Source organism: Salvelinus namaycush, chromosome 3 (assembly GCF_016432855.1).
Source record: "Salvelinus namaycush isolate Seneca chromosome 3, SaNama_1.0, whole genome shotgun sequence".
Classification (NCBI taxonomy): Eukaryota; Metazoa; Chordata; class Actinopteri; order Salmoniformes; family Salmonidae; genus Salvelinus; species Salvelinus namaycush.
This window is the reverse complement of record NC_052309.1, coordinates 93,834,813-93,906,901: the sequence shown is the minus strand read 5'-3', so window position 1 is coordinate 93,906,901 and position 72,089 is coordinate 93,834,813. Positions and strand designations below refer to the sequence as shown.

At 42.7% G+C, this 72,089-nt stretch overlaps 1 protein-coding gene across 2 annotated transcripts; it reads left to right on the top strand.

Moving 5' to 3' along the window:
* The first annotated feature begins 16,099 nt into the window (after window positions 1–16,099).
* On the top strand, window positions 16,100–67,734 carry LOC120043326 (C-Jun-amino-terminal kinase-interacting protein 4-like). Of its 2 annotated transcripts, XM_038987948.1 has the most exons (31): window positions 16,100–16,606; window positions 25,948–26,068; window positions 31,710–31,780; window positions 34,059–34,153; window positions 39,609–39,759; window positions 43,486–43,624; window positions 43,787–43,880; window positions 44,035–44,168; window positions 44,983–44,994; window positions 46,221–46,278; window positions 47,572–47,724; window positions 47,965–48,016; window positions 48,237–48,367; window positions 49,719–49,775; window positions 51,143–51,319; window positions 52,018–52,147; window positions 52,247–52,339; window positions 52,710–52,832; window positions 54,075–54,261; window positions 54,487–54,696; window positions 54,990–55,179; window positions 55,352–55,468; window positions 59,579–59,659; window positions 60,302–60,369; window positions 60,747–60,895; window positions 61,385–61,556; window positions 62,261–62,374; window positions 62,950–62,994; window positions 64,331–64,507; window positions 64,666–64,809; window positions 64,945–67,734. In XM_038987948.1, exons 1-31 carry the CDS (start codon window positions 16,307–16,309, stop codon window positions 65,061–65,063), a joined length of 3,864 nt encoding a protein of 1,287 aa, XP_038843876.1. In that variant the 5' UTR covers window positions 16,100–16,306; the 3' UTR covers window positions 65,064–67,734. The 2 variants fall into 2 exon arrangements, with proteins under 2 accessions (XP_038843876.1, XP_038843884.1); XM_038987956.1 differs by lacking the exon at window positions 44,983–44,994.
* Window positions 67,735–72,089: the final 4,355 nt, after the last annotated feature.

Sequence of the window (72,089 nt, the reverse complement as noted above, 5' to 3'; positions counted from 1 at the left end):
TGAGGGGGAATAGGTTACTGCGACACCTGGGCAGGCACCTACAACCTCACTGTCATGCCTTCTTCACCACAGTGTCCGTGTGGTTAGACCATTTCAGCTTCTCTGAGATGTGTACGCCAAGGAATTTGAAGTTATTGACCGTCTCCACCGCGGCCCCGGTGATGAGGATGGGGGTGTGTCCAGCCGGTTTCCTCCTGAAGTCCACAATCAGCTCCTTTGTTTTGCTAACGTTGAGGGAGAAGATCTCAAATAACTTTTGTTCAAGTTCCCCGCAACAATTTAACGCTGCCAATAAAGATCTTTGAGAGACTTTTTGGTGTCGGGATGTACACAGCCATGGAGATAATCCCAGAGAGCTCTCTCGGAAGGTAAAAAGAGCGACATTTGATTACCAAGTATTCCAAGTCGGGGAGCAGAAGCTCGCAAGTTCCTGTACATTTCCTCCGTCGCACCATGTGTTGTTGGTCATAAAGCAGAGCCCACCACCTTCGCTCTTGCCAGAGAGAGCCCTCTTCCTATCTGCTGTAAAACCCGCTGGTTGTATATAATCCGTTTGGATGTTGGAGGAAAGCCAAGTCTCAGAAAAATTTAATATGTTGCAGGGTCTGATGTCCCTCTGGAAGGAGATCCTCGCTCCTAGTTCGTCAAGTTTGTTCATTAATGATGGAACATTGGCGAGTAGTATGCTTGGACGTCTGCCATCGGTGTGTTCGCTTCCTATGTTCTGGTCGGACTTCCACGCAGCTCGGCGCCTCACAGAAGAAGCTAGTCCATTGTTCCGCCGTCTCAGGGAATTTGGGTAGGTCGGGTGGATGGTGAGTACCCAGCAATTCACATTTCAATAGTTCTACCCAGGTATATGTAGTAATACACGAAACAAACTCATTAAGAAAAACACTAGAAAACAAAAAAGTACACACCTGTAATGTCTTATCGGAGCTTGAGGTGAGGTGACCTCTGTCGGCACCATCTTAGCTTTATTGATGTTTTGATCTGAGTTTGATTGGTTATACCAAAAAATTCCTAGAGGGGCACACAATGATTGAATGTGAAAAGACTCATTACATGTGACTTTTTTACTTCTTATGGCTGCAAGGGGCAGTATTGAGTAGCCAGTTAAATGGTGCCCATTTCAAACGGCCTCGTACTCAATTCTTGCTCGTACAATATGCATATTATTATTACTATTGGATAGAAAACACTCTCTAGTTTCTAAAACCGTTTGAATTATTTCTCTGAGTGAAACAGAACTCATTCTGCAGCACATTTCCTGACCAGGAAGTGGAATGTCAGAAATCGATGCTCTGTTCAACTTCCTGCCTATACATGGGCATGATACGTAAGAGTCTACGTACACTTCATACACCTTCCCCTGGTTGTCAAGAGGCGGTGAGAGAAGAAATTTCGTGTTTATCTTGGTCTGAGGTGGAATTAAAGCTCTTTGTATGACGTGACCGTCCATTTCCTGTTTCTGGAGCGCGCGAAAGGGGACATGGATTTGCCTTCTGTTTAGCTGTCGTTATGGACGACTAACATCTCCGGTTTAGATTTTATTTGATACATGTGACAATATCATCGTAAAGTATGTTTTTTCAATATAGTTTAATCAGATTATTGAAATTTTTTCGGGAGTTTTGCCGTGTTCCGTTCTCTTTGTTTGTCGACGATGGAGAGATTCGCGCCACTTGGCAAGTGTGCTTGCTAAATCGAGAGGGAAAAAGGCCGTTCTAAATCCAAACAACGATTGTTCCCGACAAAGGACCCCTTGTACAACATTCTGATGAAAGATCAGCAAAAGTAGGACCCATTTTATGATGCTATTTCATATATCTGTCGAACATGTTGTGCTAGTCGTTTGCGCCCAGCTTTTGGGTACTCTCTCGCTATACCTAAGCTGGATGTCGTAATGAAGTTATTTTTAGAATTCTAACACGGCGATTGCATTAAGAACTAGTGTATCTATCATTTCCTATACAACATGTATTTTTTAGTTATGTTTATGAATAGTTATTTGGTCAGAATATGTGTGACAGAAAAAGTGTCAGAAAAATATCCGGACGTTGTGGGAAAAAGATGCTACGTTAGCACAATGTATAACCACTGATTTCAGCTCTAAATATGCACATTTTCGAACAAAACATAAGTGTATGTATAACCTGATGTTATAGGACTGTCATCTGATGAAGCTTATCAAGGTTAGTCAAAAATTATATATCTTGCTGGTTTATTCGCTATCGCTAACGTGCCTATTGCTATCGCTAACGTGCCTTGATGAATGAATGCGGTAGTGTGGTAGGCTATTGTAGTAAGCTAATATAATGCTATATTGTGTTTTCGCTGTAAAACACTTAAAAAATCGGAAATATTGGCTGGATTCACAAGATGTTTGTCTTTAATTTGCTGTACACCATCGATTTTTCAGAAATGTTTTATGATGAGTATTTAGGTATTTGAAGTTGGTGTCTGTAATTATTCTGGCTGCTTTCGGTGCAATTTCTGATTGTAGCTGCAATGTAAACTATGATTTATACCTGAAATATGCACATTTTTCGAACAAAACATAGATTTATTGAATAACATGTTATAAGACTGTCATCTGATGAAGTTGTTTGTTGGTTAGTTTGGTTGGTTCTTGGTTAGTTAGGTTGGCTTTGTGCATGCTACCTGTGCTGTGAAAAATGTCTGTCCTTTTTTGTATTTGGTGGTGAGCTAACATAAATATATGTGGTGTTTTCGCTGTAAAACATTTTAAAAATCGGACATGTTGACTGGATTCACAAGATGTGTATCTTTCATTTGCTGTATTGGACGTGTTAATGTGTGAAAGTTAAATATTTCTAAAAAATATCTTTTGAATTTCGCGCTCTGCCTTTTCAGTGGAATGTGGGAGGAGGTCCGCTGGCGGAACGCCAGAGCCAGACAGGTTAACCAACAATGCAGTTTTAAGAAAAGTAACAATAACGAGGCTATATACAGGGGATACCGGTACCGAGTCAATGTGCAGTGGTACAGTTTAGTTGAGGTCATTTGTACATGTAGGTAGCGGTAAAGTGACTGTGCATAAATAATAAACAGTGATTAGCAGCAGAGTAAAAGAAAGGGAGGAGGGTCAAGGCAAATAGTCTGGGTAGCCATTTGATTAGCTGTTCAGCAGTCTTATGGCTTGGGGGTAGAAGCTGTTAAGAAGCCTCTTGGACCTAGACTTGGTGCTCCGGTACCGCTTGTCGTGTGGTAGCAGAGAGAACAGTCTATGACTTGGGTGGCTGGAGTCCTTGGGAATTTTTAGGGCCTTCCTCTGACACCGCCTGGTATAGAGGTCCTGGATGGCAGGAAGCTTGGCCCCAGTGGTGTACTGGGCCGTACGCACTACCCTCTGTAGCGCCTTGTGGTCGGAGGCCGAGCAGTTGCCATACCAGGTGGTGATGCAACCAGTCAGGATGCTCTCGATGGTGCAGCTGTAGAACTCTTTCAGGATCTGAGGACCCACGCCAAATCTTTGCAGTCTCCTGAGGGGGAATAGGTTACTGCGACACCTGGGCAGGCACCTACAACCTCACTGTCATGCCTTCTTCACCACAGTGTCCGTGTGGTTAGACCATTTCAGCTTCTCTGAGATGTGTACGCCAAGGAATTTGAAGTTATTGACCGTCTCCACCGCGGCCCCGGTGATGAGGATGGGGGTGTGTCCAGCCGGTTTCCTCCTGAAGTCCACAATCAGCTCCTTTGTTTTGCTAACGTTGAGGGAGAAGATCTCAAATAACTTTTGTTCAAGTTCCCCGCAACAATTTAACGCTGCCAATAAAGATCTTTGAGAGACTTTTTGGTGTCGGGATGTACACAGCCATGGAGATAATCCCAGAGAGCTCTCTCGGAAGGTAAAAAGAGCGACATTTGATTACCAAGTATTCCAAGTCGGGGAGCAGAAGCTCGCAAGTTCCTGTACATTTCCTCCGTCGCACCATGTGTTGTTGGTCATAAAGCAGAGCCCACCACCTTCGCTCTTGCCAGAGAGAGCCCTCTTCCTATCTGCTGTAAAACCCGCTGGTTGTATATAATCCGTTTGGATGTTGGAGGAAAGCCAAGTCTCAGAAAAATTTAATATGTTGCAGGGTCTGATGTCCCTCTGGAAGGAGATCCTCGCTCCTAGTTCGTCAAGTTTGTTCATTAATGATGGAACATTGGCGAGTAGTATGCTTGGACGTCTGCCATCGGTGTGTTCGCTTCCTATGTTCTGGTCGGACTTCCACGCAGCTCGGCGCCTCACAGAAGAAGCTAGTCCATTGTTCCGCCGTCTCAGGGAATTTGGGTAGGTCGGGTGGATGGTGAGTACCCAGCAATTCACATTTCAATAGTTCTACCCAGGTATATGTAGTAATACACGAAACAAACTCATTAAGAAAAACACTAGAAAACAAAAAAGTACACACCTGTAATGTCTTATCGGAGCTTGAGGTGAGGTGACCTCTGTCGGCACCATCTTAGCTTTATTGATGTTTTGATCTGAGTTTGATTGGTTATACCAAAAAATTCCTAGAGGGGCACACAATGATTGAATGTGAAAAGACTCATTACATGTGACTTTTTTACTTCTTATGGCTGCAAGGGGCAGTATTGAGTAGCCAGTTAAATGGTGCCCATTTCAAACGGCCTCGTACTCAATTCTTGCTCGTACAATATGCATATTATTATTACTATTGGATAGAAAACACTCTCTAGTTTCTAAAACCGTTTGAATTATTTCTCTGAGTGAAACAGAACTCATTCTGCAGCACATTTCCTGACCAGGAAGTGGAATGTCAGAAATCGATGCTCTGTTCAACTTCCTGCCTATACATGGGCATGATACGTAAGAGTCTACGTACACTTCATACACCTTCCCCTGGTTGTCAAGAGGCGGTGAGAGAAGAAATTTCGTGTTTATCTTGGTCTGAGGTGGAATTAAAGCTCTTTGTATGACGTGACCGTCCATTTCCTGTTTCTGGAGCGCGCGAAAGGGGACATGGATTTGCCTTCTGTTTAGCTGTCGTTATGGACGACTAACATCTCCGGTTTAGATTTTATTTGATACATGTGACAATATCATCGTAAAGTATGTTTTTTCAATATAGTTTAATCAGATTATTGAAATTTTTTCGGGAGTTTTGCCGTGTTCCGTTCTCTTTGTTTGTCGACGATGGAGAGATTCGCGCCACTTGGCAAGTGTGCTTGCTAAATCGAGAGGGAAAAAGGCCGTTCTAAATCCAAACAACGATTGTTCCCGACAAAGGACCCCTTGTACAACATTCTGATGAAAGATCAGCAAAAGTAGGACCCATTTTATGATGCTATTTCATATATCTGTCGAACATGTTGTGCTAGTCGTTTGCGCCCAGCTTTTGGGTACTCTCTCGCTATACCTAAGCTGGATGTCGTAATGAAGTTATTTTTAGAATTCTAACACGGCGATTGCATTAAGAACTAGTGTATCTATCATTTCCTATACAACATGTATTTTTTAGTTATGTTTATGAATAGTTATTTGGTCAGAATATGTGTGACAGAAAAAGTGTCAGAAAAATATCCGGACGTTGTGGGAAAAAGATGCTACGTTAGCACAATGTATAACCACTGATTTCAGCTCTAAATATGCACATTTTCGAACAAAACATAAGTGTATGTATAACCTGATGTTATAGGACTGTCATCTGATGAAGCTTATCAAGGTTAGTCAAAAATTATATATCTTGCTGGTTTATTCGCTATCGCTAACGTGCCTATTGCTATCGCTAACGTGCCTTGATGAATGAATGCGGTAGTGTGGTAGGCTATTGTAGTAAGCTAATATAATGCTATATTGTGTTTTCGCTGTAAAACACTTAAAAAATCGGAAATATTGGCTGGATTCACAAGATGTTTGTCTTTAATTTGCTGTACACCATCGATTTTTCAGAAATGTTTTATGATGAGTATTTAGGTATTTGAAGTTGGTGTCTGTAATTATTCTGGCTGCTTTCGGTGCAATTTCTGATTGTAGCTGCAATGTAAACTATGATTTATACCTGAAATATGCACATTTTTCGAACAAAACATAGATTTATTGAATAACATGTTATAAGACTGTCATCTGATGAAGTTGTTTGTTGGTTAGTTTGGTTGGTTCTTGGTTAGTTAGGTTGGCTTTGTGCATGCTACCTGTGCTGTGAAAAATGTCTGTCCTTTTTTGTATTTGGTGGTGAGCTAACATAAATATATGTGGTGTTTTCGCTGTAAAACATTTTAAAAATCGGACATGTTGACTGGATTCACAAGATGTGTATCTTTCATTTGCTGTATTGGACGTGTTAATGTGTGAAAGTTAAATATTTCTAAAAAATATCTTTTGAATTTCGCGCTCTGCCTTTTCAGTGGAATGTGGGAGGAGGTCCGCTGGCGGAACGCCAGAGCCAGACAGGTTAACCAACAATGCAGTTTTAAGAAAAGTAACAATAACGAGGCTATATACAGGGGATACCGGTACCGAGTCAATGTGCAGTGGTACAGTTTAGTTGAGGTCATTTGTACATGTAGGTAGCGGTAAAGTGACTGTGCATAAATAATAAACAGTGATTAGCAGCAGAGTAAAAGAAAGGGAGGAGGGTCAAGGCAAATAGTCTGGGTAGCCATTTGATTAGCTGTTCAGCAGTCTTATGGCTTGGGGGTAGAAGCTGTTAAGAAGCCTCTTGGACCTAGACTTGGTGCTCCGGTACCGCTTGTCGTGTGGTAGCAGAGAGAACAGTCTATGACTTGGGTGGCTGGAGTCCTTGGGAATTTTTAGGGCCTTCCTCTGACACCGCCTGGTATAGAGGTCCTGGATGGCAGGAAGCTTGGCCCCAGTGGTGTACTGGGCCGTACGCACTACCCTCTGTAGCGCCTTGTGGTCGGAGGCCGAGCAGTTGCCATACCAGGTGGTGATGCAACCAGTCAGGATGCTCTCGATGGTGCAGCTGTAGAACTCTTTCAGGATCTGAGGACCCACGCCAAATCTTTGCAGTCTCCTGAGGGGGAATAGGTTACTGCGACACCTGGGCAGGCACCTACAACCTCACTGTCATGCCTTCTTCACCACAGTGTCCGTGTGGTTAGACCATTTCAGCTTCTCTGAGATGTGTACGCCAAGGAATTTGAAGTTATTGACCGTCTCCACCGCGGCCCCGGTGATGAGGATGGGGGTGTGTCCAGCCGGTTTCCTCCTGAAGTCCACAATCAGCTCCTTTGTTTTGCTAACGTTGAGGGAGAAGATCTCAAATAACTTTTGTTCAAGTTCCCCGCAACAATTTAACGCTGCCAATAAAGATCTTTGAGAGACTTTTTGGTGTCGGGATGTACACAGCCATGGAGATAATCCCAGAGAGCTCTCTCGGAAGGTAAAAAGAGCGACATTTGATTACCAAGTATTCCAAGTCGGGGAGCAGAAGCTCGCAAGTTCCTGTACATTTCCTCCGTCGCACCATGTGTTGTTGGTCATAAAGCAGAGCCCACCACCTTCGCTCTTGCCAGAGAGAGCCCTCTTCCTATCTGCTGTAAAACCCGCTGGTTGTATATAATCCGTTTGGATGTTGGAGGAAAGCCAAGTCTCAGAAAAATTTAATATGTTGCAGGGTCTGATGTCCCTCTGGAAGGAGATCCTCGCTCCTAGTTCGTCAAGTTTGTTCATTAATGATGGAACATTGGCGAGTAGTATGCTTGGACGTCTGCCATCGGTGTGTTCGCTTCCTATGTTCTGGTCGGACTTCCACGCAGCTCGGCGCCTCACAGAAGAAGCTAGTCCATTGTTCCGCCGTCTCAGGGAATTTGGGTAGGTCGGGTGGATGGTGAGTACCCAGCAATTCACATTTCAATAGTTCTACCCAGGTATATGTAGTAATACACGAAACAAACTCATTAAGAAAAACACTAGAAAACAAAAAAGTACACACCTGTAATGTCTTATCGGAGCTTGAGGTGAGGTGACCTCTGTCGGCACCATCTTAGCTTTATTGATGTTTTGATCTGAGTTTGATTGGTTATACCAAAAAATTCCTAGAGGGGCACACAATGATTGAATGTGAAAAGACTCATTACATGTGACTTTTTTACTTCTTATGGCTGCAAGGGGCAGTATTGAGTAGCCAGTTAAATGGTGCCCATTTCAAACGGCCTCGTACTCAATTCTTGCTCGTACAATATGCATATTATTATTACTATTGGATAGAAAACACTCTCTAGTTTCTAAAACCGTTTGAATTATTTCTCTGAGTGAAACAGAACTCATTCTGCAGCACATTTCCTGACCAGGAAGTGGAATGTCAGAAATCGATGCTCTGTTCAACTTCCTGCCTATACATGGGCATGATACGTAAGAGTCTACGTACACTTCATACACCTTCCCCTGGTTGTCAAGAGGCGGTGAGAGAAGAAATTTCGTGTTTATCTTGGTCTGAGGTGGAATTAAAGCTCTTTGTATGACGTGACCGTCCATTTCCTGTTTCTGGAGCGCGCGAAAGGGGACATGGATTTGCCTTCTGTTTAGCTGTCGTTATGGACGACTAACATCTCCGGTTTAGATTTTATTTGATACATGTGACAATATCATCGTAAAGTATGTTTTTTCAATATAGTTTAATCAGATTATTGAAATTTTTTCGGGAGTTTTGCCGTGTTCCGTTCTCTGACTTTGTTGACGTTGGAGAGATCCGTGCCACTTGGCAAGTGCCCATGCTAAATGATGAGGGAAATTTGCCGTTCCAGATCCAAACAACGACTGTTCTGGACAAAGGACACCTTGTCCAACATTCTGACGGAAGATCACCAAAAGTAAGAAACATTTTATGATGCTATTTCTAATATCTGTCGTGCATGTGAACTGGTCGTCGGCGCCCAAGTGTTTCTGGCTATTGTGGCTACGCTAATATAACGCTACATTTTGTTTTCGCTGTAAAACATTTAATAAATCGGAAATATTGTCTGGAATCACAAGATGCCTGTCTTTCAATTGCTGTACACTATGTATTTTTCAGAAATGTTTTATGATGAGTAATTAGGTATTTGACGTTGGTGTCTGTAAATATTATGGCTGCTTTCGGTGCAATTTCTGACTGTAGCTGCAATGTAAACTATGATTTATACCTGAAATATGCACATTTTTCTAACAAAACATATGCTATACAATAAATATGTTATCAGACTGTCATCTGATGAAGTTGTTTCTTGGTTAGTGGCTATTTATATCTTTATTTGGTCGAATTTGTGATAGCTACTGATGGAGTAAAAAACTGATGGAGTAAGAAAAGTGGTGTCTTTTGCTAACGTGGTTAGCTAATAGATTTACATATTGTGTCTTCCCTGTAAAACATTTTAAAAATCGGACATGTTGGCTTGATTCACAAGATGTGTACCTTTCATATGCTGTATTGGACTTGTTAATGTGTGAAAGTTAAATATTTAAAAAAAATATCTTTTGAATTTCGCGCCCTGCACTTTGAGCTGGCTGTTGTCATAAGTGTACCGACGTCGGGCTTGCACGCCAAACAGGTTAAAAGCCAAATCTACATTTCCATGAAGAGCTCTGTGACTTTCAAAGTGGCACCGTCATAGGATGCAACCTTTCTAGCTGTTATTGTGAAGTGGAAACGTCTAGCAGCAACAACATCTCAGACGCAAAGTGGTAGGACACACAAGCTCGTCAGCACAAGAACTGTTCTGTTCATCAGGAGCTTCCTGAAATGGGTTTCCATGTTCGAGCATCCGCAATGCCAAGTGTCAGCTGGAGTGGTGTAAAGCACGCCACCATTGAACTCTGGAGCAGTGGAAACACGTTCTCTGGAGTGATGAATCACGCTTCATCATCTGGCAGTCCGGTGGACGAATCTGAGTTTTGGGGATGCAAGGAGAACACTACCTGTCCAAATGCATAGTGCCAACTGTGAAGATTGGTGGAGGAGGAATAATGGTCTGAGACTGTTTTTGATGGTGTGAGCTAGACCTCTTCGTTCCAGTGAAGGGAAATCTTAACGCTACAGCATACAATGACATTCTAGACAATTCTGTGCTTCCAACTTTGTAGCAACAGTTTGTGGAAGGCCCTTTCCTGTTTCAGCATGACAATGCCCCCATGCACAAAGCGAGGTCCATACAGAAATAGTTTGTCGAGATCGGTGTAGAAGAACTTGACTGGCCTGCACAGAGCCCTGACCTCAACCCCATTGAATGCTTTTGGGATGACATGGAAAGTCAACTGCGAGCCAGGCCTAATCGCCCAACATCAGTGCCAGACCTCATAAACGCTCTAGTGTCTGAATGGAAGTCCCCTCAGCAATTTTCCAACATCTAGTGGAAAGCCTTCCCAGAAGACTGGAGGCTGTTGTAGCAGCGAAAGGGGGACCAACTCCATATTAATGCCCATGATTTTGGAATGAGACGTTCAACGAGCAGGTAACCACATACTTTTGGTCATGTAGTGTAGTGCCATTGTAATCATATGATGTTTTTGTTATCCATTATTTCAGTTATTTCAGGTGATATATCAGGTATGCTCGATAGCATAATTTATGGTTTTATAATTTATCTGTTTAATCCACGTTTCAGTCTAAAGAACATCAGGGTTTATCTTGTAACATGTATTTTCTGTTACTAGACCCCATGTTAATGGGAACAGGAAGTGTAGTTTAGAGATGTCAATCTGAGGTTAGAGGTCTCTGACTGAGAAGTGTGATGTGATTTACTAGAAGAGTGTGGTGAGAGGGGGACATCTCTCCAAAACCAACCAAAACCACAAAAAACTAACTGAGACAATGATTTATATACAGTGCCTTGCAAAAGTAATCATACACCTTGGATTTCTTCACATTTTATTGTGTTACAAAGTGATTTTTGAATGACTAACCATTCCTCTGTAAGATTCCTCAGACAATGTAACGGCTGTCGTCGGTGGAAGAAGGTGAGGACCAAGGTGCAGCGTTGTAAGTGTTCATGATATTTAATAATAATCAAAACTGAACACTGAATAACAAAACAACAAAGAAACAACCGAAACAGTTCTGTCTGGTGCAGACACACAAAGACTGAAAATAACCACCCACAAAACACAATAGAAAACAGGCTACCTAAATATGGTTCTCAATCAGGGACAACGATTGACAGCTGCCTCTGATTGAGAACCATATCAGGCCAAACACAGAAATAGAAAATCATAGAAAAACTAACAAAGACAACCCACCCAACTCACGCCCTGACCACACTAAAACAAAGAAATAACAAAAGAACTAGGGTCAGAACGTGACAGACAAGTATTGAATATCCACAATAATGACTTAAATAACTCAGTGAAGAGAAGAACAAAAATATATAGAATATATTCCAAAGCATACATATTGAATGCAAAAAGGCACTACGCTAATGTAATATTGAGAAAAAAACATGGCAAAGGAATACACTTTTTGGCCTAAATGCAAAGCCTTATGTTTGGAGCAAATCCAACACAACACATAACTGAGTAACTGACTTATATTCATGTATGTTGGTGGCTGCATCAACGTATGGCTATGCTTGACATCAGCAAATACTGGGGAGTTTTCAGGATAAAAAGAAACAGGATGTGGCTAAGCATAGGTAAAATCCTAGAGGAAAATATGCTTCAGTCTGGTTTACACCAGACACTGGGAGAGGAATTCACCTTTCAGCAGGACAATAACCTATAATACAAGGCCCAATCTACCCTGGAGTTGCTTACCAAGAGAACAGTGAATGCTCTTGAGTAACCAAGTTGCCGTTTTGACTTAAATCTGCTTGAAAATCTATGGCAAAACTTGAAAAATGCTGTCTGGCCTTGATCCCCAACATTTTGACAGAGCTTTAAGAATTATGAAATGAATAATGGGCCTTTCTGGAGGGCTGGGGCCATCTCTGCTCCTGAGTAGTGCAGCTTGCAGGTGCAGTGTTGATGCCGGTGCTGATTGTATCCAGAAAGCCAATCCGAAGTCCAGCCACATGATTGCACTTCTCACCTACCCTAGTCACACAGGTACAGTGTGCCCTTGCCACTGGTCCTGTATTATGGATGACCAGTCCAGCTTGTTCATTTTTTTCCTTTAAATCAGGCAAGGACTTTGGCCCTGATATGAGTAGCATACTGCACCTTGTTGAGTTCCACCTCACTCGCTCACATGGTCTGACCTAAATACATTGTACCCTTCCTGAGAGGCTGCTCTGACCATAGCTAAAAACACCAAATTTACATCACTCTCCTCCCCAGACTGAACTTCCTCCTCCCTTATTCCTATCGTTCTCTTTGTGAGGAACTCCACTATTGAGCGGTAAGAGAATTTAAAAATACAAGTAGTTGAATATTGGAATGTATTTGGAAATACACTTGGAAAATATTGGCATGTATTTGAAAATATACAAATACTTATATACTCCCATGCATTTGAACCCTGTCTGGTTGGTATTTGAAATAATGTATTTGGAAATAAGTATTTGAAAATACTTTAAAATTATAAGGTTAGGGTAAGGACATCCCAATGAATCCCGGATAGCACTGGCTAATATGGTGCATTGGGATGCTATCAGAAACATTAACATTTGAAACAAGCATGGTAACAAGCATTCGTTGTTACACCTCTGTAATTACAGACTGCAATTACCACCAGTTACATGTTATTACTGTGTAACTATGAATAATTACAATAATATGAAGTGTTACCCAATCACTTGAAAATAGGTTTAAATACTTCCAATAAAAGTAGATGATTTGGCCACATTATTTTAAAATAATCAAATACACATGTATTTAAACACAGGTCTGATTAGCACTGTACATTGATATTACTTTGTTGCTAACACAAACTAATAGTATGATAGGTGGACTATGTATTTGAGTAGGAGCGTCATTGCATTGCCTGGAATGCTGGATTAAATCAGTTTGCTCTGGCAGAGATTCTCCAAATGTTTATTCTCACCAGAGTGGATGAAGCCTGTCCATCGGTGAAGAAAGACCTGAACAACATTTATCTGAGCAAGTACATAAAGGAGAAGGTGAGTAAAAAAAGCATCTGATTGTATTATGAAAGACTAAGATTTGTTAACCATCAAAAGGGTGGCTAGCCAGTGTCCCTAATACATAATCCATGGTAGTTACATACACAGCTACAGCTCATTCCATTGCATTCCAACTGTATTCTTTCATTGCAGATGGAGCAGTGCAGTGCCAAACTGGGAGTACCAGTGAACTGCATACTGCCTGTGAAGAACTACCATGAGGAAATAAACTTGAATGAAGACATGGATGTGCTGCTATTGAGAGCACTGAGGCAGATGGTGGACTTTGCAGATGACTTCATCAGAAAGCCCCCACAAGATATCCAGTTGTGTTCAACACCACTGAAAGGGAGATGGATTCAAGACAGAGACCGGAGCAAATCCAGTCACTCAAGACCAAGACCTGAGGGGGGGGGATGAGAACGAGTCAAGACCGAGATCGGGAGGGATGCGAGGGGTTCGAGTTTTGTATATTTTTTTTAGTTATGCATGATCTGAAAAAAGTCATTTCAGCTGCCAGCACGCATCTCTCTTTCACTCAAAGTGTGAAGAGCTATGTGTTCTAAACAGCTATTGGCTAGTTATTCTGTCTGTAAAGAAACAGGTGGGATATCGGTTGAGCCTGCTGCAACGATTGAATTAGAACTAGCCACACTCCCTCTGCTTCCATTTCCCCACACAGACACACACAGAGCTCTGTTTCACTCACTCACTTTTCTCAGGGCACAAGTCTCCACTTCTCCAAACATTGTGTATGAATCAGAATCCGTTGCTAGTCCTTGTTGTTCAATATAGTTATTTCCTGTGAACTTTGCTGTGGCCATATAGTTGTTTTTTTCCGGTCTACTTGGCATTGTTTAGTAGGTCTACTTTGTATGTCCATATAATTGTTATGTCGTGATCCAAGCCCATGCTTGCTTGCTATTATTTTTTCTCGCCCAGACATGTTTACTGAGTGACCGATCGGTAGAAAATAAAATGACAAATGTAGATAGTTTATTTAGATTTTGTTGTGGCATAATTGTCAGGAGAGAATTAGCCTACCTTAATCTCAGTCTGTTTGGTATAAATGCAGGCAGTAGTAGCCAGCCATGCATTAGGCTATTTATGTGCATTTTGATCTGTCAGGGTCGTTTACCTTTGAACAATGTGTGTTAATGAGTGAAGGAACATAATGATGCTCTCTGCAATGCGCTCTGAGTGATAGCACAGTAATGCACACTTGAAGTATAGGCTTTACAGGCATTTAAAGTGCACGCCGGGGGTTTTCTGATCAAGAGCAGTGGCGATTTTGGCATGTAAATCTTGGTGGGGCAAAAAAATAAAAAACAAAAAGGGATGCATGCCAGGAAAGCCACTACACAACACTGTATGTGTGTGTATGTGTGTATATATATATATTTTAGCTAAACAGGTGAGGCTCAATGCCCTGTATGACGGGTCGCCACTGATCAAGAGTAATCAAGAGTACATCCGATTATGTCGGTACACATCTAGTTTCCACCATAATAAGAGAACCAAATGTCCACTATTTGTTCATATAGTATCTCACAAGAACATATGAATTCTTTAGACATACAGAACTGTGACAAATGCATGCTGAGGGCAAATAGAGAGCCACTCACCAACTCAAACAGTTCTATAATAGATAGAAATACAAAATATTCCCCCAGTCTCACCTTACTAATAGTGAGCTAGCAACTTTCAAACAATGATCCTCACTCTTCCCTACCAGCAAATCAAGGAAATTCTGAGGAGCACTACACAGTTTTAGGATATTTTTCAATGAAAGTAAAGGACAGTAATGTTAAGAGTAAAGTAGGAAGACCAGAAAATAGTTGATAAGATATTAATGTGTCATGAAAGGAGGGTGGCTATTTGGCCTGGCGAAGCGGTTTTGTGGGCTGACTGAATGGGAGCTGATGATTGAGTTTTTCAATCAGCTGGTCTTGGTTGGTCTCGGCAAGAAATGATGAGTCCTCATTGTCCGAGACCGAGTCAAGACCGAGTCAAAAATGTATCTGACACCGAGACTCCGAGGCCGGACTCGAGTAGGCTACTACAACACTGAAGATAACTGAGGGATGCATACATTATCCAGAGTCACTTGCCTACACTGAATCATAATACAAGTGGGTCTACCATACAGCCACATAAAACCCCACTGAATAGTGTAGGCTACTTCTTCCTGTCTTATTATAGCTTTCCTTTCACAGTGTTTGCTTATAACTGACAAACATGATCCCTCTAGAGTGGGACAATTTTGCCAATTGTTTTTTGTTGTTTGTTTTAGTCTGCCGTTTAGGTCTTTGGGTTTGTGAGATAGTGGGTTACAAATACAATTTATAATTTGAGGAAACATTTTATTTATTGTATTGTATTTTATTTATTGTATATATTATTTAAATATTGTATTTATTATTTAGCTACTTTGTTGAGGAAAACTTTACTATGACTGATAGCTATCAATCTTAATTAAGATGAATGCACTAACTGTAAATCGCTCTGGATAAGAGCGTCTGCTAAACGATTAAAATGTAAATGTAAACATTATTAGAGCAGGATCTTAAAGTATTTTGTAGACACAGGAATTTAAATAGAGATGCCTTTATTAACAGTATAGTGTCGTATTACTATGTTATTACTATGATGTGTTTGACTAAATGACTAGCCCTAGGTTTAACATTGTAGGATACAAATATTCGGTAAAACTACATTCCCCGTGTAAAGATACGACGTCATCACGTGAAAGTATACTCAGCTGGGCTGCGTTCAGTAAGTTTTTGCGTTCTGGAACATTCAATTGAACAGAAACGGTGCTGTACTGAACGACCAGTTGAATAACGGGGAGATTGTGGGTTGGGGAAACTGAGGTATAATAAGAACGGTTGGGGAACCCTGTCAGCATGGCCACTGCCCTTTAAAGCGTCACTCCTTGCTTCAAGCCACTCATCGCCACACCCACCAAACGGGAGCAAACGTACAATAACGTTTTTGAAAACGTGTCATTCAGTACAAACACTTATTCAATTTAGCAACCGTTCAAGCGAACTGAACGCACCTCTCTTGTGAAAAGACGAAACTGGAGGAAAAAAATAATCCACGTCTATCGAACGCTTCCAGGGAGGTACTATTGCACGGATATTGTCTTTTCAATTCAAGCTTTTAAAGGGAATACACATTCGATTTTCTTAAAGAAAATAACGGAATTCATAGTGGCGGGGTAAGTGAAAATCCTATTCACAGGACCTATTTGTTCAAGGAAGGGAAGAAAATGGAGTTGGAGGACGGAGTAGTGTACCAGGACGACCCGGGGACATCGGCTATGATGTCGGAGCGGGTATCGGGCCTGGCCAACTCCATCTACCGCGAGTTCGAGAAACTGATAGGAAAATACGACGAAGACGTGGTGAAAGAACTGATGCCGCTCGTCGTGGCTGTGCTGGAGAACCTGGATTCGGTGTTCGCGGAAAACCAGGAGCATGAAGTGGAACTAGAACTGTTAAAGGAGGACAACGAACAGCTCATCACGCAGTATGAACGGGAGAAAGCGCTGAGGAAACACGCAGAGGAGGTGAGTCCGGGCAGCGAAAGACGGAGAGAGGGAGTGAGATGGAGGACATTGACAGCCGATTTGAAACGCTGCCTCTCGCTGCAAGGCCACGCAAGCCAGTGTTTTTCATCCACCAAAGCATCCCTACCGATGTCTACGTGTAGTGTAGAACATGCACGTGGTGCAACGTTGTCAACAAGGGATACCCACGAGGCTAATAATCTTATATTGTGCAAGGAGAGCCACGTTCGTAATATCTGCGCCCCAGTTAGATGAGTAACTGTGTGATTAGTTTAGCATCATGCTAACAGTAGCCTACCCATCCATGGTGGATTGATTCACAGTAGCCTCAATTTCATCATCATGCACTAACACACACAGAATGCCCGCGACCTAGATGTTTTGTTCCTCCAAGTTTATAGGTGCGCTTTTGATGTTGCCATGAGAGGACGTAGCCCCCAGTTACATTCAACCATCCATCCTTTTTTGTCAGACTGTTTGCCTGCTTGGCTATTGTAGTTTACAGAAACAGCTGTCAGCCTCCTATCACTTTGCATGTAAATATCTTTAGTATAGTGTTTCTTCTCCAAAGATAGACAGAGACACTGGGAGAACAGTCTTCCTGTCGCGGTAAATCCAGTCATGTCATCAGAAACATCCCACCTGTGTTCTGCTCTCATAGCCATTTGCCCCTGTCTAGACCAATGATGTGTATTAACCCTGGATGACTGACAGGTGGAGCTGTATTTAAGCCACCTAGCAGTCATCTTGGTACTTATCAATTGTAAAAAAAAACATTTTGGAAGCTATAGAAATGCATTTATCAATGTCTACATTTGTTTTGCCACGCCTATTATAGTACAGACACTTTAATGCAGACTTTAAGTAAGTCAGGTGGGAGGCAGCTTCACCGCTGCTCCCTCCTCTGACTGACCATCAGATGCAGACCATCAGTCCCAGTAAATAAATGCAAATGATTATGCTCAGTGCCTTGCAAGTAATACCAACAAATGTTCTATTACCAGTGTGATCATATACCTAAAATGTTTTAATATAATTTCAAAATGGTCTGAGAAGAACAACTTTGGCAGGGCAATTCAAGCATAGCCAACATGCAGTGATGATGTATTGGGCCTATAGTCTACTGCACAAACCTCATTGTTACAGAACTGTTTTTAATTGGTTAATGTTTCATAGGTTTAGGTTTAAAACAAAATCTGAGCGGTAGATCCCGGATTGCATTTAGACTCAAAGTGATCTTGCATCAGTAAAGGTTGGTGACCACTGCTCTAAACTAAAGCATCAGTAATCAGACAAGAGTATAGACAAATACAGCCAGGCTATTATACAGCGTCCATAAGTGGGCAGCACTTACCTATTGTAGTCTAGGAAAAACCCTTAACTGTTTATGAATGAGTAGTTACACACTTACATTTATGAGAAGGGTGAATCAGGACTCATGTTATAGAGACAAACATTCCTAATCGGGCAAGGTACATTGGACACACACACACACACACAGAAGATGCTGTATTCTACCTCAGAAGCAGCAGGTTTAGTGACTCGGCAGTTTATCATGACTGCTCATCGGATGGAGAGAGGAGGAGAGGATGAGGTGAGAAAGGACAGAACAGAATTAAGAGGACAGGACAAGCGAGTGGAGAAGAGGAGGGGAGATCAAACAGAACTGGGTTTTACTGGCACTTGCAGTATGAAGGGCTTTCATGCTATATCTGCAATCACACCTTTTCTCACTGTATCACCCTGAATGAGTTGTTACTTGAGTAATCATGACATTGCTACTCAAATATGTAAAAATATAAAATAATCCGGAGTGTATAATACTGTGAGAATAAAGTTCCATCCGTCAGTCTGCATCGTTTCAACTGCTTTGGATATGCGTCTGGGCGGCAGGAAGCCTAGTGGTTAGATGCAGGTAGCATAGTGGATAGAGTCAAGTAGCCTAGTGGTTAGAGCGTTGGGCCTGTAACTGAAAGGTTGCTAGATCAAATCCCTGCCCCTGAACAACACAGTTAACCCACTGTTCCTAGGCTGTCATTGTAAGTAAGAATTTGTTCTTAACTTCTTTGGGCTGACAGCGCTTTCACTGGCTGATATGACAACAGCCAGTGAAAGTGCAGGGCGTCAAATTCAAAACAACAGAAATCTCATAATGAAAATTTCTCAGACATACAAGTATCTTATACCATTTTTAAAGGTATTCTTGTTGTTAATCCCCACCACAGTGTCCGATTTCAAAAAGGATTTACAGCGAAAGCACCACAAACGATTATGTTAGGTCACCGCCAAGTCACAGAAAAAGACAGCCATTTTTCCAGCCAAAGAGAGAAGTCACAAAAAGCAAAAATAGAGATAAAATGAATCACTAACCTTTGATGATCTTCATCAAATGACACTCATAGGACTTCATGTTACACAATACATGTATTTTTTGTTTGATAAAGTTCATATTTATATCCAAAAATCTGAGTTTACATTGGCGCGTTATATTCAGTAGTTCCAAAACATCGGGTGTTTTTGCAGAGAGCCACATCAATTTACAGAAATACTCATCATAAATGTTGATAAATACAAGTATTATACATGGAACTTTAGATTAACTTTTCCTTAATGCAACCGCTGTGTCAGATTTCAAAAAAGCTTTCCCGAAAAAGCACACCATGCAATAATCTGAGTAGAGCGCTAAGACAAGACAAGCCAAACAGATATCCACCATCTTTTGTAGTCAACATAAATCAGAAATAGCATTATAAATATTCACTTACCTTTGATGATCTTCATCAGAATGCACTCCCAGGAATCCCAGTTCCACAATAAATGTTTGATTTGTTCGATAAAGTTAATAATTTATGTCTAAATACCTCCTTGTTCCAAATCCATGACGCGTGTCGTGTCTTTGACTATGCCAGATTAATTGCTATGACATGCTATTCTATAAAATATTTTCTCCGTAATTAATATTACCTGATTGAACTAATCATGTAAATGTTAATTAACTAGAGAGGGACACCGCGAAAGAATATTTATAGAGCTGTTATCTTTCGAATAAACTCTTAAAGATTTAGTAAGATTTTACATCCATAACAGTCACATTAATCGTAATTTTATTCAGTCTCATCTGAAAGTTGTAAATCCTTGATTATCTGCAAGAATCCTGGCTAACAAGTTGAATCAGCAATACAAAATTGGGTTTAATTATTTATTTACTAAATACCTAACTAATCACACAGAATCACACATATACAATTAAATCATAACTTGATCACAAATTACGTCATACAGAAAAACGTCCCTAGCGGGCGGAATAGATATGACAGCTTGTTACACAAAGGGAAGGGGCTGAGTCCTAGTGAAAGAGCGGGAGACTGGAACATAGGCGAGCTGTGCTATCGTAAATACAGTATCTTATGCATTCTAAATTACCGCCCATTTGAAAAGGAATGCAATAAATATTTACTCTGAGCTGCGCTTCAGTAGGTTGGTGGTAGATGGACCGTGTCGCCAACCCGAGTCCTCTGTCCTTTGAAGAATGTCTCTGGTGCCTTACTGGATACGTTGGAGGAGCGTTGTGTGTAGTAGATGGAAGACCGTATCGTCCTTCCTAACCTGCGTTTAGCTGTTGCTAACTCAACGGCTAGGAGATATCACTTCTGTAGTGAATACGAGTTCAAAGTTCATACCATTCACAATCAAAGTCCATGCTGATGTTGGCTTCATCTATAGTTATTATCTGAACCATTCTGACACCGGATCGTCATCCTAGCGTACCCGGAACAGAAAGTTATATTCTTGTCAATGGCTTTTATAATGGAGGGAGAGGGGTGTGTCTGAAAAGTTTATAACCCATGCCTCTTCACAGGGGCGGGCCACTGTGAGCAGAGGAACACTTATGAAAGTCCAGATCTCTCATTTGGAAGCTAAAATTACATTTCACCTCTTCACAAATAATGTCATATTCAAACATTTGAATTAAACAACAATTCCATGTGAATCCGATATCGCTGACATTTAGACTTTCCACAGTAGAGTTTATGTCATTCTATCATTGATGAGAATGTGTCAGAGGGCAACCGAACTGACATAATATACCTTAAGTACCACCGCATATGTTCAGTTGGTCGGATTACCAGAATATAGTTAATTTCCCCCCACTTCTGATGTTCCCAGAACCTCTATGTTAACCAAGGGGTTTTCTTATGTCACATCAGTTATAGTAGGGAGAAGGAAAAGGGGGGAAAGAGGTATTTATGACTGTCATAAACTTACCCCCACTGCCAACGTCATGACACGCGCGAGCAAACAAAGCAGATGAAAAGTCTAAAATTTTCATCACAGCCTGTAGAACTTGTCAAACGATGTATGGAATCAATCTTTAGGATGTTTTTAACATAAATCTTCAATTATGTTCCAACCGGACAATTCCATTGTCTGTAGAAAAGCAATGGAACTCAAGCTAACTCTCACGTGAATGCGCGGTTTCAGGTCTTGGCACTCTGCCAGACACCTGGCTCAAAGAGCTCTCATTCCCCCCTCCTTTATAGTAGAGGCATCAAACAAGTTTCTAAAGACTGTTGACATCTAGTAGAAGCCGTAGGAAGTGCAAAATGACCAATATCCCACTGTAAGTTCAATAGGGGCTGAGTTGAAAATCGACCAACCTCAGATTTCCCACTTCCTGGTTGGATTTTTCTCAGGTTTTTGCCTGCCATTTGAGTTCTGTTATACTCACAGACATCATTCAAACTTCAGAGTCTTTTCTATCCAATGCTACTAATAATATGCATATATTAGCATCTGGGACTGAGTAGGAGGCAGTTTACTCTGGGCACCTCTGGGCACCTTTTTCATCCAAGCTACTCAATACTGCCCCCAGCCATAATAAGTTTTAACTGACTTGCCTTGTTAAATAAAGGTTAAATAAAAAAAATAGTGTCTTAAGCTCCTCCCTCTAGTAAATATAACATATTAAGCTCCTCCCTCTAGTAAAGGTAACATATTAAGCTCCTCTAGTAAAGGTAAAGAAATAGGCACCAGGAATAGAAGAGGAACTTAGCATCTGTCCAGGCCCATACACAGTCATGACCCTACCTTAGTGGGCAGAACGATCACCATAGAGCTAAAGGTTGCCTTACCCCTACAGCAGACCTAGGATCAGCTCATCCTACCACAATTTTTACCTCAGCCATTTGGGGTCAAAATAACAAAACTGAGCTTTGATCAGTGATTACAGACAACTTCATCCAAGACTCCGAGACTGGGACTACAGAGAGACAGACGGTCTGAATCACATCCAATTCTCCTTCACTAAGACTCAGGGCCAGGCAGCAATAGGTCCACCAAACAAACACACACACGGACACAAACCAAAAAACACAGAAATAGGTCAAACCAGACTGGGCAGTGCAGTTCGGCTTCACTTGCTGCACTGCCCAGTCTGGTTTGACCTATTTCTGTGTGTGTTTTGGTTTGTGTCCATGTGTGTGTGTGTGTTTGGTGGACCTTTTGCTGCCTGGCCCTGAGTCTTAGTGAAGGAGAATTGGATGTGATTCAGACCGTCTGTCTCTCTGTAAATTGCAATGCCTATTTCTACACTCAGCGTGTGGTGCTGTTTTAGGCCCCTCCGCTCTGTCCAGGCTGTGACACAGAGACAGTGAGACACACACACACACACACATTCTTCCAGCCCGCCTTGGGTTTCTTAATCCCAGGAAGCCCTGTGTTCCCCAGAAAAGATGCGGAGGGGGGGGGGGGGGGGGGGGGGGGGCGAGGTTTTCGTATTGTAGGCTGTGTGGGTTATGACTTCCAGGTCATGTGATCCTTTGTGATGGCCAGGGCTCAATGAGATGGAGAGACTTCCCTGTGCCTTGGCTTCTATTACGTACTCTTGGGCCTGGTGTTGCACCATAAACCTTCCCCATTTTACTCAATATTGACCTACTCTGTTTCCAAGGGAATGGTTTGTCAAACCCTCTTGGATTTTATCCAGGAGAAAATAAAGAGCAACATCTGTTCCCCTAATGTCTTATAGGCCACTCTGAAATATAAAAATTAAAACGCCACATTGCTGCTCATGTTCCTAAGTGATGTTATTATAACAATGTTTCCACCCTTAGGTCTTCATCAGGCAAAAGTACCTGGATGTGCGTGTGTTCTTCAGCTTTTATAGGCCACTCTGCCACGTATTGATTCTGTTGTCGTTATTTAACAGATCGCTCAAATCGAAAACACAAACCTGGAAAAATAAAAACGGTGTTTGGGTATGTGCATCTTCTCACCACTATGAGGAGTAAAGTCTCCATGATATAGTAGTTTATCACGCAGTTCCCTTTGTACAAATGATTGATACACTGTTTGACTGTTTATAGAAATGTGAGTGAGCGTAAGTAGGTTTCACTCCAGTTCGACATTCATCCCTAAGGTGTGGTTATAAACTGACACTTTACAGACATGTGGCAAGTAATACTTCATCCGTAACCGATGTTATGAATCTACATGGATGCAAACAATGGCCGTTCCCTCAGAGGTGGCACCACCGGTTCAAAAGTGGTGTGGCAAAATTAGTCTGTGTCTCTTCTGGGGCCTGGAGTTTTTCCTGATCATGACCTGGTCAGGTAAAACTCTGGGTCCTATTCGTAGGCTATGTCAAAATATTCTTATTATACACAGCTTCCCTTTTCATCTGTGCTATGACTATAGGCCTGTGGTTTTAATTGTCTGGTCATGTGAATTGAAAACAGTCTTTGACCCCCCCTTTGTTCAGGGACACATTATTCAATTTCTGTTTGTCACATGTCTGTGGAACTTGTTCAGTTTATGTCTCAATTGTTGAGTCTTGTTATGTTCATACAAATATTTACACATGTTAAGTTTGTTGAAAATGAACACAGTTGACAGTGAGAGGACGTTTCTTTTTTTTGCTGAGTTGAGATGTTCTCGACCATGGACAGTGAAAACATATTTCACCCTTCAAGACTCTGCTTGCCTAGACTCACTACACTGCTTCCAACAACACCTTGTTGGGACATGAGACAGTCGATGAAACACCAACATTTCAGATGACACAAACTGACACTGGTAGTACTCCAAAACAAATTATGCAATTTTAACCATCGGTTCAAGAAGTATCTCTGGGTAGGCCAAGGGGCCTTGTTCAGAAGAGCAACATTAGATAACTAAAGTGCTGCAGTGGAGAGTGGAGATGATGACAGGGCAGTCCGTGTCCCAAATGGCATCCTATTCCCTATATAGTACACTACTTTTGACCAGAGCCCTAAGGGCCCATTTGGCGCACTACATAGGGAATAAGTTGCCATTTGGGATGCAAACTAACTGTTGAACTGCATTAACCAGAGTCCCGATGAGGGGTGTTATGAATCATGGGGATATGGAATGTTCCATGCTGTGATTCCTCATATGCATCATCTCCTCTCTCCTTTCCTCTTTATTGTGTCCATCCTTCCCAGCATAGGTTGGTTCCCTGGTGCTCACTGTAGGAACTGATTGCCTGTCAAATCCATATATTCAATTATTAAATCAACTACTTTCAACATTTTAATTGAAAATAATATACCCCTTTTCATGAAGTAGATTTTATTGAATGTTACTCATTCTGTTGCACTCTATTCTAACCAAACCTACATTACCAGTTCATATCAGTAGGTGTCACTATGCGCTAGCTAATGTGTGGTCATATTGTCTGTAGACTGCTTTGTGGTGGAATTTGTAGGTTTTTTACTTTTAAGACAGGGAAATTTGCAACACAAACCTTTGTGAATAATCACCAGCTGTGCAAATAAAATAATATGCCAATGAAGATTACTGGACTAACAAACTGTCTGACTAACCTTTCCAGGAACTTCCGTATCCATTGTCCTGGGTAGCAGCAGCAGATCGTTTCATCGTCTTTATCCTGTGCCAAACACATTTATTCAGTGAGTCTAAATCATAATGTTAGCTGCTGGCTGCATGCTTGCATCAACCTAGCTAGCTAATGTTAGGCTACTCTAAAGCTAACGTTAGTCATTTTGTTAGCTAGCTAGCTAGCTATAGATTGGATCATTCTAGATCGTTTTAGATGACTAAACTGCTTTTATTAACTGCTTTTATTCACACATGCCTTGTTTTCCATGAAAATGTGTGTTCACTCTCATGAGGAGGTTTTCCACTAGATAACACGACCACAAAGTCAGATTGCTCCCGGATTCCACACTGGAGAGGAGCGTGAGCGAAGAAATAAACCAAGTGCAGAGTCAAAAAACGATGTGCTGGTGCAACCAAAAAGAGTTGCTGAGAGGCATGGTTGATTAGGCTCTGTAGGCTGTAGCTAGGAGACCACTGTGACTGACAAGTGAATCCACCTGTCACAGCGAGCATGGGGGTTACCATGTGAAATCCCAGGGACAGGGTTTTATTCACTAAAACATGTAAACGGGCTGAAATTGGGGGAGGTACTATGTCAACTTGTCCAATAAGAAATGCCTGCTTTCTTTTCTGTTGCAAAATGTTTTTCTATGACGTGAACTATTGAATTTGTCTGGTAAACGTGTTCAATGCCGCTGCATTCACACCAGATTGAAGTACTGGGGCAAAGGCTGTCTTGCCACACGTTTTCCAGCAGCTCTGCGCTCCCTGGATTGTTCTTCTAGGGGAGAGGAGCACAGAAGGCCTGGATAATACAGTATGGTGGCCAGATGATTAGCTGCGGCCTTTCTTGCCGTGTTGAACGTTACAGGTAGAAATGTATTGTATAGAATGTCATGGCTTTGTTTAATGATGAAAAAATAGAATGATCTGATGTACTGTAGGTAGCTCTAATTTCAATGCATCTATAAATGTGAAAACAGAAAAGAAGAAAGGAGAGGACTGAAGAGCAGGCTAGAGTAAAGGATTACAGCTGGCAGGATGTGGAAACACACACACACACACACACACACACACACACACACACACACACACACACACTGGCTTTCTGTCCAGGACACACTTCTCTGACACACCAGGAGGATGTGGGAGGGGAGGGGACCTGCATTTCAGGGTGAACAGAAGACTTCCAGATCCTCTCTATCCTGTGGGAGTGTAACGTAGTAGTAGACATCCCTGCTTCTTAGAGTGTAGTCTAGACTATGTTGTGGCAGTAGATACACATGTACCCCTCTGCATAACGTACAGGGGGGTCCTGTATTTGGTCAAATAATAATTCTGCTTTCTATATTCGCAGTGTCTCTTTTAAACTGTATTACGCAATGTGTGGTGTGTGTGTGGTGTGAGAGAGTGGTGTGTGTGTGTATATATGTTACTGACGAGAGAGAGTTACTGAGAGTCCTCTGTGTGTCTCTGAGCAGAAGTTCATGGAGTTTGAGGACAGTCAGGAGCAGGAGAAGAAGGACCTTCAGAACCATGTGGGCAGAATGGAGTCCCACTCCCGCCAGCTGGAACTCAAGATCAAGAACTACGCAGACCAAAGTAAGTTTACACACACACACACACACACACACACACACACACACACACACACACACACACACACACAGGCTGAATCCCAAATCAACCCCTTACCCTCCACTTGCACGTTCACACGCACCTCCGCCATTTGCACAAGTGTCCCAAAGCTGAGTGAGTGAAAACTATCAAGGGTGTGTAGGGGCTTATTAGCCCCTCCGGTAGGCACTTCGACTGAGCCTGCAACACTGCCTGCTCCATAGCAAAGTTCAATCCCATAAAGCACTGTGTTATTTTTGAATTTGCCCAATTTCACACAAAAGAATGGAGAGACGTGCCTTATGCATTTGTTTATGTCTAATGTCGAGACTTGACACATGTAAAAGATGAAATACCTCCCAAATTAAATGTTTAACTGTTGCTGAGGTTTAAATTTTGTAAAACGACAGGGTGGATTTGTTCATTTGAAATTCATGCTTGTTTTATTATTTAAAAGTGGAACATGAATTGCATCATTCAAGTCAGGAGTGTGACCTGACGATGATGGGTTTATTGATCCCCTCGCCACTCTCTGGAAGTCACCCTCAGAGTTTCGTCAGCAACAAGTGACAACGGAGTGATTTGGTAGGGGCGAGGAGGTGGTTTGGGATTCACCATCTCACTCCTCTTTCTCCTCTCTCCCTCTCACACTGAATCCACACATACATTACCCACCCACCCACACACCTACATACATGCATTTCACATCATTGGTATGCCTACCATTTTGCACACAGCAGTCCATATATAGCATCTCCATGGAGCCCAGTGCAAATGTATTTCCACACACACACACACACACACACACACACACACACACACACACACACACACACACACACACACACACACACACACACACATTCATTCACACTCTTTTTGGGTAACAGTAATGGGAGTACAGGATTACTGTTACTCCCATCCTCTTTAAGTGGCAGCCAGGCACCACATCCTTTAGGGAACACAAGCATCCACAGTCTGATGTGATAGCTCAAACCTCTGTTAGCAATGACGTATTGAGGAGGAGAGAACCACAGCTTCATAAACTGACATACTGCTGTTGTTCTTCAGTCTTAGGAAAATGACAATCTGACTGCCAGTTCCTGCTTCAGCCATTTCCTTTATTGTTGTCATGCTAAACAATTGCTAAAGCAGAAACAGACTGGCAATCCAGGACTGGGAAATGCAGATTGTAACGGCACACGCCCTGTGTGTATAAACAGTCACGAGTCCCATCCGTGTAGTTAACCATCTGTAGAGCACGCTGCCCTGGCTGCTGCCACTCCCAGTCTGTGGTGAATAATTCATGGGTCATTATGCTGTTCCAGACAGGCGTTCTCCAACCAGGGCAGAGTCCACAGCTACTCTGTGTAGAGTAGCCCACAAGCTACTCTGTGTAGAGTAGGCCACAAGCTACTCTGTGTAGAGTAGCCCACAAGCTACTCTGCGTAGAGTAGCCCACAAGCTACTCTGCGTAGAGTAGCCCACAAGCTACTCTGCGTAGAGTAGCCCACAAGCTACTCTGTGTAGAGTAGCCCACAAGCTACTCTGTGGATAGTCTTGAACAGCAGGCATCTTCTCTTACTTGCCCTCCTACTTCAATTGGGAAGCTTGTATGAAAGGAGAAGATGAGTGGACTTTCAGATCCGTGGTTACTTTGCAGGACAATGCTACACTAGACTGCTGTTTAGACATGGTGTGTATCTGCAGCAGGGTTGTGGTCAATTCCAGTCAATTCTGGAAGTACACTGAAATTCCAATTATTTTCAATGCTTTTCAGTTATGAAAATTTGATTTTGGTTTACTTTCTGAATTGCCTGGAATTAAAATGGAATTGACCCCAACCCTGATCTACAGACACAACTCTTGGTTTCTTTGACAATGGCGTTCATTGTCTTTTGTCAAAAGAAACAGAATATTGCGTAGATGCAGTTCTTCCTCTCACCCAGTCCACCCCACAGAGTGAGCCAACGTTCTAAACACACTAACTCGATCTACATCATACCCACTCTCGCCACTCCTCAGAGAAGGACCACAGAGCTGTCCTGCGGATGCCTGTAGGGCAGGCAGAGAGAAAGGCCCCTCCCATAGCTGGCCACAGTCACTGTGGTTCGTATGAATGGCTGGGAAGTATTTCCACCACAATGTGCATGTTAATGTAATACACTGCACTGATTCTTAAAAAACGTGATGAATCAATCCATCCATATGTGGTGACGGTTAGGCACCAGGCTAGACATGTACAGTATACATGGTATATGGGTGCAGTTGTATAGCACATACAGTATATGGCTCTGGCTAATTAGCCCTAAAACAGGGAGACAGACCTACCTACCTACCTACCTACCTACCTATCTACCTACCTACCTACCTGCCTACCTACCTACCTACCTAATCCGGAGTCAGAACAACCTGTCCTCCTCTATGTGATGTGGAGTAGTGGTCCCTCATTCAGGAGATGTGTAATGGCTTGATATAATATCAATAACACCACATGGAGATAATGTTAATTAGGGAGATGGGGATGCGGCCCTTATCATGTAATCTACAGTCAGATAGAATGAATTCATTGGTCCCTGCCATGCTGGTCAAAGGGAATTCATCCACCAAAGAGGATCTGATCATACTGTAATGAAGACCCATGAATAACGACACGCTGCACCCACTACTGGACTGCACTGCCAGTCCGATGACATCATCATAAATGGCCCACCACCACAGCCTTGTGTGACATGCGTTCCTAGTGCCAGTAGGCTACATCATGGAAATGGTACTGTTGACCTTGTTGTAGTGGTGCCATGTTCCCATGTTATATCATTCTCCCAGTACGCAATTATCTGACTTTACAGATTATTCTAGGGTTATCCCTGTACCAGAACATCACCACGAAAACCTCATAGCCGCTTCAACTCTGTTTCATCTAGACACAGAGTGGAGATGCTCTGTTTGATCTAGACACAGAGTGGAGATGCTCTGTTTGATCTAGACACAGAGTGGAGATGCTCTGTTTGATCTAGACACAGAGTGGAGATGCTCTGTTTGATCTAGACACAGAGTGGAGATGCTCTGTTTCATCTAGACACAGAGTGGAGATGCTCTGTTTGATCTAGACACAGAGTGGAGATGCTCTGTTTGATCTAGACACAGAGTGGAGATGCTCTGTTTGATCTAGACACAGAGTGGAGATGCTCTGTTTGATCTAGACACAGAGTGGAGATGCTCTGTTTGATCTAGACACAGAGTGGAGATGCTCTGTTTGATCTAGACACAGAGTGGAGATGCTCTGTTTGATCTAGACACAGAGTGGAGATGCTCTGTTTGATCTAGACACAGAGTGGAGATGCTCTGTTTCATCTAGACACAGAGTGGAGATGCTCTGTTTCATCTAGACACAGAGTGGAGATGCTCTGTTTGATCTAGACACAGAGTGGAGATGCTCTGTTATATCAGTATACATCAACAGCACATATCAATTCATCACATGAAGTTACCCCGCCCTTATTTTCCTTTCACATCAGAAACAAACACAGAATCCCTCTAGAATAGTCATGGCATTTTCAATTCAAACATTACCATAACATCACAGCAGTATTTTCAATTCAAACATTACCCCAGTGTCCCAGCAGCGTTTGAAGAGTGTTAATGTCAGTGTAATTGATAGTATCCCTGTGCTGTGCTCCGGCTGTTGTGCTGCTCAATGCCAGGTTTAGGCTAAACCAGACAGACTAATGGGAGGATTAGGGTTTTTTGTCACCTCTTAAATCGGGCCTATTTAAAATCATTTGAGAGAGATTACCTCCTCTCAGTGCTGTGAGTTCCCCGCCCCATTGGCGTCACACATCAGTCTAGTGTCTGATGGCTTATTACTGTTGAAGCGAGGACACCTAGTGGCAGATAATTGTCATTACAGGGAGTAGAGTACAGTTAGTCCCACATCTTTCCGTCTTGGGCTGCTTTCAATTGATGTTGAAATGTGGGCAGTTCAAATCAGAGCAGTTCTATTTGTGTGGTCGTTGAAGCTTTACCTTTTGTCACAATATGGTGTTACTGATGATTCCCATTGGTTAGCCTCTGTGTCTGTGTGTTTCCTTATAAGAACAGCTACTAATTTAACAGCTGACTAGACTGGCGTTGGATAAGACTGATGATGTCAGTCAGACTGACTGACTGTCTGTCTGACACACTAATCATCTGACTGTCTGTCTGACACACTAATCATCTGACTGTCTGTCTGACAAACTGATCATCTGATTGACTGTCTGTTTGACAAACTGATCATCTGATAATCCGTTTGTCAGACAGACAGTCTATCTGACTGACTGTCTGTCTGACAAACTATTCATCTGACTGTCTGTCTGACAAACTGATCATCTGATTGACTGTCTGTTTGACAAACTGATCATCTGACCAACTGTCTGTCTGACAAACTAATCATCTGACTGACTGTCTGTCTGACAAACTGATCATCTGACTGACTGACTGTCTGACAAACTGATCATCTAACTGACTGACTGTCTGACAAACTAATCATCTGACTATCTGTCTGACAAACTGATCATCTGATTCACTGTCTGTCTGACAAACTGATCATCTGATTGACTGTCTGTCTGACAACCTGATCATCTGACTGACTGACTGTCTGACAAACTGATCATCTGACTGACTGTCTGTCTGACAAACTAATCATCTGACTATCTGATCATCTGATTGACTGTCTGTCTGACAAACTGATCATGTGACTGACTGTCTGTCTGACAAACTGATCATCTGACTGACTGTCTGTCTGACAAACTAATCATCTGACTGTCTGTCTGACAAACTGATCATCTGATTGACTGTCTGTTTGACAAACTGATCATCTGACTGACTGACTGTCTGACAAACTGATCATCTGATGGACTGTCTGTCTGACAAACTGATCATCTGGTAGACTGTCTGTCTGACAAACTGATCATCTGATAGACTGTCTGTCTGACAAACTGATCATCTGATTGACTGACTGTCTGACAAACTAATCATCTGACTGTCTGTCTGACAAACTGATCATCTGATTGACTGTCTGTCTGTCTGACAAACTGATAATCTGACTGACTGTCTGACAAACTGATCATCTGACTGACTGTCTGACAAACTGATCATCTGATAGACTGTCTGTTTGACAAACTGATCATCTGATAGACTGTCTTTCTGACAAACTCATCATCTGATTGACTGACTGTCTGACAAACTGATCATCTGACTGACTGTCTGACTGACTGTCTGTCTGACAAACTGATCATCTGACTGACTCTGTCTGACAAACTGATCATCTGACTGACTGACGGTCTGACAAACTGATCATCTGACTGACTGTCTGACAAACTGATCATCTGACTGACTGACTGTCTGACAAGCTGATAATCTGACTGACTGTCTGTCTGTCTGTCTGACAAACTGATAATCTGACTGACTGTCTGACTGACTGTCTGACAGACAAATTGATAATCTGACTGACTGACTGTCTGACAGACAAATTGATAATCTGACTGACTGACTGTCTGACAAACTGATAATCTGACTGACTGTCTGACAAATTGATAATCTGACTGACTGTCTGACTGATGTTCTTTCTTCTCTTCTCCTTCAGTCGGCAGGATGGAAGAGCGAGAGTCTGAGCTGAAGAAGGAGTTCAACTCACTCCATCAAAGACACACAGAGGTAAAGAGAGAGAGAGAGAGAAGAGGGAGCTCTTCCTATCTGTACTGTTTTCCTAAGAATAAGATTTCAAGTACCAAAAGTAAAACTAACCTCTCTGTTCTGTCCAATACAGATGATCCACAACAACACAGAGCATGTAGAACTAACCTATCTGTTCTGTCCATTACAGATGATCCATAACAACACAGAGCATGTAGAACTAACCTCTCTGTTCTGTCCATTACAGATGATCCATAACAACACAGAGCATGTAGAACTAACCTCTCTGTTCTGTCCATTACAGATGATCCATAACAACACAGAGCATGTAGAACTAACCTCTCTGTTCTGTCCATTACAGATTATCCATAACAACACAGAGCATGTAGAACTAACCAGTCTGTTCTGTCCATTACAGATTATCCATAACAACACAGAGCATGTAGAACTAACCTCTCTGTTCTGTCCATTACAGATTATCCATAACAACACAGAGCATGTAGAACTAACCTATCTGTTCTGTCCATTACAGATGATCCATAACAACACAGAGCATGTAGAACTAACCTCTCTGTTCTGTTCATTACAGATGATCCATAACAACACAGAGCATGTAGAACTAACCTCTCTGTTCTGTCCATTACAGATGATCCATAACAACACAGAGCATGTAGAACTAACCAGTCTGTTCTGTCCATTACAGATTATCCATAACAACACAGAGCATGTAGAACTAACCTCTCTGTTCTGTCCATTACAGATGATCCATAACAACACAGAGCATGTAGAACTAACCTCTCTGTTCTGTCCATTACAGATGATCCATAACAACACAGAGCATGTAGAACTAACCAGTCTGTTCTGTCCATTACAGATGATCCATAACAACACAGAGCATGTAGAACTAACCAGTCTGTTCTGTCCATTACAGATGATCCATAACAACACAGAGCATGTAGAACTAACCAGTCTGTTCTGTCCATTACAGATGATCCATAACTACACAGAGCATGTAGAACTAACCTGTCTGTTCTGTCCATTACAGATTATCCATAACAACACAGAGCATGTAGAACTAACCTGTCTGTTCTGTCCATTACAGATGATCCATAACTACATGGAGCATGTAGAACTAACCTGTCTGTTCTGTCCATTACAGATGATCCATAACTACACAGAGCATGTAGAACTAACCTGTCTGTTCTGTCCATTACAGATGATCCATAACAACACAGAGCATGTAGAACTAACCAGTCTGTTCTGTCCATTACAGATTATCCATAACAACACAGAGCATGTAGAACTAACCTGTCTGTTCTGTCCATTACAGATGATCCATAACAACACAGAGCATGTAGAACTAACCTCTCTGTTCTGTCCATTACAGATGATCCATAACAACACAGAGCATGTAGAACTAACCTCTCTGTTCTGTCCAATACAGATGATCCATAACAACACAGAGCATGTAGAACTAACCTCTCTGTTCTGTCCATTACAGATGATCCATAACAACACAGAGCATGTAGAACTAACCTCTCTGTTCTGTCCATTACAGATGATCCATAACAACACAGAGCATGTAGAACTAACCTCTCTGTTCTGTCCATTACAGATGATCCATAACAACACAGAGCATGTAGAACTAACCTCTCTGTTCTGTCCAATACAGATGATCCATAACAACACAGAGCATGTAGAACTAACCTCTCTGTTCTGTCCATTACAGATGATCCATAAACACATGGAGCATGTAGAACTAACCTGTCTGTTCTGTCCATTACAGATGATCCATAAACACATGGAGCATGTAGAACTAACCTGTCTGTTCTGTCCATTACAGATGATCCATAACAACACAGAGCATGTAGAACTAACCTCTCTGTTCTGTCCATTACAGATGATCCATAACAACACAGAGCATGTAGAACTAACCTCTCTGTTATGTCCATTACAGATGATCCATAACAACACAGAGCATGTAGAACTAACCTCTCTGTTCTGTCCATTACAGATGATCCATAACAACACAGAGCATGTAGAACTAACCTCTCTGTTCTGTCCATTACAGATGCTCTGTGTAGTTATGGATCATGTAGAACTAACCTGTCTGTTCTGTCCATTACAGATGATACATAACTACATGGAGCATGTAGAACTAACCAGTCTGTTCTGTCCATTACAGATGATCCATAACTACATGGAGCATGTAGAACTAACCTCTCTGTTCTGTCCATTACATATGATCCATAACTACACGGAGCATGTAGAACTAACCAGTCTGTTCTGTCCATTACAGATGATCCATAACTACATGGAGCATGTAGAGAGGATCAAGCTCCACCATATGAGTGTAGTAGAGACTTCAGACTCTGGAACGGTGGGCAGAGTCAGGTAAGTCTTGGTGTTATACAGGTAACTGCCAAAATAATGGAAACACTTGATTAAATGAGGGTACAAAGTCTATTGAAAACAGGTACTTCCACACTGGTCTGTTTCCTGAGATAATTAAGAAATTAACATCCCATCATGCATAAATATTCTGGGCAGGCCATTATTTTGGCCACCATGGCTATGCCCCCATAGGATGACAATGACCCCATCCACAGGGTATGAGTGGTTTGATTATTAACTTTTTTTTTATTTAACAAGGCAAGTCAGTTAAGAACAAATTGTTATTTACAATGACGGCCTACCCCGGGCAACACTGGGCCAATTGTGCACTGCCATATGGGACACCCAATCACGGCCTGATGTGATACAGCCTGGATTCAAACCAGGGACTGTAGTGATACTTATTGCACAGAGATGCAGTTCTTTAGACTGCTGCGCCACTCGGGAGACAGAGTTGATGAGCATGAAAAAGTACTTAAATAAAAATACATTAAAGTACTACTGAAGTAATTTTTTTGGTATCTGTACTTTACTATTAATATTTTTGACAACTTTTCAAATCAAATCAAATTAGTCACATGTGCAGAATACAACAGGTGTAGACCTTACAGTGAAATGCTTTCTTACAAGCCCTTAAAACCTCTTATAACCCTCCTTCTTTCAATTTCCGCCTGAAGACATACCCAAATCTAACTGCCTCTAGCTCAGGCCCAGGAGCAAGGATATGCATATTCTTGGTACCATTTGAAAGAAAACACGCTGAAGTTTGTGTAAATGTGAATTGAATGTAGGAGAATATAACACAATAGATCTGGTTTAGATAATACAATGAAAAAACCATACGTTTTTTCTTTTTAATTGTTGTATCATCATCTTTAAAATGAACAAGATAAAACAAACATTCAGATATGAATATGGGGACAATTTCAGTGAAAAACATAAGAGGGCAACAGTACTTGTGCAAAGTTTCAGAATGATAACTTCCCAAATGAGTGTGCTACATGACATTTATCATGAAGTCACCCAGGTGTCCCACACAAGTAGCCCAAATGTACCCAAGTGGCCAAATTGGTGAAGGTATACATTTTGAAACAAATAACTATATACAAAATACCAAAATGGTATTCTAACACACCCCCCCAAAAAATGGAGGAGAAAAAAAATGGGGGAAAAAAATATAAAGAAAAAATATATATACATTTACAAAATAACATGGGTAACTATTTACACACTTTCAATATTTGGAAGACCCTCAGTCCTCTATCAAATCAATTTATATAGCCCTCAAGAGTAAATATGAGCAGTTTACCTCTAGATGGCCCGGGAGGTGTGGAACCAGAGACAGCAGGGGTCCAGCTGGATGAACCAGCTTCAGAGGGGGATGGACACACGTTGGGGATGGACACGTTGGCGGCAGACACACGCATCTCGACCATGCTCCCTCTAATCCATAATATGTAGACTGAGTTGAGGAAGCATGCGCTGGAGGAAGTATAGCCAATGTGTACTTTACACATTTCATTACATTTTTATATATTGCAAATAAAATGTAAAAACAATCACAAATAATATTTTATATTATTAATTTCAAACAACGGCATTAGCATGAGAAGAACTTACCAGTCCAAAACAATGTCCTCTCCGTTCCAAAAATATGCTTCCAATTGAGTCATGGTCGCTAACTGAGTCGTCTTCCAAAAGCATATGTTTCACTTTCACGATCAATTTCCTCTATAATTTTGTCTACATTCGTATATCTAGTCTTTGATTTAGCTTTCCCTGACTTATTCACCATGATTTTCGATATATAAACATCTGAAGATGCTTGTTACCGAAACAGTGCTGTGCGTAATGAGTTTGGCTACTTCCAGTATGAAACTTAAATGGCGAATGACGATCTTTACGCCGGAGTGTACTACATGGGTTGGTCTTCCAAAACACAAACATTAGATATTGCCGTTTACCTCTGCTCATTGGCTATCTACCCAGCTAGATTTCAAGACGATCAGTGGTCATTGGGTTAAAATACAGTCAATCAACGAAACAGCGGTCATATAATTGGTGCACAATGAGGTCGTTACTTGTTGTCTTCCAATCGTTTTCTTCGGGTCAATACGTCCCGCGAAATGACCCATCAAGTTTGGTTGTGTTACAAACAAACAGTTGATTGCAAGGAAACCAAACATGACTGGATAAAGTCAGGTTTAGTCTGTGTATTTACGTAGAATGTTTCGTTGAATGACACCAAATTCAACGAGATAAGCGTTCACAAAATGTTTCGTGTTAGGCTATAAAAATGGATTTAACCGAACAAAAGACCATTCATTGTGTAACAATGAGCCTTGGGATTGCAAACAGAGCAAGATCTTCAAAGGTAAACGATTTATTTCATTGCAATCTGTGATTCTGTTACGCCAGTGCTGGTTGAAAAAGTAGTTTGGTATGGGGCTCTGTGCTCAGATAATCGCATCGTATTCTTTCACAGTAAATCCTTTTTTAAATCTGACAACGCAGTTGGATTAGCAAGATTCTAGGCTTTTGAAGCATGTGAGACACTTGTATTTTCAGGAATGTTTAATATGACTATTTGTGGCGATCACCGTATGTTGTCGAATTCAAACCCGTATGCGGGATCCGTAGATCAGAGAAGTTAATTAACCAACAATGCAGTTTTAATAAAATACCCCCCCAAAAAGTAAGAGGTAAGAGCAGCAGTAAATAACAATAGCGGGGCTATATACAGGGGGTACCGGTACAGAGTCAATGTGGAGGCTATATACAGGGGGTACCGGTACAGAGTCAATGTGGAGGCTATATACAGGGGGTACCGGTACAGAGTCAATGTGGGGGCTATATACAGGGGGTAACGGTACAGAGTCAATGTGGAGGCTATATACAGGGGGTACCGGTACAGAGTCAATGTGGAGGCTATATACAGGGGGTACCGGTACAGAGTCAATGTGGAGGCTATATACAGGGGGTACCGGTACAGAGTCAATGTGGGGGCTATATACAGGGGGTACCGGTACAGAGTCAATGTGGGGGCTATATACAGGGGGTACCGGTACAGAGTCAATGTGGGGGCTATATACAGGGGGTACCGGTACAGAGTCAATGTGGGGGCTATATACAGGGGGTAACGGTACAGAGTCAATGTGGAGGCTATATACAGGGTTTAACGGTACAATGTGGAGGCTATATACAGGGGTACCGGGAACAGAGTCAATGTGGAGGCTATATACAGGGTGTACCGGGAACAGAGTCAATGTGGAGGCTATATACAGGGGGTACCGGTACAGAGTCAATGTGGAGGCTATATACAGGGGGTACCGGTACAGAGTCAATGTGGAGGCTATATACAGGGGTAACGGTACAGAGTCAATGTGGAGGCTATATACAGGGGGTACCGGTACAGAGTCAATGTGGAGGCTATATACAGGGGGTACCGGTACAGAGTCAATGTGGAGGCTATATACAGGGGGTACCGGTACAGAGTCAATGTGGAGGCTATATACAGGGGGTACCGGTACAAAGTCAATGTGGAGGCTATATACAGGGGGTACCGGTACAGAGTCAATGTGGGGGCTATATACAGGGGGTACCGGTACAGAGTCAATGTGGGGGCTATATACAGGGGGTAACGGTACAGAGTCAATGTGGAGGCTATATACAGGGTTTAACGGTACAATGTGGAGGCTATATACAGGGGTACCGGGAACAGAGTCAATGTGGAGGCTATATACAGGGTGTACCGGGAACAGAGTCAATGTGGAGGCTATATACAGGGGGTACCGGTACAGAGTCAATGTGGAGGCTATATACAGGGGGTACCGGTACAGAGTCAATGTGGAGGCTATATACAGGGGTAACGGTACAGAGTCAATGTGGAGGCTATATACAGGGGGTACCGGTACAGAGTCAATGTGGAGGCTATATACAGGGGGTACCGGTACAGAGTCAATGTGGAGGCTATATACAGGGGGTACCGGTACAGAGTCAATGTGGAGGCTATATACAGGGGGTACCGGTACAAAGTCAATGTGGAGGCTATATACAGGGGGTACCGGTACAGAGTCAATGTGGAGGCTATATACAGGGGGTACCGGTACAGAGTCAATGTGCGGGGGCACTGGTGTCGAGGTAATTGAGGTAATATGTACATGTAGGTAGAGTTATTAAAGTGACTATGCATATATAATAACAGAGTAGCAGCAGAGTAGATGGGGGAGGGGGGGGGGGGGCAATGCAAATAGTCTGGGTAGCCATTTGAATAGCTGTTCAGGAGTCTTATGGCTTGGGGGGTAGAAGCTGTTTAGAAGCCTCTTGGACCTAGACTTGGTGCTCCGATACCGCTTGCTGTGTGGTAGCAGAGAGAACAGTCTGACTAGGGTGGCTGGAGTCTTTGACAATTTTTATGGCCTTCCTCTGACACTGCCTGGTATAGAGATCCTGGATGGCAGGAAGCTTGGCCCCGGTGATGTACTTTTACTTCACTACATTCCTAAAGAATATTATGTCCTTTTTACTCCATACATTTTTCCTGACACTCAAAAGTACTCGTTACATTTTGAATGCTTAGCAGGACAGAAAATGGTCCAATTCGCACACTTATCAGGAGAACATCCCTGGTCATCCCTACTGCCTCTGATTTGGCGGACTCACACATGTTTTGTTTGTAATGATGTCAGAGTGTTGGAGTGTGACTCTGGCTATCCGTGAATAAAAAAACAAGAAAATTGTGCTGTCTGATTTGCTTAATATAAGGATTTTTTATTATTATTTGTACTTTTACTTTTGATACTACAGTATATTTTAGCAACTACATTTACTTTTGATACTCAAGTATATTTAAAACCAAATACTTTGTCTTTTACTCAAGTAATATTTTACTGGGTGACTTTTACTTGAGTGGTTTTCTATTAAGGTGTTTTTACTTTTCCTCGAGTATGAGAATTGAGTACTTTTTCCACCACTACTTATGGGAGACTCTGAAGCGGCGCCTGAGACAGCATTTTCCACCATCATCAACAAGAATTTCTCGTGGTAGAATGGTGTCACATCCTTCCAATAGAGTTCCAGACACTTGCCAAGGTGCAGTGAAGCTGTTCTGCCTCATGGTGGCCCAACACCCTATTAAGACACTTTATGTTGGTGTTTCCTTTATTTTGGCAGAGTAGTGGCTGCTGCATTCTGGTAAATGGTGTCACCATAGTCAACAACTGGCAGTAAAGTTGACTGTACAATCTGCTTCCTACTGTTTAGGGAGAGGCAAGATCTGTTTCAAAAAAATAAGCCCACTTTAAGTCTTTTTAACTAGCTCATCAGAATGTTTTTTAAACGTTGTCAATACGAATGGCCAGATATATTTATAGTGTAGTTAGTGTAGCCAGTCATGCTAAACATGTCCCTCACACTGTATAATCTGACTGACCCTCCTCCTCTTCTGTCTCTCTAGGAAAGAGCGTCCCATGTCTCTGGGTGTCTTCCCCATGTCAGGAGAGGGGTCAGTTTTGACCCCTGACCTCCAGGCCAGGTCTGAGACGCCGGGCGCAGAGGCCTGGAGATTCAACGACCTGGAACATCCGCGTTCCAATGCCAGCCTCAAGGTGGGAAATGGGGACGGCTCGATAACAGATACACAGAGATGTGATTGGCACAGCCTAGAAAAAAATGGGGGCAATGAAACTGTCTATTTTAATGATCAGATACATTTGAATAAACCTGAGTCTGTTTATTTCTGCCTGGGTGAGGCTATAGGGCCCTGTTGAAATACATTTGAAATGCCTCTCTGCAGGAAGGTGGGCTTTGGACTAATCACGCACAATGTGAGAGAGCAAGGGTGCACCTCAATAGTCTGAAGTGGCTGCCTCCTATTGTTTCCTCCCCCTCATGTGCTTAGAGCACAGGGCTTTGGACTAGGCACGCTTAGCATGCCTAATGAAGAGGCCTTTAGAGAGGGCTCTGAGGGGAGAGAGTCGGCACCCCTCTGTGATGTCTTCTAGAAGGATCTGACAGGGGCTTCTGTGTATTCATACAACCGCCCTCCCCTCCTCCTCAGTACATGTTTCAGAGGGCCAACTTCATGAATATGCATAACTTAGCAGGATAGAATGCTCCTTATTTAGTCATTTGTCCTCATGCTGTTAGATGTCTGTCAGATGGTAACATCATGACATCATCGCTCTCTGGCACTGGATGAGATTCTCAGTAGTAAACCAAATGCCGTCACACTGCCCACAGACCCACAGTCACAAAGACTTACAGTGTGTTATTGTACCGTCCTGAACGGGGCTTTGCAGTTCCTTTACATAAGTGGTAGGAATAAGCATCACCACTTTGAATATTACTGGATGGAGTCTGTGTACATATCTGTTTTTCTCTTCAGTGGTGGTAAAATACCCTAAAGGTGCCTGCGTTATTTCGGCTGCTGCTCCGCTTCGTTCAGAAGTGTGGCATGGTCTCCGGGACGAGGGGTAGATGGTCTGTGACGTGGTACATTCTGGGATAAAGGCTGCTGGCAGGCACCCAATCACTGGGGGAGAAAGAGCGCAGGCCGGCACGTGATTGGATGTTTTGACTCTTTGTAAATGAGTAGTTGTATTGATTGTCAAAATGTTCTACTACATAACATTTTATGGTATGGCCAACCTAGAAATAGCTTTTTCTTTATGGAATCGTCTATTGTTGATCTGTAAGTGTAGTGACAGTGGTATCTCTTATAGACTGTATTGGTTTTCTTTATATAGGCTAAAAATACTCAGTCCCAGCGCTCAAAGCTGGTTGAAATGATGTCATTAGAACCAGTTGGGGGTTATGTGCAAACCCCATGTTGACATGACCATTGTTTTCTGACGTGTATTCTCTTCAGATGAACTGCTCTGAGTTCATTAACAAATGCCATCGGTCACTCACTACTATTGATTGAGCACTGCTCTCTCGTCCAGCTGTCAATTCAAACAGCAAACATATGTCTCGCAGTCATGAACCAAATGCTGCGTGCCATTTCAACCAGATTACCACTGCTTCTGATGCCTGGACCTTTAGAATAGTATCGCAATCATTCATTGCAATAACCTGTCTCTTACCCATACAGAAGAACCTAGAAAAGGGAGATTGCAGCCACCAATGAAAGATGTGAACATATGTATTTTCAGATTTAGTTTGGAATTCGAGTGTGTTCGAATTTGGAATTCGGTTTTTGAGTTCTCCATAAATAAGGGCGACCTCATAAGCGTTCAACCCCAAGAGTCAGTATGTGAGTAACTCAAACTCTAAACTTCATTGACACAATAATACTCTGACTATGTAAGTAGGGTTCTTCTGTATGGTTCAGTGACTGGACTTCATAGGCTTCAGTCAGCTGTGGTGAGATGGTAGTCACTGGGCTAGTTGGTCACCTCAAAACCTCCGACATGTTGAATCTAATAACCTTGACTTTCAGCCAGCCATCACCAGCTGTGAGCAATGTAGACCGACACTCACACACACTCACACACACACGCACGCTTGGCAGTGTGTGTTGCCTCAGTGCTTCTGCAGAAATGTGCTTCTTCATTGTAACTCTCTTCCCAAGCAGTTGGATGCAGACGACCCCCCAAAGAAAAGGGATGGTTACAGTACGCTGCAGATCTCTTGGGGGAATTCACTCCCAGACGACTGCAAGGTAGTTGTCTCTGTGCTGGTGGATAGGAAAACCGTCACTGCAACCCGCTTGTACATGCCATGGAGAGCCCCATGTTGTGTGTGTGTGTGTGTGGGCTTTAGTAGTTGTCTTCAGTGTGCTGTTTCATTTTTTTCAGAGCAAGCAGCATCTCTTTGCGCATTATTCAAAGTCCCTCACTTCACAGACCACCTGATCCCAATGCAACCATGTCAGATTTCCCTTCAAATCCTAGATAGATCCTCCTCAGTGAGCTAAAGGAACAGTCAATGATCACCTCCATTTAGTTTCCCCCCTAAAATTAGCTGTTTTGATCAGTCAGTGGTCTGTAGAGTGGGGAAGGCGTGGTTCCATTCAGCTTCTATGTTGTCGTGTTTCATTTTGCCAAACTGCATGGTACTAGCTGTACTTCTTTCACATGCTGTTGCTGTCCTAGCTCCGTTTCATTTTTTTCACGTGAACTTGGAAGCAAATTGTCTCACAGTATGTAGTTATCTCACAGTTTTAGCATGCATACCACTCTCCATAGTTAAATAACAGTAGTCTTCGTAGTTATAACACTCTTTGTAGTTTTACACAGTAGAACTACACTCTGTAGTTGTAAATCTTATTGTACTCTATGTAGACTTAACATTGGAGATTAGATCACTTATTATTGTGTTGTCATTCATAGTGAATCTTGTGTTTGTTTCTGTTATGAGCTGACCTTTGAGTTGTGTGTGTGTTCTGTGTTGTTGTCTCGCAGTGAAGGAATGGCACTATCCACTGGGCCCATGATTGGTTTATGTTCTGTGTTGACCTCTGACCTCTTGTGAAGTCCATGTGAGCCCTGTGATCTGATGTGAAGTGTGAATGAGTGTGTATTAGCTGTTGACTGTGTTCTACCCTTCCTTGTCCCAGTCAACGTATTCCTGGTCCTGAGCTCAAACTACAGAAAATAGATCATCTACCATCAAATTCATATTTGATTATTGTACAGAATAATGGATACCAATTTCAGTTTTTTAGAGCTTCTCCCAAAGAAAAAGTCATCACTTCAAAGAAATACCTTTAAGAAATGTTATATATTAAAATGAAAGATCTTTACTCCCGAGTGGCGCAGTGGTCTAAGGCACTGCATCTCAGTGCAAGAGGCGCCACTACAGCTCCTGGTTTGAATCCAGGCTGAATTATATCCAGCTGTGATTGGGAGTCCCAATGGGCGGCACACAATTGGCCCAGCATTGTCCGTGGTAGGCCGTCATTGTAAATAAGAATTTGTTCATAACTGACTCATAATAGAATACATTTTTTATGGAAGTTGATGGGAGTCACAGGCGATGGGTTTCTGTCTGCACTACTTGTATCCTCAATGTCTTTAACTAGTGCTTGTTTAGTTTTGTCCCCAGCTCCAGTGTGTTAGCTTTAAGCCAGGCTGAGCTGTGGTGTTGTGGTGTCTCCCCTCTCTGAACTGTTACCATGGTGACATCCCTGTGTTCCTTAGTTCCTGTCCTGTCTCTACTGTACCTAGCACTAGAGACAGGAGTTTTTCCTCCGCACATGACCTTACCAGGAAAAACTCTGGGCCCTAGTTCAGGAAAATGTTATCCCTTAATGGGTCAGGGTTAGGGTTAACCTTTGACTCTTGACCTCTCTATGATCTCTATGATGACCCTATCGGTTGTGGTTGCAGGACGAGCTGTCGGACCTTGGCTCGAAGTCGATCACTCCCATGTCCACCACGGCTTCGGACGTCGCCATGGAAGGGGAGGGGCCAAACAGTAAGAGCATGGAGTTGCTGGCGGCACTGGGGAACAGGTCAATATCAGTGGGTATGAAATGTTACTCACGATACTGCAACTAAGTCCTCACGACAAGTATTACAATGGTAGATGACAGAGAGATTTGTCTTTGTATCCATTCTTGATGATCTAATAGCACATAATGAAGTTCTCTTTGATTTGATTCTAGTCTGTATTATATGTGTCCTGTAGGTGTGCCAGAGAACGAGGATAGCTCAGATGTGCATGACATCATTGAGTCCACCCCTGAACTGGACATGGACCTCAGTGGATACAAAGCATCCAGGTAACCCCTACAAAACCATCACCATATAGTCAACTTGGGATAAATCCTCTCTTTCATTGACAAATTGAGACTACAATTTAGACCTTGAAATACATTGGGTATTACTCCTGTACAACCTGCTAAATGCTATTCTGCTAATCGCTCCACTATGCAGCACCCCGAACAAAGGAGGCATTGGCATTGAGAACCTGGCGTTTGACCGCAACACAGACTCTCTGTTTGCGGAGCTGTCGTCTGCAGGCATAGGGGACGTCATCGGAGACGTGGACGAGGGGGCGGACCTGCTGGGTAAGCGAGGGAAGGAATCCCTTCCTATAGCAGCAAAACACCTCCATGGATGTGTAGCGTTTAGCATTGTAGTAACATTATTATAACACTGTAGTGACTTTATGGTAATGAAATATAACACCTTTAACAATATGTTGCTATTAGCATTTGAGTAATGTTGTAGTAACATTATGATAATGAATTACAACACAAGGATCCGTTTCTATATAAGCTATACTGTAAGAACTAAAGCCTGACACCTTCAAGGAACAGTATTCATTCCCCCAGCATTACAGCAACTTTTGGGAAGATTTATCTATTTAAAAAAAAAAATGGACGTACAAACTGTGACACTGTCAACTACAAAGTTCAACCACTGGATTCATTTAAAAGTGTATCTTTGGAATGTCTCTTGACAGATGAAGTTAAACTAGTTTTGGAATGTCTTTTGACAGATGGAGTTGAACTAGTTTTGGGATGACTTGTGTTAACCCCTTGTGAGTGTCTGAGTGTGTTGTTTACCCAGGTGACCTCCCACAGTTGTTCCTGCTCCTGTGTTCAATGCATGCTAACTCATGAATTACTATAGTAGCAGGCCACTGAGTTAGACAATAAACTGACACTATTTTACTACATTCAGCTCACTAATACACACTGGCTGTTGCACTGAAGTGAAATAACCGTTGCTGTTAGGTAAATACAAAACTAAACTGGATTTAGAAGTTCTGCTTGTATCAGTTAAAAGTCATTCTCTGCTGTTAGCTCCATCAGTGTCTAACCCGCCTCTCTCTCTCCTCGTTGTGTCCTCTCCTCTGGCTTTTGTCCCTAACCCCAGTGGAGTACTCTGGTGTGTATTATGACCTCAAAACCTCTCCTTTGCTCCTTCTCCTTTGTTATTTCTCCTCCGATACCTCTCTCTATGTCCTCAGAGAAAAACTCTATTCCAGGGATGGGTATCTGCAGTTGTGTGTGCAGGATTTTGCTCCACCCTAACACACCTGACTTAATTAAAGAAAACATGTTCTATATTGGAAAACCATAGCTAGTTTATTAGGCTTTGTGAATCTGGTGTGTTTTAATGCTGGGCTGGAACAAAAGCCTGCCTGTATACACTGTGGCCTTTCAGGACCAGTTGCCCATCCCTGCTCTACATTTGGCCTGCTCTACATTCGGCCTCTCACCACCTCATATCTACAGCTCATAGCTCTACTACTACTGCCTTGACCTAAATTTGACCCCCGCAGCTCCTCGCTAGCATTACAGTGGCAACAAAAGTTGATCACAAGATGAAACCGGACATATGAAAGCTGTTAGAAGGGCTAAATGCATTTGGAAAATTTTTGTTCTTCATATAACTGCTTTGGTTATACTGATTTCTGTCTAACATGCACCATAAGCATGAAGAATAACTCATCGTACAGCTTTAATAACACATTTTTTACTTTACAGCTTAAATAGATTTAGTTTGTGTTTGTTTTTATAGCTTCTCTAGCTTTCCCAACTGTCTCTCTACCCTAGAACTGTAACTCATTCCTTTCCCCACTAGCCTGTTAGGAGTACCCTAGCTCTCATTCCTCCGTTGTGTTCCTCATACATACCTCATGTCTCACTCTCTCCACCTCTCTCTCCTTTTCTTGCCTGACTTGGATTGCATGGTTTTCTCAGATCTTAGCTTGCTTGGTAAGGCCTCACCCGCTCGCTCCATCCTACTCTGTTGCGACATGTAACATGTTCTGTGTGGTGGCTGTTGGGGTTGTCCCTGATTTGTATTTCTTAGAAATATCTCACTATGAGATATTTAACACCCTGAATGGACTGATTCTTTATTATATCTATATGAATATTTAAGTCAGTCAATGTGACTGTGTTCATCCATTGAAGTAAATGCACCTCCATAAATATTGATTTATTTTGGATAAAGATTTAAAAACATAGTTGATTAAGAACTATTTGATACATAAGAGAATCTATCCAGGCCTTCTATACATGCTGTTCTATAAACTCCAGTTGTATGAACACAAAGCAGAAAACTAGGTAATTTCTCCCCTGGCTGGTGTTGCTCCTTATTTACAGGTATGGGTCGTGAGGTTGAGAACCTGATCACGGAGAACACACAACTAATGGAGACAAAGTAAGAAAAACACACTGAGAGTGGTATAGTTTTAGATTTATTTGACATTTATACTGAACAAAAATATAAACGCAACATGCAACAATTTCAAGGATTTGAGTTACAGAGTTCCATAAATTCATTAGGTCCTAATCTATGGATTTCACATGACTGGGAATACAGATATGCATCAGTTGGTCACAGATACCTTAAAAAAAGGTAGGGGCATGGATCAGAAAACCTGTCAGTATGACACATCTCCTTCACATAAAGCTGATCAGGCTGTTGATTGTGGCCTGTGGAATGTTGTCCCACTCTTCAATGGTTGTGCGAAGTTTCTGGATATTGGCAGGAACTGGAACACGCTGTCCTACACATCGATCTAGAGCATCCCAAACATGCTCAATGGGTGACATGTCTGGTGAGTATGCAGACCAATGAAAAACTGGAACATTTTCAGCTTCCAGGAATTGCGTACATATTCTTGTGACATGGGGCCGTGTATTATCATGCTGAAACATGAAGTGATGGAGGCGGATGAACGGCACGACAATGGGCCTCAATATCTCATCACGTTATCTGCCCATACCATAACCCCACCGCCACCATGGAGCACTCTGTTCACAACGTTGACATCAACAAACCGCTCGTCCCCCCCGATCACATACACATGGTCTGCGGTTGTGAGGCCAGTTGGCTGTACTGCAAAATTCTCTAAAATGACGTTGGAGGTGGCTTATGGTAGAGAAATGAACATGAAATTCTCTGGCAACAGCTCAGGTGGACATTCCTGCAGTCAGCGTGGCAATTGCACGCTCCCTCAATTTGAGATATCTGTGGCATTGTGTTGTGTGACAAAATATGACATTTTAGAGTGGACCTTTATTGTCCCCACCACAAGGTGGACCTGTGTAATGATCATGCAGTGTAATCAGCTTATTGAAATGCCACATCTGTCAGGTGGATGGATAATCTTGGCAAAGGAGAAATGCTCACTAACAGGGATGTAAACACATTTCAGCACAACATTTGAGAGAAAGAAGCTTTTTGTTTCTGGGATCTTTTATTTCAGCTCATGAAACATGGGACTAACACTTTACATGTTGCATTTATATTTTTGTTCAATGTATACCTCCCAAAGTTATTAAAATGTTATTAGTCTTTTAAACTGGTCTAAAGTCAATTCCATATTTAGATAGCTTTGTAGATCCCACTATACTGGACTATATACTGGAAGCACAACATAACACAAACATCTTGCATGCAGTGTTGTAAGGTGTCACATTCATTCCTTTCCCCCCTTGTTTCCTGTAGGAACGCTCTGAATGTGGTGAAGAATGACCTGATAGCGCGGGTGGATGAGCTGTCGTGTGAGAAGGAAGTGTTGCAGGGGGAACTTGACGCCGTGACACAGACCAGGAAAAACCTGGAGGAGAAGAACAGAGAGCTGGAGGAGGAGCTCAAGAAGTGGGTCAATAACAACAACAACACACGATAACACACTACACACAACTGATCATGTTGTATTCGGCGCATGTGACAAATCAGATTTGATTTGATTTGACAACAGCAACACACCATATTCATATGGCCACCCAATTATAAGACTGTTTTTAGGGAAATCACCAAGAGTAAACTGTCAACATGAACACATGGCATAGCATATTGTTGATGAACCTGATTGAACCAATTCTTCTGTTGTTCCAGAGTGCGTGTGGAGATGGAGGAGGTGAAAGGGAAGCCAAACGAGGAAGAGGATGTGAGTGCCTCTTACCATATGTATAACATTGTCCTGTATAATGTGACTGTACCTCTTCATGTCCTTTAGTGGTGCCCCTTTCTATATTGTAATCACTGTTAAATGTATATTTTTATCATATTGCTGCAAAATGTACCTTCCTTAAAATTCAGCTTGTTACTGTGATTGGTGCGTTGTATGTCCGACCAATAAAAAACACCCTCTCTCTCTGGTGTTCCAGAGTGACGTTCCTACAGCCCAGAGGAAGAGGTTCACCAGGGTAGAGATGGCTAGAGTCCTCATGGAGAGGAACCAGTACAAGGAGAGACTGATGGAATTACAGGAGGCTGTTAGGTGGACAGAGATGATCAGGTGAGGAGGAGGAGAGGAGAGAGTATGATTGAAGGGAATCGAATAGAGCCCGTATACAATGCAATCCCTCAGCTAACCATGTATTTTTAAACAATATGGCCAATTAAACAATTTGGTCAATTTTATCTCCACATTTTCCACTAAACCAGGGCTTTCCTCTTAATCTGAATGCTAGACTTGAAACTAGGCCACTGCCATACACTTGAGTCAGTGGCGGTCGGTGCCATTTAAGATCAGGGAGGACAATTTTTAATGAGCATGGCCTTATTTCTATTACAGCATATTGGATAAATGTCATTCACATTCCCCATTTTTTCCCGCTTGCTTTCGTTTAAGATTAATTTTTTCAACAGAATCGGTAGAATGAATTCACCCCTGATCACCCGCAAACACAGTTCACTTTCATAGAAGCCACATACAAACAGCATAATCACTTTGTTTGTTGTATGATTCCTTCTCATATCCACGCTCTCTCCTCTTCTCACCCTTTCCCTTCGCGTGTGGACGTCATTGCACAACACAACAGCTGTCTGTGACCAGGTGCAAATGATCGCTAACCACTACACCAAGCCTACATTGTTTTCACCATGTTAGCTAATGTCATAGTCAACATATCTACAAGAACTAATGTGTTAGTAAACCTGCTACAATCATGCAGTACGGTGTACAGTCAGTAAGCAGTTCAGCAGTTACACTGGTGAGCCCCGTGGCAATACATTTATTAAACCAAAAGCTTACCTTGACATGGAAGAGTTCCAGTGTTGGATAGCCATAGCCAGCTAGCTAACGAGAGAGAGAGGCTCACTATCTATATATATATATATATATATATATATTTTGTAGAATCAGATACCTATATGAAGGAATAGGCAAAGGACTATGGATACAACATATTCATCCTTTCCCCAGTTGTTTCCTTGGCCTCTGCTATAGTAATATGCTGCAGTTGCTTTGTAACTGGTTCCCAGAGAGACGTCAAAGTTCATTGTTTCAGAACACCAAACTTTTGGAGATCAAATGTTAATAAATAGAATGAAACATAATACTATGTTGCCTAGTGAAGGGTTTCCTTCTCCACAACCCCTTTCATATACACTCTTTAAGCTCCACTCTGAGACTTCACTGAAATCATCCTTCTGCTCTATCCTTGCTCTACCAATTTAAATGAATGAGTTGAAGGGATAGTTCAGAGAAATTACATAGTTATCTAAATATCTCTTTACTTAGAAGGCATTTTATGGACAAGGAGGGACTGCAATCAACACTTTGGTTTTGTTAAACTAACCAATGTCGTAAGTAATTGTGCTGAACTGTCCCTTTAACATGATGCCATGTTGTGTTGTCTTCCCAGAGCCTCCAGAGAAAACCCTTCCCTTACTGAGAAGAAGAAATCCAGCATCTGGCAATTGTAAGCAGTCTCAAATAATCTCTCCTTCAATGACTACCTGTACGAAATAACTCATAGGAATTATATACATTTCTGATATGATCTATTCAACACTATCATCATGATATCATATGCTAACATTCTGGAAATTCCATCCCTGTTTTCTTTCTTTTTGGATGTGCTATTAAATGTTCAGTCTTAGGTAAATGTTTTAAAAGTCATAGCCATCCCTCTCTTGCCCCTTGGTACAGTAACTACAGTCTAGCCATGGGTTTAAATACTATTTCAAATCCTTTCAAATACTTTAGCTTTGCTTGATTGAGCTTGCCTATTGCAACGGAACCAATAGAAAATTCCCAACTGCGCATATCCCGCCCACCTGGCAGTCCATGCAGGCTAAAGCAAACGTTCAAAGTATTTGAACGATTTTAAATAGTATTTGAACCCAGGTCTGCTACAGTCCCCTGAACAATAGACATATCCTGGATGTGTACTACTCTTCATGTTTTCCATCCAATCCACAAACAAATCAGTCCCATGTGATTCTCTTGCCCTCCCCCCCGCCTGCCTATTTTGCCTTATGTTGTCCTGCTAGTCTGCTTAAAGACTGCTGAGAGGTCTATGTCAGCTGATTGTATCTCCTTCATGTCCTCTCAGAAGTTGTATTGTTTAGAGGACAATTTATGGACAAGTGCTTAATTCTGCAATAGGCCTATAACCTGCTGTAATGCAGAGATTTAAATATGTCCAACTCTTTATTAATGCGCACTCTTGTAAGATCTACTGTCCATTACAGTATGATGTGTAGACATATGAAGAAAACAATGAAAAATATAATTGCATGCTTCTTTTGATCAACTGACAGAGGTGTCCTCCTTCATCCCTGTGAGTTTTACTGTGACTGTCTTAACATGGGGCTCTTTCCTCTTACTGTGCTGTGGAGCTCATTGTAAACACATGTTATGCAGTCTATTGAAATCTATCTGCTTGATTACCATCTGTCCCACACTATCAGATTACTATCTGCTATCAACATTCAGATAACATATGCCCAAACGTATATACAAACACAGAAATACACAGGTGTAGGTGTCCTAATGTACAGTACTAGTGTACTGTATGTAGGCTTATAATACTATATATTAATATGTATGACTCCCGTTCAGTTAAGGGGCCACGAGTGGTATTGTGATGGGTGGGCTTTGGCTCTGTTAATCAACGTTCCCAAATCCCCAGCATGCTTCACTTCACTATACTTGAGGTGATGGTGGTGGTGGTGGGTGACTGTTTACTGTTGGTTGGTGGTTGACCCCCGGCCTTGCTCCTCCCTATACCAACCCCCCCCCCCCCCCCCTTCGCATCCCTATGGTTTCTCTCTCGCCCCGCAGTTTCAGCCGTCTCTTTAGCCCCTCCTCTACCAGCACGGCAGTGATGAAGAAGGTGGAGTCCCATGGGAGGGAGGTGAAGTACATGCCCCCTGCAGGAGGGGGAATGAAGAAGAGGAGCAGCACCTTCTCCCAGTTCCCCACCGAGAAGTCCAAGGCCTTCGACTTCCTCAACGAGGAGTGAGTAGTGACACAGCACTCATTCTGTCATGTGTTAGTACTGTTGTAGCTCTCCTTATTCCTCTCTTGACCTCTGCCATGATGAGCCATGCTCATTCACTCCATGTATTACACAGCACTTATAATAGAATCATGGATATGTGGGTCAACTACTTATGATGGTTAGAACTGTTCATAACCTGTTCTATTTTAGAACTGTTCATAACCTGTTCTATTTTAGAACTGTTCATAACCTGTTCTATTTTAGAACTGTTCATAACCTGTTCTATTTTAGAACTGTTCATGACCTGTTCTATTTTAGAACTGTTCATGACCTGTTCTATTTTAGAACTCTTCATAACCTGTTCTATTTTAGAACTCTTCATAAGCTGTTCTATTTTAGAACTCTTCATAACCTGTTCTATTTTAGAACTCTTCATAACCTGTTCTATTTTAGAACTCTTCATAACCTGTTCTATTTTAGAACTGTTCATAACCTGTTCTATTTTAGAACTCTTCATAACCATGCTACACAAACGTTCATATACTCCTAGGGCTTGTTTCTCATGACCCATATTGGGCATATTTCTGGACCTCAAAGCCTTTTCATTGGAGAATCTCATTTGACAGTGCTCTCTAATCCAGGATTCAGCAAACCAGCCCATAATGTCATTTTTTGTAATGAAATTCCCTTTTTGTCTTGTCTCCCTCCCTGTCAGAATGGACCCGTGCGTCTCTCCGTCCCGTAGGGAGCAAAAGAGGGCCCAGTACAGACAGGTCAAAGCCCACATGCAGAAGGAGGATGGACAGGTACAGGCCCATGGATGGAGTCTACCCAGCAAATCTAAGGTAGGAGAGGAGCGGAGGGAGAGAGAGAGGGAGAGAGTTCGCAATAATAACCATATCCAAGTTTTTCTTTTTTATATGACATCTTGTGTATCCTTTCAGGTAGTGAACGGGGGCCCAACAGAGAACAAAGAGAAGAATCTACCTGTGCCAGTCTACCTGAGGCCCCTGGACCAGAAAGATGCTTCTATGAAGGTGAGCACAGCACACACTGGGATTAAGTTAACTTCATTTTGATCTGTAAAAACATACATTACTTTTGTGCACAATGCAACATTTGAATATCAAGTTGTGATACACAAGTATATTACATGTTTTGCAATGGAGGCTGCTGAGGGGAGGACAGCTCATAATAATGTCTGGAATGGAGCAAATGGAATGGCATCAAACACATGGAAACTTTGTGTTTGATGTTGTTGATACCTTTCCACTCATTCCGCTCCAGCCATTACCATGTGCCCGTCCTCCCTAATTAAGGTGCCACCAACCTCCTGTGGTGTATTGAGCTTTTTTAAATGCAATTTCTCTAAATTTGAGGTTGTTTGATTGATTGATATGTCTGCAGCTGTGGTGTGCTGCGGGTGTGAACCTGTCAGGAGGGACGATCAGAGAGGGAGGGTCCATGTTGGAAGGACAGAGCAGGAAGGGCTCTGTGAGCAGCCTGGACCATTTAGAGACAGAGAACAAGGTAAGGGGAGGTGTTTTGAGCATGTTGGCCAAGGGGGGTGTGCCCGTACCTTAAGCACCTTGACATAAGGAGGGTGTCTCATCAGGATCACAGGACAGTATATGGAAACTTCTGACTGTTTTAGAGAGCTTGTATATCAGTCAACAAAAGTACTGTATGCTGGAACTTTATACAATATAAGTGTGTTTAAAACAGCTTATTACTGTTTTTGAGAGCTTGTACCGTAAATGACTGGAGAAAGAAGACTGGATAGTAATACATACAGACACAAGTTAAAGCTCCCATATTTACGAGCACTGGCCTCAAGCCATCATGACAGGGCTCAGTCAAGTCAACATTGTTAGCCCTTACACATACTAGTCCTGGTATAATGGAGCCCTTACACATACTAGTCCTGGTATAATGGAGCCCTTACACATACTAGTCCTGGTATAATGAAGCCCTTACACATACTAGTCCTGGTATAATGGAGCCCTTACACATACTAGTCCTGGTATAATGGAGCCCTTACACATACTAGTCCTGGTATAATGGAGCCCTTACACATACTAGTCCTGGTATAATGGAGCCCTTACACATACTAGTCCTGGTATAATGGAGTCCTTACACATACTAGTCCTGGTATAATGGAGCCCTTACACATACTAGTCCTGGTATAATGGAGCCCTTACACATACTAGTCCTGGTATAATGGAGCCCTTACACATACTAGTCCTGGTATAATGGAGCCCTTACACATACTAGTCCTGGTATAATGGAGCCCTTACACATACTAGTCCTGGTATAATGGAGTCCTTACACATACTAGTCCTGGTATAATGGAGCCCTTACACATACTAGTCCTGGTATAAAGGAGCCCTTACACATACTAGTCCTGGTATAATGGAGCCCTTACACATACTAGTCCTGGTATAATGGAGCCCTTACACATACTAGTCCTGGTATAATGGAGCCCTTACACATACTAGTCCTGGTATAATGGAGTCCTTACACATACTAGTCCTGGTATAATGGAGCCCTTACACATACTAGTCCTGGTATAATGGAGCCCTTGCTCATGATCAGCCTGTCCTGTCCTTGCTCATGATCAGCCTGTCCTGTCCTTGCTCATGATCAGCCTGTCCTGTCCTTGCTCATGATCAGCCTGTCCTGTCCTTGCTCATGATCAGCCTGTCCTGTCCTTGCTCATGATCAGCCTGTCCTGTCCTTGCTCATGATCAGCCTGTCCTGTCCTTGCTCCAGGAGCAGGAGAAAGGTGAGAAGGACAAGGAGCTGCGTCTGCAGGATGAGATGTCCTGCAGGGTGTGGATCTGTACCAGTACCCACTCCTCTACTAAAGTCATGGTGCTGGAGGCCAACCAGCCCTCTGACCTGCTGGACAGCTTCTACGCCTGCAACTCACACGTCCTCTGCATTGCCAGCATACCAGGTGTGTGTGTGATGTTTGTGTGTGTATGTTTGTGTACAGTTTATGAGGAATTTATAGTATTAAGATAGTACATATGTTTCAAGATGGGTCTGTATATGTCAGTGTTGGCTGGTTTTACTTTCAATCAGATGAAGCGGGTCATTGTAATGTCTGAATGGAATGAATAAAACGGTACTGTGTGTGTGAGTGCTCACTTCTGTGTGTTTTCACATGTCTGTTTGTCAGGTGTGTTGGAGACAGACTACCCTGCAGGGGAGGAGCTACCTGTACCCCAGGACCAGGAGTCCGGGCCAGTTGATGGCGTGTCATTGGCAGGCAGCGTGGCCAGTCTGGGCTCCACGGGCAGCGACGGCGCCTTGGCAACGGAAGGGACCACCGCCGTCCTCCAGATGGCCGGGGCAGGGCTCAATGACCTCCCGGCCCAGCACAGCTCAGGTAACACAGACACAGGAACTGGCCGCGGTTCAGGACATTATAGCAGTGGTCACCTCCATCACTAGTCCTGGAGAGATACAGGGTTTGAAGGCATTTGATCCTGCCCAGAACTATACCATTTGATTCAACCAGGAGTAGTTGAATGAGGGGTTTTAGTGTTGGCATTTTCACACTTTCACACACATTGAAACTGGGGTATGCCCTGGGTTCCACACTGAATCATCCTTTTGTATCTAATGCATACTTACTGTAATATTTTCTCTCTACATATTCCCCCTACCTCCACCCAACAGTGGATCTGTCCAGAGAGCCCAGTCCTGCAGAGGATGGGGTCCCCACGGCGGAAGAGGCCACAGAGGCTACAGAGGAGGGGGAGGAGAGCCAGGGGCTGGTCGTCAGTCAGTCAGGCATCTACACAGAACACGTGTTCACAGACCCTCTGGGAGCCGGCCACCATGAGTCCTCCACTGCAGACACACAGAGGTGAGACTGTCTGACCTAGTACTAGTTAGTAGTGACCTGACCAGGGAGAACTCTGGTCCCTTGTTTAAGGCACTGGGTTATATACATGAGTAATTAAAGAATGTATGACTTTCTTAATGTGTGTTTGATACACTAAAGCTCACCAGCCCTGTTCTTTCTCTCTGTCTCCCAGGGACCAGGAGGGGGTGGGTGAGGCGTCTCTTCCCGACGACATGCTCCCTGCTGGGGAGGACGTCCAGAGGATGAGCAGCGCCCTGCCCACCATGTGGCTGGGGGCCCAGGACGGATGGTGAGTGTTAAGTTCATGTTTTAAGTATCCCTATATTTCTGTTATTACGGGGCTATCACTCAGTCAAGAGTGCGCATGCGCAGGAAGTCTTGTCGTTGTTGGACCTAGCCTGGAGTGTAATGGCTACCTTGTAGTGTGTTCATATAGTAGAGTAAACTTTGTTAAACTGGAACCTTGTCGTTGTGTCATTTCGAGTTAACATTGGTAGCAGAGGATGGTTTCTAACTACAACGTGCCACCTCGCTTCGACGAGAAGAGGTCGTACGAAAGTTGGAAAAATGAACTGGGAATCTGGACACGCGTTACTAATCTGGACGCGAAAAAGCAAGCACTTGCGGTGGTATTATCGCTCGAGGGAAGAGCGAGAGATACAGCACTGGAAATATCCGTTGAGGATTTGAACAAGGATGACGGTATGGGAACTTTGATCACAGCACTGGATTCTGTATTTCTCAAAGAAGAGAAAGACCGTGCCTACGAGGCATATTCAAACTTTGACAGTGTTACGAGAGATATTTTGGTTGCAATGGCGGACTACATCATTGATTTCGAACAGAGGTACAATAGAATGCGCAAGTACGACATGGTTCTCCCAGATGCAGTGTTAGGGTTCAAGTTGCTAGACACTGCTTGTCTAGATGGTAGGGAGAAACAGTTGGCTTTGACTGCTTGTACTGTGCTGACTTTTGCATCTATCAAGTCGGCACTAAAAAGAATATTTGGTGAGAAGACGTCTGTCGCGCCAATAATAGATGGAATGCAAGTGAGTGACGCAGCATATTACACCGAGCAGCACAGAAAAGGCGCCAACAAGTCACATTCTCAAGACAACCAGAAGAGGGCGCCATTTCCCGGCACAAATCCACTGGACAAATATGGAAGGAGATCGAAATGTGCAATTTGTCAAAGCACTTACCATTGGGTTAAAGACTGTCCTCATAAAAATGAACAAGTTAAACTAACAGAGGAAAATGTAAACACAGAGATAGAGCAGTGTAACATTACACTGTTTTCAAATGAATCTGCTTCTGATACTGAGATTTTTATAGTTGAATCCTTAGGATCTGCTGTGATTGATACTGCATGTACACGGACAGTGTGTGGTGCAAAATGGCTTGATAGCTATGTCAGTGAACTAAATATGAAAGAAGTACAAAATATGATTGACACACCAAGCAACAGAGCTTTCAAATTTGGAGACGGGAGAATTGTCCATTCTACCAAGAGAGTTAAGATACCAGCAAAAATTGGTCAGACTAAGTGTCACATTGAAACAGAGGTGGTCCCTACAGATATCCCCTTACTATTAAGCAAAGCTTCCCTCAAGAAGGCAGAGGCTGTACTAGACATAAAAAATGACCAGGCAGTGATGTTTAAACAACCAGTGACTCTTGAACTTACTACCTCAGGCCACTATTGTGTAAACATTTTAGACAAAGACATCACACAGAGTCCATGCAAAAATGAGATTCTGACTGACACAGAGCACATGAAGATTCTGACAGTCACAGAGAACATGAGCACTAAAGAAAAACACAAAGTATTGTTAAAGCTTTACAAACAGTTTGGACATGATACAGTTAACAGACTTCAGAAGTTACTCAGCAGTTCAGGGAATAATGATGATGAGAAGTACGAAACTGGAAACAAAGTGTACTACAAACGAGTTGACTGTCAAGAGTGGAAAGGACCGGGAGTAGTCATTGGTCAAGATGATGTGGTGATATTTGTGAGGCACGGAGGCATGATTGTCAGGGTGCATCACTCAAGATTGCGGAAAGTAAGTGATCAACAAGATAGAGGGGCTGTTGCTGAGAATCAGTCTCCTAATGAAAATGACAAAAAGGACACAGTAACAGACACAAACCTACCAGATGTCGCATCCGATGATATGGACACCGAAACTAACACAGGAAATGGAGCAGAGACCTTCAACCATGCCACAGGTAATACTGTTGAGCGTTCAAATGAGGAAAACATTCAACAGCCACATGTGTTAAGAGAACATGGTTGTTCCAATCTGAAAACTGGACAAACTGTTAAATACACGGACAGAGAAAGTGGTATTCCACATACAGCAACCGTCATTGGACGAGCAGGAAAAGCAAAACACAAGAACTGGTACAACTTGCAGTACTCTGAACCAGCTACACTTTCTGGTACAACAGGGTCAGCTGACCTGCCACTTGTAGATAATATCAGAATTGAACCAATGGAAAATCGAGAAAAACAGAATGACATTCAAAATGATGATGTACTTGAAACAAAGGACGTGTCATTTGACTCAGCTAAGCTAGATGAGCTCAGTAATTGGAGGAAAAATGGAGTGTTTGAGGAAGTCAAAGACATTGGCCAAAAGTGCGTCTCAACAAGGTGGGTGTGTACCCTTAAAGAATCCTTAACTGGAATAGTGCCCAAAGCACGTATAGTGGCTAGAGGTTTTGAGGAGCTGGCTGCTAAAGAACTCCCAAAAGACTCACCGACATGCGCCTCAGAGTCACTCAGATTGCTGATGTCAGTGATCTGCCAGAAAAATGGAAACTTAATTCCATAGACATCAAGTCTGGATTTTTGCAGGGAACAGAGCTGTCAAGGGACATTCACATCCGACCTCCGCCCGAAGCTAAAAGTGAAGGAACACTGTGGAAAATAAAAAAGTGTGTGTATGGACTGGCAGATGGATCACTCTACTGGTACAACAAAGTCAAGGCAACAATGCTGAATACAGGTGGAAAAATGTCACAAGTGGATCCTGCAGTCTTCTATTGGCTTGATCAAGACTGCAATGTGACTGGAGTACTTGCCTGTCATGTTGATGACTTTATCTGGGGTGGCTCACAGACCTTTGCTTCAACTGTGATTCCACACCTCAAAGCTGTTTTCTAGGTTGGCCGTGAGGAGCATGATCATTTTTGTTATGTTGGCATAGAGTTTATTACAGTTGATGGAAAAATACTGATGCAACAGGAGAGCTATATCAAGAATCTTCAACCTATCCACATGGATTCTTCAAGAGCCGTACAAAGGAATTCCCCTCTGTGGAATTGAAGCTGGTCAATTGAGGTCAAAGATGGGACAAATTTTATGGGCTGCGAGACAGAGTAGACCTGGTTTGATGGTTGCAACTTGGCATCTAACACAAAACACGCCACTGTACAAACCATTCATGAGGCAAACAAAGTTGTTCGTAAACTGAAATCACAACAAGTGACTTTAAAGTTTCAGCATGTTGGAAAAGATGACTCTTTGAAACTAGTTGTCTTCCGTGATGCTTCGCTAGGTTATCACTGGTGGGACAAAACGGCACTTCCTACCTGTAGTTTGTGTCACTGACAACTACTCATTAGTTGATGCTGTGAAGTCAACCAAGTCTGTCACAGAGAAAAGACTTTGAGATTAGCAGCATCAAGGAACTTATTCAAGCACAGAGAATCCAGCGGATTCTGTGGTAGACCACAAAGGAACAGCTTGCTGACTGTCTGACTAAAAAAGGAGCATCCGGTCTTGTGCTCCTACAGGCTCTCGCTCCTACAGGCTCTCAGTAATGGAAAGTGGCAGCTTGAGTAATACAAATAAGAACTGTCACACAACCCATTTGTAATGGGGATCTTGAATAATACTTGGACATTTAACTATGTTGTTGATGTTTTATTTGTCTTTAAAGAAAAGGGGGAGATTGTTAAGTTCATGTTTTAAGTATCCCTATATTTCTGTTATTACGGGGCTATCACTCAGTCAAGAGTGCGCATGCGCAGGAAGTCTTGTCGTTGTTGGACCTAGCCTGGAGTGTAATGGCTACCTTGTAGTGTGTTCATATAGTATAGTAAACTTTGTTAAACTGGAACCTTGTCGTTGTGTCATTTCGAGTTAACAGTGAGGACAAGGGAGTGGTCACCAGGGGCCACTAGGGCCACACAGAAATAAATGAGTATGGAATATACAGTAGAATCTCTTTGGTCAAGAAAAGAAAAACGGATTATACATTTTTTGTAATTTCTCTGTTAATCTTTATTTTTGTTTATGCACCCTGATCTGTATAATTATCTGTAGAAAATCATCCCCATTTATTTGGGGTTTGTGTTTTTTAATCTTTGTCTCCTCCCTCTCTAGTTTGTATGTGCACTCGTCTGTGGCTCGGTGGAGGAAGTGTCTCCACGCCATCAAGCTAAAGGACTCCATCCTCAACATAGTGTGAGTACTCTGAGGACTCCATCCTCAACATAGTGTGAGTACTCTGAGCACTCCATCCTCAACATAGTGTGAGTACTCTGAGGACTCCATCCTCAACATAGTGTGAGTACTCTGAGGACTCCATCCTCAACATAGTGTGAGTACTCTGAGGACTCCACTAGTACTCAGTCATTTATATACAGTACCAGTCAAAAGTTTGAAGCTGGTTGAGAGAATGCCAAGAGTGTGCAAAGCTGTCATCAAGGCAAAGAGTGGTTACTTTGAAGAATATAAAATATTAAATATATTTAGATTTGTTTAACACTGTTTTGGTTACTACATGATTCCATATGTGTTATTTTGTAGTTTTGATGTCTTAACTATTATTCTACGTAGAAAATAGTAAAAATAAAGAAAAACCCTTGAATGAGTAGGTGTGTCCAAACTTTTGACTGGTACTGTACATGATTGATATGATTTTTTGATTATTTCACACACAAACCAGACATGTCTTGTAGTGAGTATTCAGGCCATGTATATCTCACCAGACATGTCTTGTAGTGAGTATTCAGGCCATGTATATCTCACCAGACATGTCTTGTAGTGAGTATTCAGGCCATGTATATCTCACCAGACATGTCTATGTGTGCTCTCTGTCTGCAGGCATGTGAGAGGAAGAGTCCTGGTTGCCTTGGCGGACGGCACGTTGGCTATATTCCACAGAGGCCTCGGTAAGGATGCATTGATTCAAGCCGTATTGTGATGCTGGTTAGCGTTTTTGTAATGAATCTTCTAGCTGGCCCAGCCACAAAGTAATACAATATTAATTTAAACCTAACCATAACCGTAACCACACTGCTAACCCTAATGCCTAACCCTAACCTTAAATTAAGACCCAAAAGCAAATGTGTGTTTATATGCATTTTTACAATATAGACAATTGTGACTTTGCAGCTGGCCTATCTAGCGGAAATCACTCAGTTCTGCCTCCAGGACCAGACTGTAATAAACGTCAACCTGCTATTGTGATGCTCCCTGGAGTAAAACGGCTTGGCAGCCATTTTGTGTCACAAGCATATCGTTTCTCTGTGTGTTTCTCCCTATGCAGATGGACAGTGGGATCTGACCAACTACCACCTACTAGACCTGGGCCGGCCGCACCACTCTATCCGCTGTATGACAGTGGTGCATGACAAGGTGTGGTGTGGCTACAGGAACAAGATCTACGTCATCCAACCCAAGGCCATGAGGATAGAGGTACATCATCTGACATGGTTTATACTGTAAACCTTCTGATGGTAGAAGGGGGAACAGTGTAAAGCGATTTGTGTTTCGGAAAAGTGCTAGATAAATGTGAATCCTTATGACTTTCCCCACAGCCGTTAGAAATCTTTTCCAAAATTCCCAAAAGGAAGTTTCACACTATAATCTCCCTTTTGGTTTGAAGATGTTTTGTTGTTCTAATTGTTGTAGTTCTACTTTTAAGTCTTTCATCCATGAAATTGATAAAGCCCCTTTGGTGACTTATTCCACGTAGGTTCCAATAACTCCAGCCCACTTTGACCTTTGAGATCAGTATCTTATGTTTCTTGTGATCTAACATTTGTTTATTCTCTCAAATGTACAACCTCAATCAAATAGAATATACACTGTATATCGGCCCATGATGTCTGTGCAATATCTAATAGTGATATAGTGTGGTTTAACATGGTTATAATGCTAACTTATCTATTTCCTCCTGTGTAGAAGTTGTTTGACGCCCACCCCCGGAAGGAGAGTCAGGTGCGTCAGCTGGCCTGGGTGGGAGATGGGATCTGGGTATCCATCCGCCTGGACTCCACCCTCAGACTGTTCCACGCCCACACCTACCAGCACCTCCAGGACGTCGACATAGAGCCCTACGTCTCCAAGATGCTGGGTACTGTACATTGACTCACTGTTCAAATCAATACAACTTTATTGGCATGAAGTATTGACATTGACAAAGCAGAGGAGTTTTAGGATGATAGATGAAAAATAACTTTGTTTCAATAGAATGCATGGGGAATACGTGAATGATTGTGCTTAGGGCTGTTGCAGTTACCGTATTACCACCACACCGGCGTCATGGGTCATGACCTCAGTCAAATTCCACATGACCGTTGATTCACAGTAATCTTCTCTTATGCACTCTGGACATGCGTTGGTACAGTAGTACCCAACTCGCTAACGACCGTCAGGTCGCTAATGGCCCGGTACTCAGGGCTCTATTGTCCCTCTAACCACTCTGACGTCAATGCAAATCAAATCGGAAATCACATCAAACACATCATCAAAACAGTACCATGCTTACATTTTGTTGTCTTGCCCATTCACCCTCTGAATGGCACACACACACAATCCACGTCTCAATTGTCTCAAGGCTTAAAAATCCTTCTTTCAACTGTCTCATCCACTTCATCTACGCTGATTGAAGTGGATTTAACATGAATAATGGGTCATAGATTTCACCTGGATTCACCTGGTCAGTCTGTCATGGGAAGTGTTGTGTACACTCAGTGTACGTTACCCTGTTACACTGTCAATTTAGCATGAGTTTAAGCAGTGTTATGACCCTGTCCTCTCTTCTCTCCTCTTCTCTAGGTACGGGTAAACTGGGCTTCTCCTTCGTCAGGATCACAGCCCTCATGATATCCTGTAGCCGTCTGTGGGTCGGAACAGGAAATGGTGTCATCATCTCCATCCCGCTGTCAGAAGGTAAGTCCATACGAGCTACATCTCAGTCATCTAAGATGGCCTCCTCTCCTCACCTTCCCTCATTCATTGTTCCTTGCCCCTTGAAAATGTTCACGTCCCTCAAAAGACTAAGTTTTATAACAACGTAACGATCAACAAATATGTTTCAAGCCCCTGTAGTTGTTGGGTGGTGAAAAGGTGTATCTACTTTAACTTGGCCCATTCATTCACGCAGGTTGACGTTTATTGAGCGATTTTCCCCTTGATGGGCCAGCTGCAAAGTCAAAATTGGCTGTATTGTAAAAAGTAATGAAAACAGAAAAGAGCATTTTGGTGTTAATTTAAGGTTCGGCATAAGGTTAGCAGTGTGGTTACAGGGTTTAATGTCTGTGGCTGTGCCAGCTAGTGGCTATCCTGCTGAGCTGCCTCAGTACATGAGTTATCCCAATAAATACCAACCTGCTTCATTAACACTCACACAGTCAATGAAACAGCTCCAATTAGCTGTCTGTAAATGAGAGAGTGGGTATTCATAGACTCTATACTCCTCCGCTGCCCCATATATCCCTCCTCCTCTCCTCCCTCTTTCACTGAAGCTATAGGTCCTCCTCAGCATGGAGTCTTACTGAGGGGCCTCAGGGGTGAGTCTCCATCACACTTAACCAAACTTCTCTCTTTCTTTACTACTCTCTCCCTCTGTCCCTCTATCCCTCCTTCTCTTTCCTGCTGTCTTGCCCTTTCTATCTCTAGTGCTTCTATTCCTAGTCAGTTCCATATAGCTGCATCTTCTCCTCTTTTCCTCTCTACCCTTCTCTCTCTCTATCCTCCTCTCCGTGTATATGGGCCTGGTTTGTGCTCTTTGGTCAGTTCTGGTCTCTCCTTGAATGTTGTTTCTGATCCTAGTAGTGGGTCTCTGGTCTCTCCCTGAATGTTGTTTCTGATCCTAGTAGTGGGTCTCTGGTCTCTCCCTGAATGTTGTTTCTGATCCTAGTAGTGGGTCTCTGGTCTCTCCCTGAATGTTGTTTCTGATCCTAGTAGTGGGTCTCTGGTCTCTCCCTGAATGTTGTTTCTGATCCTAGTAGTGGGTCTCTGGTCTCTCCCTGAATGTTGTTTCTGATCCTAATAGTTGATCTCTGGTCTCCTTAAGTTAGTTTTCTGCTTCTCTCTATGCAGCTAGACAAACAGACAGACAACAGTTAGTTTTCTGCTTCTCTCTATGCAGCTAGACAAACAGACAGACAACAGTTAGTTTTCTGCTTCTCTCTATGCAGCTAGACAAACAGACAGACAACAGTTAGTTTTCTGCTTCTCTCTATGCAGCTAGACAAACAGACAGACAACAGTTAGTTTTCTGCTTCTCTCTATGCAGCTAGACAAACAGACAGACAACAGTTAGTTTTCTGCTTCTCTCTATGCAGCTAGACAAACAGACAGACAACAGTTAGTTTTCTGCTTCTCTCTATGCAGCTAGACAAACAGACAGACAACAGTTAGTTTTCTGCTTCTCTCTATGCAGCTAGACAAACAGACAGACAACAGTTTGTTTTCTGCTTCTCTCTATGCAGCTAGACAAACAGACAGACCCAACTGACTGCTTCATTGTCTGTGCAGGGCAATCAGTCAGGGCAATGTCTTTTAGTTTTAACTTGTCTGCATTGTGCCTTTTTGCTATTATAAACTGGTTACCAACGTAATTAGAGCAGTACAATTTTTTGTTGTTGTCATACTCGTGGTATACGATCTGATATACCATGGCTGTCAGTCAATCAGCATTCAGGGCTCAAACATCCAGTTTATAATGGAGGCTTTGCAGTGTGCCGCTTGCTATGGATGGATAACAAGCTAAATCGATTCACTTCGCAAAACATTACAGTTAAGAAATTCTTCATTTAAGGCCAGGAGTTTTTCCGGTCATCATTACTCTATAGGTTTTGTTTTTAACTCTATAGTTGTCTTGTTGTTGTTGTGACGTTGTAGCCAACAAGACAGCGGGTGCAGTGCCAAATCGCCCTGGCGGTGCCGTACGGGTGTTCAGTGAGGAGGGCACGGAGAGCACTTTGCCAGGCAGCTTCGTGCCCTACTGTTCCATGGCACAGGCACAGCTGTGTTTCCACGGACACAGAGACGCAGTCAAGTTCTTTGCAGCAGTCCCAGGTAAGCAGCAAGGGGTAATGATCATTAGGGTGTGCAACGAGAAACATTTTGCAACAGAAAATTAAAATGATTGTGCGCAGGCAGTCCCTACCTGTTTCATTCAGTTTTCTTCCTGAACTTGACCGAGGAAGTACTCAATACTTAACTTCCTGTTCCAGGTCAGGTGATCCCGTCCCCCGGACCCGGGGGGGATTCTGGGTCGGATGACCCCGCCTCTGAGTCGTCTGACATGGCGACCTCTGAACCTGCCAAAACCTTCCTGGTCATGAGTGGAGGAGAAGGCTACATCGACTTCAGAATGGGTGAGTAGAGTGTGTGTGTGTGTGTGTGTGTGTGTGTGTGTGTGTGTGTGTGTGTGTGTGTGTGTGTGTGTGTGTGTGTGTGTGTGTGTGTGTGTGTGTGGGTATGACGTTATATGACGTATCTCTCCTCAACAGGTGATGATGTAGGAGAGGTGGATGGCAGCCTATCGGAGCCCACCATGAAGCAGGCCACCCCCGCCAAACCAGAACGCAGCCACATCATCGTCTGGCAAGTCACTTCCTGCCAGGAGTGAGCCGATCACAGACTGCCACATCACTACTCGGTCGCACAACCCCCCCCGCATGCCCCTCCCTTAGGTTTTAAGTTGTTATTATTGATATTATTATTACTACTGTGGATGACTACATTGTTGCTAAGGATTCTTTTAGTGTCTGTTTTAAATTTATCCATACATTTGGGGCCCTAAGGTTAAAGTGAAGTCAACTCCTGATAAGTGCACATGGGATAGATAAGTACACTCTTTTTAAGTGCAGTGCACTTCACCGGGCCCTTTTCAAACCGTTGTTTTCACTTGCTCCAGATATCTGCAGCACATTCTAGAAGTCGATGCGGTATAAATGCAGCTCAGTGTTTTAAAGTAACTGTCCAGTGAAAATCTCACTTTTAGAAGTTTGTATTCTGTTAACTCATACTCAAATAATATTGTTGACTCTTCAAAACCCCCACCTCAAACTTGTATCTCAAGCAGACCTTTTCAAAAATGCTTGCTATTTCCTCATTGAGGATGATGTCATCCTCCTGAAGAGGATGAGCTGGCCAATCAGCGGTCTACTCACATAAATATTTTTAATGACCGGTATATGCCCACACCATTCTGTTGTTGGGGTAAGCCCACACCATTCCATAGAATAGCAGCTTTCTTTTTACATATTAAACATTTTTAAACTAGGAAAACTATGTCACTCATATTGTCATTAATTATAGGTCATATTTCATTGAAATCTGCAAACACTGGACAGTTACTATAAAGGGACAGGCTTATATTATGCCAGGTTATTACATATGTACTGTACCACCATGTGTAGGTGCTACGTACTTCCCATAGTTCAATAAGGGTCAAATAACGTCATTTTCCTGTGAGGCAAACTTCTTATATGATATTTACTGCACATACAATAATGGCACAGGATGAACAAATAATTAAAATAACAGTACAGTCAACAAAGATGAGGAACTGCATTATATTGATTTAAGATGACATTAAATAAGGGAACATCAGTATTGTATGTTTAGAAACAGAAGACAAAAGGGAATGGTTAAGTGGTTTTGCACTGAATTGATGACATCTTATTTTGTAAAGTTACGATATGGGACTGTATGTGTGTGGGTTCACTGTCGCCTTTACCGTGTCGAGCATTTTAGATCGTAAGCTTTGAACAAAACAGATTTATTTTCGTTACCTTTGTGGTGTTGGTAATGTGAGCAATGTTTGAGCACCTATGTGTGTAGAAAGGACTGTGAGATGTAATGTAGGGCCCTGTTCCAATACTTTAAAAAGCCTTTCTTATTTCCTCACTTTCTTGGAGTAATCGGGGAGAAAAGATCCATTTTGAAGTACTGTAACGGTGCTGAAGTTAGTATCAGCCTGCTTGGGGAAGTCTTGTACTGTATCTCCGTCCAAATGTCTGCTTGCTCTGCCATTTTGGGCCAAACTCTCTGTTCCGCCATTTTGGGGAAATGTGCTCCTGCTGCAATTTAGGGTCTTCCCTCATGCTAGAGCTCCCTGGCACTTTTAAACATAATGTAGGCCGCTTGAAGTAGAACACCCGTCCGTGGTAATGTGCACTTATACTAAACATGTGCTAACTATTTTAGGGGAAAAGGGTGTAACGGACTATTTATTTCTGTCAAGGTGTACCCAGTTACCAAAGGACAAAAAAATTAAGTATCAAAAGAATATTAAATGTCATTCGTATCTAACATTATCCATTTGCATCTTCTCTGGGGGTTTTAAGTAAAGTCATAATAGCAATGATTTGATGATGAATATATATTTTTTAAGGTTTCATCTCTGAAAAATTGTATATTTCACAGGGAATTTATTAATGAACGTAAGTGTTTACGTTGCACCTTAAAAATCATTGTCCACACAGAACTAAGTTTGCTTTGTGTTTCATTTGTTTTTGTGTTTTTACAAATGCATTCAAATAACTTTTTTTACTTTTGATTTTGTGCTCTTTGTACTTGTTGTCTGTGAGACACTTCTATAAATGAATCTGTATTTTGATGGTGTCTGTAACCTGAAAGCAGAAAAACCAATAGACAAGTGTTTAATTTTTATATATTTGAAGAAAAGAAACTGGGTTGGGATTGGTTAGGCCTCGGCCTATTTATTTTCCAATTCAGAAGAAATCACGTCCATATCGTGTTGTAGCCATTCCAGTATTTATTTTTCTTATTGAGCCTCGGTGGTTCAGAATGTAACTTTCTACATGGAAAACATAATAGGAGAATATTCAAACTGATCAGTGATAATGGTGCCATAAAATGAAACCGTGGCCAATAGAAAATGGAAAATACACAAGGATCAAAGCTAAACAGTAACGTCTGTGGACTGATCAGGAGAACTACACATTCATGGTACTAAGCTATGCATGTTTTTTTTAAAGAACACTGCTATGTATTGGTTGGTTCAAATCCCTGTTAACTGCCACCGTTTTGGGTGGGTGGATGACTGCATGTGTGTGTGGCTTGCATTTGAGTGTGTGGGTGTGGGTGTGTGTGTGTGTGTGCATATGTGTATCTCCAGTACCCCAGAGGATGGTCTGTAGTATGTACCAGGCCTTTCTCTGGGCCCCTAAAGCCGTATGGCCATAACTGTGGTTTCTCCTGGTAAATGTTTGCTAAAACAGCATCATAGCCTTATTTTTAACAATCTATTAAACTCAATTTCATGGGGAATTCATGACGAATGATTTATTGATTCAGCTGATTGATTCATTGATTGAATGTTTGATTGATATTTATAAGTCAAGTTAACATAGCAGTTGTGCGTCAATGCATTCCACAGGTGACAGCCAGGAAGCGGCATAACATCACACAGAAATACTACATCTCTGATTCAGAGGGGTTGGGTTAAATGGGGAAGACACATTTCAGTTGAAGGCATTCAGTTGTACAATTGACGAGGTATCCCCCTTTCCCTTAATATATTAGGAATTATAATGTGACCTTAAACCTAGTGATAACCTGTTTCAAATGCAGAAGTTACATGTCAAAACAATACATTCTCACTTTTATCTCAATGAGACAAATGTGTTGTAGAAAGTGGAGTAAAAATGGATAGATGAGTGGCACAAATCCATTAGCAGCATTCAATGTGGCATTTGCATTTTTAAGAGCTTAGAGCCATGCATGTTCCATTTTCTACCAGTAGGGGGCAACATTATTCTTCACACAGTCAAGGGCTACAGCACGTTAAACTACTTCCATGAAATTGTATTGTGATGTAATTTTCTCCCTCCTCCCACTCCCTGCTCCACCCAACTCCTCTCATAAGCCATGCAGGGGCTGTGCCCAGTCTATCCTACGGACATATGTACACGCATGCTGACGTGCTTGGGTGTCTGATGTCACACATAACCAGAGAGGGGATTCTGAGTCTGTTATGTAGCCTAGCGAGCTACTGCTACTGTTGCCATTCGTTCAGCCTCAGAGGGATGATGGTAATCTGTTAGAAAAACACCTCTGACGTTCAATAGCCTGGCCTGCATCGTTTTAATGCTGTTTATGAAGAGAGAGACAGTTATGGTACACAGTCAGAACACCTCTGGCATGCCAGCTATAGCTAGTGTTTATGTAGATACATCTGTGTTTTTGTGTTCCACCCCCTCACCTCTTTCCCTCCCTCTCCTTCCTCTCCTTCTCCTGCCTGTAGGTCCAACTGCTCTCCAGGTGATGACTCCACAGCAGCAGCAGGGTAATGGTATACTTGGTTATCAGGTGGATCTCACGGATCGTCTCCCACACACGTTACACAGAGGGAGATGGGGTAGGTGAGAGAGAAAAAGAGACTGTTCCGGTGGGACATGCAGAGATACAGAGATAGAGAAAGAGATCCTGTGTACTAGGTAGTATGGTGCTCTGTGGTAGGCTGTTGTTACAGCAGTCAAGGGGTAGACAAGCCCAGTCTATCCTCCCCAATCTCCCAGACTAGACCAGTCTATCCTACCCTATCTCCCAGACTAGACCAGTCTATCCTACCCTATCTCCCAGACTAGACCAGTCTATCCTACCCTATCTCCCAGACTAGACCAGTCTATCCTACCCTATCTCCCAGACTAGCCCAGTCTATCCTCCCCAATCTCCCAGACTAGCCCAGTCTATCCTCCCCAATCTCCCAGACTAGCCCAGTCTATCCTACCCTATCTCCCAGACTAGCCCAGTCTATCCTACACTATCTCCCAGACTAGCCCAGTCTATCCTACCCTATCTCCCAGACTAGCCCAGTCTATCCTACCCTATCTCCCAGACTAGACCAGTCTATCCTACACTATCTCCCAGACTAGCCCAGTCTATCCTACCCTATCTCCCAGACTAGCCCAGTCTATCCTACACTATCTCCCAGACTAGCCCAGTCTATCCTACACTATCTCCCAGACTAGCCCAGTCTATCCTACCCTATCTCCCAGACTAGCCCAGTCTATCCTACCCTATCTCCCAGACTAGCCCAGTCTATCCTACACTATCTCCCAGACTAGCCCAGTCTATCCTACACTATCGCCCAGTACATGGAGTTAGACTCCGCTACAGTATTACATTACCAGACCAGCTGTTCTCTATGTTTCCATTTCTCTCTATCTCTCTCTTCCTGTCTGTCTAGTGGTCTCAGACAGAGGCTAGGGTGGGATGCGGCTCTGGTGCCTGTGCCTTTCTCTAGTCCACCCATCCATCCAATCTGTCTGTCTAACCCTGCCTCGAAACCAGCATAACTCTGTCTCTCACCCTGACTGAGCCCTAAGGATGAGGGAGTCAGATGAGGGTGGGAGGGGTGAAAAGTGAGAGACAAGGGAGAAGAGAGAGGGTGATGACATGTAGTGACAGAAGAGGGACTTGGCCCTGCTGCCAGAGAGGGAAGTGTCACAGGGCAAATGGCCAGGTCAGCGAGAGAGAAAGAGAGATGGTGGGAGAGGGGGAGGAGAGAGGGTAGATGAGAAAATGAGAGGGGGGAGAGGGAATAGGAGAATAGATTGGGTGAGGTGAAGATTTTAAAGGAGATAGGAAAGGGGAGAGGCTGGGCAGATGACAGGAAGGAGAAGAGGAGAGAGAGAGAGCGAAATTCCTGTGTATGTACAGCAGCCAGTGTGTGCGAGCATGCTTACGTAATTCTGTGTGTGAGCACATGCACAAAATGCCTCCCCACAAACTGTTCAGCCACAGCTATTGTTGTTAATGTGTGTAAAGATGCCCATGTGTCCCGGCAGACATTTAACACTGTGTCTACTCCACAGAGCCTGACCAGACACAAAACACACACATACAACCATGTATTGAACTCTGCCCCCATAGAGGAGTTCATTGACACCCATGTCCAGTTCAGTCCAGCAGTGACTGATTCCCTCTCTTCAATTACTGATCCTCACTCTCTGTGTTTCTGTGTACAGGATGTTCAGGTGCAGGGAGGGGCTGACCATTAACGGGGACAGGAGGACAACAGGACCATAAAAATCACCCTCTCACCTATTCCGCAGTGGGGATGTGTGCGTGCGTACGCGCGCTCGTGTGTGCACTCACGTGTTTATGTTGTGTGTGTGTGCGTGTGTGTTTACCTCCTCCAGTGCTGTGTGATTTAAAGCCCCTGAATGAGGAGTGTGTGCCCTTGTCCGCCCGTGGAAGCGTGCAGTATTTCACAGTCACGGCTGCAGTAAGCATTTTCCTAGCCAGCGCAGCACAGTACAGCACATTACAGCACTGTCAGGAGGCACACACAACGCACACAAATAAACAGAAAACACAGGACTGGGCGGCGCTTGGACATGATTGACAGCTCCATATTGACCAATAAAAGGTCACGAGAGTAGGTAAACAATGATTGACATCTCTGTATCGACCAATGAGAAGTTGTGAGGGCATATAAACAATGCTAGGGGAGTGTGGCTGTGTCTGGGGACCCTGTGTGAGTTATTTGTAGAGTGTGACGGAAGCGCTGAGGGGTTGAGAGGGGGACGGTATTCAACGTAACACCATGTGCTCCGTGAGTGAGGGAGGTCATGTCTATATGGGTGCAGTGGAGAGAGACTGGTTCCTTCTATATTTATGCTGGGTTTAATGCACAGTCCTGTCAGTCCTATCTATCTGTCTAGGTGTATGCATTGGGGTTGTTGTTCTGTGGCCCACTTTTTCATGTTTTCTGAGCAAGAGAACATGGAACTGTGTTTCTCTCTCTCTTTCAATTTAAAGGCTTTATTAGCATGGGAAACGTATGTTTACATTGCCAAAGCAAGTGAAATAGATAAACAAAAGTGAAATAAACAATAAAACATTAACAGTAAACATTACACTTCCAAAAGAATAAAGACATTTCAAATGTCATATTATGTATATATACTGTGTTGTAATGATGTGCAAATAGTTCAAGTACGAAAGGGAAAATAAATCAACATAAATATAGGTTGTATCTTTCTCCGTCTCTCTATCTCTCTCTTACTCCTTCTCTCTCCGTCTCTCTCTCTCTGTCTCTCTCTCCGTCTCTCTCTCTCTCTTTCTCTCTCACTCCTCTCTCCATCTCTCTCTCTCCCTCCCCCCTCTCTCAATCTCTCTCTCTATCGCTCTCTCTCCATCTCTCCCGCTCTCTGTATCTCTCTCTCTTACTCCCTCCCTCTGTCTCTCTCTCCATCTCTCTCTCCTCAACTCTCTGTCTCAGATCATTCTCTCTATCTTTTTATCCTATCTCTAAGCAGTGTTTCTCATGTGCCCTAGGGAGTGAGATAGCTAGGAGAGTATGAGGAGGTGAGTGAAGCTGAAGACAGGACTAGGGGGTTATACATTACAGAGTGGGTGAATGAAGAAGTGAATAGGTGAGTTAGTGAGAGAGTGGTTTAGTGAATATGTGAATGAGGGAGTAAGTGTTGTTGAATAGGTGATGAGCGTCAGAGTGTAGGAGACCTGCGTGTTTGGGGGTAAAAGGGATGTGAGGGCGTTGGATTGTGAGTATGTGAGAGTGAGTTGCCCACATGAAAAAATACTACAGTTTACTATAGAATACTAAACTGTAGTATACTATAGGATACTATACTACACACGGTAGTATCCCTCAATC

What these genes read in the sequence shown, in the direction of transcription:
- LOC120043326 (XM_038987948.1), top strand. Translation starts at nt 16,307, where the DNA reads ATGGAGTTGGAGGACGGAGTAGTGTACCAGGACGACCCGGGGACATCG. An exon ending in CTGGGGGCCCAGGACGGATG is followed by an intron (nt 55,469 to 59,578) that starts GTGAGTGTTAAG and finishes CTCCCTCTCTAG; the next exon opens with TTTGTATGTGCACTCGTCTG. An exon ending in CTACATCGACTTCAGAATGG is followed by an intron (nt 64,810 to 64,944) that starts GTGAGTAGAGTG and finishes TCTCCTCAACAG; the next exon opens with GTGATGATGTAGGAGAGGTG.